General features: G+C 41.4%; 1 protein-coding gene, 1 long non-coding RNA gene and 1 pseudogene across 2 annotated transcripts; all 3 read right to left on the bottom strand.

Moving 5' to 3' along the window:
- Nucleotides 1–155: 155 nt before the first annotated feature.
- On the bottom strand, nucleotides 156–2,703 carry LOC148128444 (uncharacterized). Its single transcript, XR_015746399.1, has 3 exons — nucleotides 2,618–2,703; nucleotides 2,231–2,476; nucleotides 156–441 (listed from the first exon to the last, which is right to left on the bottom strand). It is a non-coding gene; the product is annotated as an uncharacterized LOC148128444 (long non-coding RNA).
- An 8,606-nt stretch (nucleotides 2,704–11,309) lies between these two features.
- On the bottom strand, nucleotides 11,310–18,591 carry LOC148128443 (vomeronasal type-2 receptor 26-like; annotated as a pseudogene).
- Nucleotides 18,592–26,730: 8,139 nt separating this feature from the next.
- LOC148128442 (vomeronasal type-2 receptor 26-like) lies at nucleotides 26,731–36,566 on the bottom strand. The gene is made up of 6 exons (XM_087949088.1): nucleotides 36,535–36,566; nucleotides 33,790–34,081; nucleotides 32,470–33,300; nucleotides 28,633–28,851; nucleotides 28,024–28,153; nucleotides 26,731–27,635 (listed from the first exon to the last, which is right to left on the bottom strand). The coding sequence occupies exons 1-6, from the start codon at nucleotides 36,564–36,566 to the stop codon at nucleotides 26,731–26,733; spliced, it is 2,409 nt and encodes an 802-aa protein (XP_087805214.1).
- Between the last annotated feature and the right edge of the window lie 17,306 nt (nucleotides 36,567–53,872).

The following is a 53,872-nucleotide window of genomic DNA, read 5'->3' as shown; positions in this document are numbered from 1 at the left end:
ATGGCAATAAAACGATGGCCACCCTTTAATAAAGAATTAACTAAGAGTCACATGCTCATGATGTGCCCCCCCAAACCTCTACCTCTTTGCTTTTGAGTAACCTTCTGATCTCTGTCTACTCCATATTGTATCCAAGAGAGCTCTCTTACCTGTGGGACCTTAAAAATGCTGAAGATGGAGTCCATCTGCCTTGAGGATTTGGGATTGAGACCACCAATGATGGAGAACAGAGTGCCCTGCCGGCCACATTTGTAACCTGGAACCATTTGGCCTTGTGAGGAGAGCATGGAGAGGCTGTTTAAGGAAATAAATATCTCACTCTGGAAATGGCCATAGATGTGGAAGCCAAGGGTGATGTTGGGGAGCAGAAAAAAATCCTTATTGACCTGGGAGACAGCAAACATCAATGCAAGGATCTGCTGGTAGTTACTGGGGATGAGTCTATAGTGCGAAAAACACAGGGAATATTACAGTTAAGGTTGTTTGCTTGTAGAGTTTGCTTCAGTGTTTGGGTTGGTGCAGCAACAACCACATTTTATTGGGTTTGGGTTTTTTTTAAGGATCTTTCTCAGCTAAACCTGAATGGCTTTGTGAGAAAACAGACAAGACTTTCCATCCAGATAATGGATTGTTTTATACCCATCTATTAATTCCCCAATCTTCACTTTCCTCCAATGGTTGTAATACTTCCCAACTACTCCTCTTTCACACTAATAATTTAGAATCTCTCTCAGAACAACTTCTTCAGGGGTGGTAAACATTGCTGTGCACAGGTCTACAGTGGGAGTCACCTCATAGATATACTGAAGGCCATAATTCATGAGCAATGCTGATTCCAAAGCTGAGAAGGATTTTTTTAAACTCCTGAACACTGGAGTTACTGTCCAGATTAATATTGAAATTCAAATTCTTCACTATGCCAGCACAGCTTCTAATGTACTAACCTACTTCTTAGGAAGCTAGAAAAAAGTGGAATAGATAGCAGCACCACTAGTTGGACTCGCAACTGGCTGGCAAACCGTACTCAACCAGTAGTCCTTAATGGGTCTAAGTCTACATAGAGGGAAGTAAGCAGTGGGGTGCCAAAAGGTTCCGTCTTAGGCCCAGTACTCTTCAATATCTTCATTAACGACTTAGATGAGGGAAGAGAAGGGAAACTTACCAAATTTGCAGATGATACTAAGCTGGCAGGAATAGCTAACAGATGAATCTTGACAGACTAGAACAATGGGCTGTATCTAACAAAATGAAATTCAATGTAGAGAAAAGTAAAGTCCTACACTTAGGCAAGAAAAACCAAAACGACACATATAGACTGGTTGAAACTAAGCTCAATAGGAGTAAGTGTGAGAGAGATCTTGGAGTCTTAGTGGACAACCAGTTAAATATGAGCCAGCAGTGTGCAGCAGCAGCCAAAAAAGCTAATGCAATCCTAAATTGTATTAACAGAGGGATACAATCAAGATCAAGGGATGTACTAATACCACTCTATAAAGCCTTAGTAAGACCACACCTAGAGTACTGCATCCAGTTTTGTTCACCACATTATAAAAAAGATGTTGAGACTCTAGAAAAATTACAGAGAAGAGCAACCAGGAAGATTAGGGGATTGGAGATGAAAACTATGAAGAATGGTTACAGGAACTGGGCTTGGCTAGTCTAGTGAAGAGAAGGACCAGGGGAGACATGATAGCAGTGTTCCAGTATTTGGGGAGCTGTCACAGAGAGATGGTGATCAAGCTATTTTCTAAAGCGCCTCTAGGCCAGAAAAGGAATAATGGATGGAAACTGAACAAGGAGAGATTTAACCTGGAAATAAGGAGAAACTTTCTGACAGTGAGAACAATCAACCAATGGAACAGAAGTTGCTTTTGGAAATTGTGGGAGCGCCATCACTTGAGACTTTCAAGAAGAGATTGGACTGCCATTTGTCAGAAATGGTGTAGGGTCTCCTGCTTGGGTGCAGGGTAGGACTAGATGAACTACAAGGTCCCTTCCAACTCTGATTATCTGTTATCTGTTACTCTTCATGTTTGTTGTTTATGATCTCCATGAGGAAGAGATTGAGAATTCCAGCCTATTTTAGGAGCTTGCTACTTTATTGAGAGAAGCAGAAGTCTACTACACTAGGACAGTGCACAATACTATAAGGAGAATTTCTGAAAGAAATCCTAGAATTTAAAGCAAAGAGACCATTTATCTGTATGTTTGTCCTCCAGCTGAAACTTACCCATTATCTAAAAGAAGGTTTGATGTATTAAAGTGAGGGGCAGTAGAATCAAAATTGGCTCCTAAGGGCAAATTCCCACCAATAATGAGATCACCAGACCTATAGTAGCTTTTATCTAATGGGATATAATCCCTGAACACACACATGGTTTGCAGCCTCTTCGCTGTAGTTGGAGCCTGGAACCAGAAGAGCAGCAACATCAATCGTAGCATGACTCCTGCCTGGTCATTCTTATCACCTTCCCTCCTAGGACAGAAATAAAAGTTTATGTAGAAACTGATTTGAAGGTTTAACTTGAAATTTCACTGGACCTTTAGCAGATCAGACACCACCTGTGCCACCTGGATGGCCACAGAACAAATTTATAGCAAAGATGCTTCCTCTTACCTGTGTTTGGGCTGTGATTACAAAGGAAACAAAGACAAGTGAGTCTCTTCAAACCAAGGAGTGAGCTCTGTGCAAGACAGGCTAAGGTGTCATCTTCTGCCCCCATCTGGAGAACTCAGACATATTTTTATAGCTTGGAGGTTTTTGTATCTAGAAATCCACAGGGGAATACAATAAGAATTACTGTACTTCTGATGATTGCAAGGAAAAACAATTTTCTATCCTTGTAGCAATAGCTTCTCATACACCCAAATGGAAAAAAAAAACATGTTTGTGTTTCTTGTAATGCCCAGAGCAGATGGAGCCATGCTGAATTTGTGAATTTGACTTCTGTGAAACTGACCCCCTTCAAACAAGATGGAGTTTGACCAGGGCCATAGTTGGTCAGCTACTTAGAGTGCTAATGGGGTTTTGTGGCACATGAGAATCAGTTGTACCTTTCTAACTGTAAGCACTCATGCCAATGCTTAGATGGAAGTTTTCTTTTTATAACCACATGGTAGTGGATGAAATTAGAACCTGGAATAACAGTTTCTAATCTTGTGATTCTCTCCTTCATCTGATGGTTCCAGTCAATGTTGGTTGTTGGGAAGATATTGGGCTCAATCCAATGTCTTTCAGGGTGCATCAATAAGGCCTTCTCAGTCAAGGTCGACTAACATTCATATGCTGATGATATTCAGCTGTATAACCACCAACTGACCAAGCTATTCTTCAAAGATTTTTTCTTAGTGCATGAAGGATGTTCGATGGGGAGGGACAGTCATGGTTTAAATCCTAGGCTGCATCAACAGAGGGATAAAATCAAGGTCACATGAAATGTTAATATCACTTTATAGTACATTGGGAAGACCACACTTGGAATACCGCATTGAGATTTGGTCACTATGACATAAAAAAAGATGTTGAGACTCTAGAAAGGGTGAAGAGAAGAGAGGCAAAGATGATGAGGGGACTGGATGCTAAAACATATGAAGACCCCTGGCAGGAACTGGGTATGTCTTGTCTAAGAGTGAAGGACTAGAGGTGACATGATAGCAGCCTTCCAATATTTGAGGGACTGTCACAGAGAAAAGTCTGTTAACTGCTTCTCCAAAGCACCTGAAGGCAGGAGAAAAAATAATGGATGGAACCTTATCAAGGAATGATCCAACTAAAACTAAGGAGAAATTTCCTAACAGGACAATTAATGGAAGAGAAGAGAAGAGAAGAGAAGAGAAGAGAAGAGAAGAGAAGAGAAGAGAATTTTTATTGGTCAAGTGTAATTGGACACACAAGGAATTTGTCTTGGTGCATATGCTCTCAGTGTACATAAAAGAAAAGATACATTCATCAAGAATCATAGATACAACACTTGATAATAGTCATTGGGTACAATAAGCAATCAAATCATACTAGGAAACAGTCAATAAAAATCATAAGGATACAGGCAGCAAGGTTACAGTCACTCAGTCATAAGTGGGAGGAGATGGTTGAATGGAAGAATGGGAAGATTAATAGTAATGGTAATAGTAGTGCATACTTAGTAAGTAGTTGGACAGTGTTGAGGGAATTATTTATTTAGCAGAGTGATGACATTCAGGAAAAAAAAATGTCCTTGTGTGTAGTTGTTCAGGTGTGTAGTTCTCTATTGTGTCGTTTTGAGGGTAGAAGTTGAAACAGTTTATGTCCAGGATGTGAGGGGTCTGTTAATATTTCCACAGCCCTCTTTTTGACTAGTGTAGTATACAGGTCCTCAATTAAGGCAGGTTGGTAGTAATTGTTGTATCTCAGTAGAAGGGCTTGTCTCCAGAAGTTTAAATCCTAGGCTGTATTAACAGATGAACAGAATAAAGATCACGTGAAATGTTAGTACCACTTTAGTACCACCTTGGAATACTAAATACTAAATCCAGCTTGGTTGCTATGATATAAAAAAGGATGTTGAGACCATAGAAAGATTGCCGAGAAGAGCAAGAAAGATGATTAGGTGGATGGCGGCTGAACCTACAATGAACAATTGCAGGAACTGGGTATGTTTTCCAGTCTAGAAGGACTAGGGGTGACATGATAGCAGTCTTCCAATATTTGAGGGGCTGTCACAGAGAAAAGTCTGTCAACCTCTTCTCCAAAAGACCTAAAGGCAGGACAAGAAGTAATGGATGGAACCTCTTCAAGGAGTGATCCAACTAGAACTAAGGAGAAATTTCCTGACAGGAGAATTAATCAGTTTAAGGGCTTGCCTCCAGAAGTTCTAGGTGCTCCAACACTGGAGGCTTTTAAGAAGGAACTGGGCAACATGGTATGGGGTCTCCTGCTTCAGCAAGGGGTTGGACTAGAAGATCTCCAAGGTCCCTTCCAACTCTGTTATTCTGTTATAACATGAAGAACAAGAAAGCATTTTCAGAATTGCAAGATTTTGTTAAAACCAAGCAGTTGTGAGTAATTGTTCATCCCAGAAGTAGAACTTTTCATCTTTGATTCTGCATGACAGTTTGCTGTCCCTCTTAGGACTCCTTTGCAACCTACCAGTTTTGTGGATTATTAGTTTCTGCTCAAGCAGCAACATGGTGGCTACCACAAGAAAAGACTTTCTAAATGTTGTGTCAGGTGTAAAACATTGAGACCACATGTGAAGTTCCAGTGAGACTGATTAATTACTAGTCATGCCTATCCATAAGTAGCTAATAAATGAATGGTTTGTACTATCTTGGTGTTAGATAAGGGTCAATGGAATTCAAGAGGGACTGGACTTAGTCCATTTGTGGCTACATAGAGAGTTTAGGCTGATTCCTCTTTTGAATCCATGCTCCATTTCTGTCACTCCTCCTTACAGCTTCAGTTTGTTAAACAGAATAAAATTGAGCTGTGGAGAGTCTGAATGTCCATGAGAGCAACAGAGAGGACAGAGGCAAGAGTGGTGGGAGGGTGGAGGCAGAAAATCTTCTGTTATTGGGAACAAACCCACAGTTGAGATGAAGCCAGCATGAATCATCCTTGAGAGGTGGGATTGTTCCCCTACCTCTGAAAGAGGACTCAGTTTGACTCCTACTCAAGGAACAATGGCTGGACCACATCATACTGGACTATTTTGGTGGACCCTGGATGAATCCTCATTTCAGTGAGGTTCCAGGATTGGGTGTGGGATGGAAATGGTATTGGTTGCACATTTAGATGAACTTAGGAAGGAGCAAGATGAGGGCAATGCATCCATTCCAGCTCAACGTGGCCTCTTGGTAGTCTTTAATGTCATCAACTGTCAAGTGCTGGAAATCAAGAGTCCAGGCAACCCAAATGAATATAGGGTTATTGTATGCTAATGGTAGGGATGCAGTGGTTCAGTGGCTAAGACACTGAGCTTGTCAATTAGAAAAGTTGGAAGTTCAGCAATTCAAATCCCTAGCCCCACGTAACAGAGTGAGCTCCCATTACTTTTCCCAGCTTCGGCCAACCTAGCAGATCGAAAGTATGTAAAAATGCAAGTAGTAAAATTGGGACCACTTTGGTAGGAAGGTAACAGCGTTCCATGTGCCTTCGGCATTTAGTGATGCCGGCCTCATGACAATGGAGATGTGCTTTGTAACGTGATTCTGTGCTTTGTAACGGAGATGAGGTGGGGAGTTGCCTGGTTATTAGGAGCCCGTCTTCCTCGGCACTTCCATCCCGGCCCTCCTTCCCTCTTCCAACTCCAGGCAGCCACAGCTGGAAAAGGGGGAGAGGTTTCCTCTGACTTGGGGGAGATATGAGATGACAGGAGACCAGATGGGGGGGGCTCTGCTTTTCTTCTGTTTGAGGGGGAGCTGGTTCCTCCCTGTCGAGATCTTCCCAGTCTCCAGGCATCATGTGGCTTCTTAAATCCCCCCTCTTTCCCCCCCAAAAAGGTTGAGAGAGGCCCCTCCTTTCCCTTTGCTCTGCCCCACAGTTATGATTAAGCACTTACAATTTTGTTATAATTAAATAAGCATTATATATACACTGCTCAAAAAAATTAAAGGGAACACAAAAATAAGACATCTAGTTCTGAATGAATGAAATATTCTTATTAAATACTTTGTTCATTACATAGTTGAATGTGCTGACAACAAAATCACACAACAATTATCAATGGAAATCAAATTTAGCAACCCATGAGGGTCTGGATTTGGAGTTACACTCAAAATTAAAGTGGAAAAAAACACTACAGGCTGATCCAACTTTGATGTAATGTCCTTAAAGCAAGTCAAAATGAGGCTCAGTAGTGTGTGTGGCCTCCATGTGCCTGTATGACCTCCCTACAATGCCTGGGCATGTTCCTGATGAGGTGGCAGATGGTCTCCTGAGGGATCTCCTCCCACACCTGGACTAAAGCATCCCCCAATTCCTGGACAGGCTGTGGTGCAAGGTGGCATTGGTGGATGGAGCGAGACATGATGTCCCAGATGTGCTCAATTGGATTCAGGCCTGGGGAATGGGCGGGCCAGTCCATAGCATCAATTCCTTTGTCTTGCAGGAACTGCTGACACACTCCAGCCACATGAGCTCTAGCATTGTCGTGCATTAGGAGGAACCCAGGGCCAACCGCACCAGCATATGGTCTCACAAGGGGTCTGAGGATCTCATCTTGGTACCTAATGGCAGTCAGGCTACCTCTGGCGAGCACATGTATAGAAGCCTGATGATGGCAGATGAGATTCTGCCGAAACGTTGCTACAACTTTAAAAGCACAACTACAATGACGTGGGAAAATACCCGAACAAAGCTGAATGCCATACATGTAAGTACCCACGAAAACTTAAGAATATATATATATATTCTTAAGTTTTCGCAGGTATTTATATGTATGGTATTCAGCTTTGTTCGGGTATTTTCCCACGTCATTATAGGCTGTGAAAGTCTGACTCACAGACGAACACTATACAGAAGCCTGATGATGGCAGATGAGATTCTGCCGAAACGTAAGTTCTGTCTGTCTAGCTATCCTCTGTCTGTTTTTCTGTGCAGCCCTTGTCAGGGAACTGCAGAACTTCTCTTCCCTGTGGAACAATTCAGGCCTTAAAAGGTGGATGAATGCAGAGCATGCAGTAAAGTTGCGGAAAGGGGTGGAACAACCAATAGGCATGTAAATGCATGTAGAGACATAGTGGACAGTCTGCTGTGAGGAATAAATGTTGATGAATAATCAAATATGGTAACGCGGATACTGAGAAAGTCATGGTTGGAGGGAACTGATGACAGATCCCTCAAAGAAATCTGAAAATTGGAAAGAAAACTATTTTTTGGCACATGAGTTTAATGGAAGAAACAACTGTCTGCAAGGAGAAAAGATATGGAGAGTTGTACTGTTTTATCGGTGAAAATTTGGTTATTACACCTGAGAATATAAAAAGCCGAACTGAAGCCATTTTGTGTTCACAGTCTGAACTTTTAAAGTTCAGAACATTTATGCAATGTGTTTTCTGCTAGAAATTATACAAGATTGCAAAACTATGTACTTGGCATAAGTTAGAGGTATGTGCTGGGGCGCTCTGACATTATAAGTCACTTTAAGAGATATTAATGGTTTTCTTATAATCTTCTGGAATTTGAATAACAGGAAATCCGACTATAATGAGAATGTTGGGAGTTTTCCATGGAAGGTTGGAATTTTCTTATGAAAATGTTGTATAACTTCTATATATGGATAACAGGAAGTGTAATGTAACCATGTGATTTGATAAACCTATATAAGCTGTATTCACTAAATGGAAGTGTCTCCTTCCTCCTAAACATGGTTGTTTAGTAATGGGGGTCCGGTATTGCAGTATCTTCCCTAATAAAGCATCCTATGGATCAGATTATCAAAAGTGTTGATTCATTTTATACATATCTCACATACTGAATTTTAATTGTATTTTCTTTCTCCATGTTTAATACAAATCAGTCTTCAGTTCCTGTATTAATAATCAGAGAACTAATAAAATGGAGAGGAAGACTTCCCCAAATGTGTTCCAGAATATTTATTTATAAATAGCATGGGGGACATGGAGCACATCCAATTTCTGAGGGAAAGCTTCCCCAGACCAAACAGGGCCAGCAACAGAAAAGACGGGCATGAGCACCTTCATACGCATCAGTTTGGGCCAAAAGAGTTTGGACAAGATGGAACTGCTGGTTCCTCTGTGCTGGATCATTCAGGGAAAAAACGGAGAAAACTAACACCTTGAAAGGCATTCAGATGTTGTATTCTATGTAGATTTTAGATCCTGATAATATCTGGGTTCTGCAAATCCCATACAATTTTTTAAAGATCGTATTTATGTATTTGTTTTTCTACATCCCAATGTTATTATTTTTACAGATAACTCAAGGTGCTAAGATATCCAACACATCTTCCTCCATCTATTTTCCCAATAACAACCATGTGAACCCTTTGTTCAGAAGTCCAAATACCTGTTCAAGATCAGCCCTAGGAAACAAGCATTACAAAAGTCCACTCAGGAAGTGACTGCTAGGGTATGAATAACTCATGGGCGCAACTGGTACACAAGACACAGCTCTAGCTATAACTGCCATCTATTCTTTGGACAGGAAATCAGGAGTTATAAAGCATCCAGGTTATGTACTGGGCATTTTTGCGGCAGTGAAAGCTCATCCAATACCATAGGTCCACTTAATTTTTCCAGAATTGAGATGAAGCCAGATTCTCTCCTCCAGAACCCCAAAGCCCATGAGTCAGGATATCAACAGTACTGCTTAGTTCACCAGGGCCATAAATGTAGGGTAGAGCATCTTCAACACACTGGATGATCTCACCCAGTGGCTTCTTTGACATGTTAAAGAGGAGAGGAGAAAGCACCAAATACTATGGTACCCATATAAAGGGGTCAAGTGTGGGGCTCTTGGGAATCCCAATCAATGCCTACTGGTATCAGCCCTGTAGAGGTGAGAAGAATTTGCAAAATACAGGGCTTCCCACTCTCATAACATGGAGCTGACACAGAAGGATAGCATGGTTGATGATGTTGAAGACCATTGAGTGGACAAGTACAGCAAGGATGAATGCGCTACCTCCATCCCGTTGCTGCCAAAGTTCATTTAAATATGGGACCAACATCTTTTATGTCCCATCACCCAGGTCTGAATCCTGACTGAAAGGGGCTTAGATAATCCACCAAGGGTCTAGTGAAGGTACTGTACAACTACATTCTCCACAATCTTTCCTAAAATTGGGATAATACTATTGGAAGAAAAGTGTGATGGGATCCCGCCATTATTTCTGAAGAAGAGAGAAACCAAGACTTCCATAAGAGATAGAAGTACAACGTCATCTCTCAAGAAATCTCCACTGCTAAATCATTTCTTTTGAAGACATTCTAAAGATGGAAACAGAAATGTAGAAATAGACAAAGGAAGTGCATTTATTACTTAGCCCATCTCAAATATTTATCTGTTCTCTTTCACAAGGTGCCCTTTGCCAGGGGAGGCATCAAGAGATGCCATGCAGGTGAAAAGAAGAGAGTTCCAGAAGGCAATGCAGTTTGCTGCTTGCCCAGAAGGGACCATTTCCAATCAGACAGGCAGAGTATATGTCAAAGGTAGATCTTCCAGGAAATCATTCAATGGGGAAATATTAATTTTTCCATCAGTTTTGATAGGATGCTTTATATGATTCAATATATCCATATATTCAACAGGTCCTCTCAATTCATGAATCCAAGCTGGGCTACCCAACAGGCAACTTTTCTTGCTTCTCGGCAATTTAATATTGGGTTGTTTCAGGGCACAATTTTTAGGTTCCGTATTATAATTTCTAGTCTTACTTTTACATCCCAATCAGCAAAACCGGCTACCAATTTTTTGGTGAAAGAATGGGATGTGAAATTTAAGCTTTGATTTTCATTGAGGATATGCTTCTTCTATCACAACCCTCAATGTCCCAGGAAATTCATAGAACGGTTGGACACAGAGCAGATCCATCTATCTATACCTGCTAACCCTTCCCTGCAGAAAAAGTTTGAATGAGTGGATTTGAAGAATAAAGCAAAGACAGTGAGCCAGCGAACCAATCCGTTTTTCTGGCTAATCAATTCCCAGCATCATCCATATGGATGGATGATTTCTCCTTGTTGGTTCACCATGAAATTCACACTGATTTCAGATGCAGCTCACTGTGACCTTGCCCAGAGTACCAATATCCCAACAAGGACAAGGACAATGCCTTGCCAAGGAGCTCCATTTCCTTTCCTATTAAGACACCCTGGAATACGCTTTAGCATCTCTCACTCTTTCTCTCTCTGTGATCACATTGCTTCTCCTTGCAATTATCAAAAGAATAGTAATTCCCAATGGATCCCCTGTGGATTTCTACCCACAAAAATCTTCCAAGATAAAACTTGCTTTAGAAAACATGCACTGAGTTTCCCTATTGGGGCAGGACACGTCATGTTACTTTGCCTTGCAAACAGCTAATTCCTTGGTTTAGTGGCCTTAATTTCCTCTTTGGCCATAGTACAAACATAGGTAAGAGGAAGCATGGTTGGTATAAATATCCCATAAGACCATCCTGGTTGCAGGGCTGGGCTCTATTCTGCTAAAGCTCTGGTGAGATTTCAGGTGTAATTCTGTTTTTGCACAAATCTTGATTTCTGGGAAGGGGACCAGAATGATTGGGCTGCCTCTCCTGCTGCTGCTGCTGCTGCTGCTCTTCTGGCTCCTGCCTCCAACTTCTGCAAAGAGGATTCCAGTCACTTGTGTATCAGCCAACACTTCCCAGTTTCAGCAAGACTATCACATGCCTGGAGATTTTATGATTGGTGGGGGAAAAGATACAAGCCAAGAGATCAGCCCCAGAGGCCAAGATGGAGAAGATCTCCACGGCCACCATAGACCTCCCTTTGGTGCTCAGGTAAGTGGGAAGGAATGAGATCCAAACACCTCAAAAGACCAGCATGCTGAAAGTAATGTACTTGGCTTTGTTAAAGCTGTCAGGCAATTTCCTAGCCAAAAAGGCTACTGTGAAACTGATGAAGGCCAGGAAGCCCAGGTAGGTGAGGACAGCATAAAACCTTGAAGCTGAGCCTTCATTGCATTCCAAGATGGCCTCTCCTACCAAGGAGTGGAAGTCTAAGTTGGGAAATGGAGGAAAGGTTGTCAGCCAGGTGGTACAAAGAAGTGCTTGGATCAGGGGACAGACAACAACAAGTGGTTTTCCTAAGAGTTTCCTTGTCTTGTTCCCTGGCTTGGTGGCCATGAAGGCCAGAACCACCATGACAGTTTTTGCCAAGACAGAGGAAACTGCAAGGGAAAAGAGAATGGCAAGGGCAGTTTGTCGGAAGAGACAGGTAAGCTTCCCAGGTTGACCAATGAAGAGGAAGGAGCAGAGGAAACAGAGCAGGAGGGAGACCAGGAGGATGTAGGTGAGATCTCAGTTGTTGGCCTTAACAATTGGTGTGTTGTGATTTTTACAGAAAATCAACAAGACTGCAGATGTGGTCACAGAGAGAGAAAGAGCAAGAGATGCTAAAGAGTATCCCAGGGTGTCTTGATAGGCAAGGAAGTGGATCTTCTTGGCAATGCAGTGGTCCTTGTCCTTGTTGGGAAATGGATCTTCTGGGCAGGGTTCACAGTGAGCTGCATCTGAAATCAAAAGTTGGTGTGAAGTTCATAGTGAATCAACATGGGCAAATCATCCACCGATACTGACAATGCTGAGAATAGGTTAGTCAAAAAACCCAGATCTGTCCTCTAGCTCAACATCTCTGCTTTATACTTCAAATCCATTCATTCAAACTTTTTTTTTGCAGGGAAGGGTTGGCAGAGAGATGTAGATAGATCTGGTCTGTCTCCTACAGTCTATGAATTTCCTGGGAGATCAAGTGTTCTGGTAGAAGAAGCAAGTCCTTAATAAAAATACAGATTTGAATCTCACACCCCATACTTTCACAAAAAGATTGGTGTCTGCTTTTCCTGATGGGATGTAAAAGTAGGAGTAGAAAGCCTAGTAGGGTACCCTGTGAACTGTGCTGCAAAACCAACTGTCAACCCTGAAGTTGACTTGACTGAAACCATTTTTGACTGCTTCAGTGTTGCCACATTGGAGGGAGGGATTTTAGATAGCTGGGATTTTGTAGCCAAAACAAAATATTTTCTCTTGGGAATCAAGGAAATTCTCACACCTGGTCAGAGGAAGGCAGAGTGATGTTGACAGGCAACCAGACAGTACTGTGGGACTGATTGTTTTGAGAAAGGGACAAACTTTTACTTTTAATTAGGTGAAAACTGCAGGAACCTTCAGAGTCGGTTTTAACCAGATTTGTGCCAATATGATATGTCCAATAAAGCTATTCTTTGAGGAATCTACCTGCCTTGGAGTTTTGCTTGATATGGGCAGTGGTGGGATTCAACCAGTTCGCACCTATTCGTGAGAATCAGTTGTTAACTTTCTAAGCAGTTCGGAGAACTGGTAATGATCATTTAAAGTTACAATGGAACTGAAAAAAATGACTTATGACTGTTTTTCACATTTATGACCATTGCCGCATCCCTGTGGTCACAAGAGGCTAAAAAAGGCGAAGCGCCCCTATATGTGAGTGATGTTGAGTTGGCCACACCCACCCAGTCAAATGACCACCCAGCTACGCCTACCAAGCTGGTCATAAGGGCAGAGAACCAGTTGTTAAATTATTTGAATCCCACCACTGGATATGGGTCTATTACTTGGAACCCTGACATCAACCTGTATGAAATTTATGAGCAGCAAGAAAAGTGGCCCGTGGGGAAGTACAGTTTAGATTCAAGAATTGAGAGGGTCTGCTGAAAAGAAGTAGGAATATATTGAAGCATGTAAATCCTACTAAAACTGATGTCAAAATTAATAATTTTTCCAGTGAATGGTTTCCTTGATCTTGGAAGATCTACATTTAAAGTCTGATCTACCTGTCTGATTAGAAGTGGTCCCTTCTGGACAAGGGGCACATTGGTAGAAGCAAACCTCCTTGCCTTCTGGAATTCTCATCCTCTCTCCTGCATGGCACCTCTTCATGGTACACCTTGCATAGGGCACCTTCTAAGAGAGTAAAGAGAACTGTTTGAGATGGTCTATTCAATGGCTATGCATCATTTAATTTCCACATTGACATCTCTGTAAAGACTTGCCTCAGCTACCTTTTCAAGAAAGTAAAACTCTTGAACTTTTATTGAGAGATAGTGATTGCAGAGAAGTCGGATGGAATCTGAAATTCACGTGTGAAGCATTAGGCTAACCCACTTAAACCTTCACCCCAATACCCCATGTCCACTGGTAACAAATAAAATGTCTCAGCAATGAATATTCTTCATTTATTCATTTGTACGTTGCTCTTTCCATCTTTAGAACATCTTCAAAAGAAATGGTTTACCAGGAACCAGGATAAACTCCAGAGGGAGTCAAGCCAATGCAATTCTGACCCACCAATGGATGCTGGAGATTGGAACTGGGACCTCAAAATGCAAAGGAAGGCTTGTGACATACAGCTTTTCTAAAAGAAAGAATCGTGAGGATCCAACTGAATGAGAATGGTCTATGGAAATCATTCTTGCCTCTTGTCATGGCATCCTGGGTTTCAAGTAGGAGTTCTTCATAATCTTACCCCTTCCCTTCTTGGACTTTTCAGAACTCAAAGCTCAAATGTGTTAAACTCAACACCATGTTTTTTCATCAAATTCCTGAATTTAACTAGGGTGTTATGCATCCCCTGGAGTGAATGCATCCTTTGCTGAATTGACAACATTGCCTTCCAGCTCATCTTCATGGCCCAGATGATGGCATCAGAGTTAATGGTGAAATCTTGTCCTGGGGAAGCCGTGGAATCAATTTGCCCAACTTTCATGGGACAAAAGATAGATTGGAGAGGAAAAGCCAGTTGAGAAGATCATAACGAGAAGAAACCAATCCACTTTCAGGGAAGGAGACTTCCTCTCCAGCATTGTGGTTGAATTTGACGTTCCTCAGATAGGGAAGAATCTGAAAGAAAAGACATTTGGATTAATTGACTGAACCCACACAAGACATCCTGGTTTCTTTCATAATGTGATGGCCATCAACCTAAGGCAATGGCTCTATATCTGAGAAGCTAAATGAGTTCCCCTGATGGAGAGCTAAGCAATCAGAAGTAACAGCAAATTTTCAACTTCATCCCCAAAATAATGACACATTCTCTTTATCATTGGATGTTTGTATCATGGCTTCTTCAATTCCAGTCTTACAAGAATGAAAGCTACATACAAATATTGTAATATTCCAAATTAAAGTGTGTAGTTTTGCCCTGTGATACTTGGCTAGCTACATTTTTAATTTTATTTGAGTAAATGACAAATGCATTTTAAGAATGATTAAATAATTTTGGAAATGTTCTTGGTGCTTTCTGAGCCTGGTTGTTTTCTTGCAGATATTTCATGACCTAAACTAGGTAACACTGATAGTGATCTCACTCCCTTCTAGCACTGATGATGCTACCTAGCTGGGTCATGAAATGTCTGCAAGAAAACAACCACCCCTGAAGAGACCCCTCATTTCACCCCTGAGCTATAATATTCTCCTTTGTTGGTAAATACTTTCTATCATAACATTGCACACCTCCACTGACTTTCTCTAGCTGATGGTCAAAGAGAGCAGAATGAAGAAGTAGATCTGACCAAGAGGGACCATGTAAGAACATTTCTCTTGCCCTGGTTTTTCACTTCATTGTCCAGAGAGGAATCATTTAGCCTTTGATGTTGAAAAGTCTGAAGAATTTTAGATCAGGAACTCATGTTAGGACCAGGTTGAGTTCTTCTTCTGCATATGCTGAAGTTGACAGAGGCTTAACACAACAAACAAAGCAGTACAAGAAACGGCTTAATAAAAAAATGGGGTGGAGTCACAAAAAAATCTAAGCTACCATAATCTAAACCAACATTAAAATGAATTGAGTGTCCAAAAAAGAATGGACTGTGCTGAACTAGATAAATTCACTATGGAACTGAAAGGCAAAGAGGATCGGGAATACTATGTGACATGGGAGAGGTGGTACGAATGGGTGAAGGATAAGGATAAAAATAATGTATAGTCACAAAATAAGAAACATGTATATACAATGACACAATAACTGTTAATGGAAATGAGATTTTTGTATTTTTTGTTTTTAAAGAATAAAAAAAAATGAATTGAGTGTCTTTTTACAGATTGGATTCAAACTATCGACTGAGAGAAACTGAGGTGCTTCTGCAAATGTGTCTGCTAAGACTTGAACTGTTGAAATATCTTGCACAATAGCACCCAGGTTGTTCTTCTTGTTCTTGTGCTCTGGGGTGACCACTCCTCCTTGCAGTGGTCACACCTGACTCTCAGGCGGCCATTGATGTCCTTTCCAGGAACTTCTAGGAAGCTCTTTGCTCTTATGAACAATTGATTTGGTTTAATTCTTTTTTCCTCCATCTATCCCTTTTCAATAAAAGGTAAAGGTAACAGTAAAGGTTCCTCTCATACATCTGTGCTAGTTGTTTCTGGCTCTAGGGGCTGGTGCTCATTTCCGTTACAAAGCTGAAGCACCAGCACTGTCCGAAGACATCCCCGTGGTCATGTGGCCAGCAGGACTAAACACCGAAGGCACACAGAATGCTGTTACCTTCCCATCAAAGGTGGTCCCTATTTTTCTACATGTTTTTTACATGCTTTCAAACTGCTATGTTGGCAGAAGTTGGGACATGTAACGGGAGCTCACTCCATTATGTGGTGCTAGGGATTCGAACCACTGAACTGCTGACCTTTCTGATTGACAAACTCAGCGTCTTAGCCACTGAACCACCACGTCCCATTTTCATTTCAACAAAAACCTTTTATTTAATTCAAATTACATTTTTTAAAATAATCACTATCTTAATCTCTTCTTAGATACATTGGTCGCATTTAGATATTTAATCAGTTGTTCTGACCCAGCATTAGCAGAACCAAGAAACAGACTCCTTCTCCTGAAAAACCCCTCTTTATTTAGTTACTGGAAATTCATGGCATTCACACACAGAAAAGTCCAGGCAATAACCTTTCCAAGGGTTAATTGCAATAACAGACCTTATCAGTTCCTTAGATAATTGCCAGGCCAAGAGCTTCCAATTGCAAAGCTGTAAATTAATTCCTGGCAAGGTGTCTCTGTGACACATGACCCCCCATGATAAGCAATTATTTCGGAAGAAATACAAACTATTGTCTCCTGCAACCACCACTCCCCTATTCATTCCTCAGCTAGAGACGGGCCATTCAGTGTCCATGTGTGCCTTTCTTCCTGAGTCGGCCCCTGTTCCTCAGTTGTTCTCCTCTCCTGACAGTTCTGCGCATACACACATCTGGAACAGACCCCAGCTGTTCTTCTTCCCCACTTATCTCCAACTCCGAAGGCAGCTGGCAAATGTCGGACAGCCCTGGCCCTATCTCTGCTTCCAATGCAGAGCATCCATCAGAGACTTCCCCAGACTTCAGGACTGGCCCAAGTTACTCGCCAACCTCCTCATCATCTGAGTCTTCTGCCAGCTCTGCTGGCGGCTGGCAGGCCACAACATCAGTAATGCAAGAAATGCACATAGGTAGTTTCCTACCTAGGCATCTGTGGACCAGATAAAAAGTCACCAAGATTACCTGCCATGACTGAATACTTGAGATCCACTTTCTAAGCCTTATCATGGCTTGTTGTGTTCTTGATCCATGCATTGCATGCAATGAGTGTGCCACAGCATAAACAGCATTGTAGATATTGTAACTTTCACCTTCCATGCTTGTTTCAAAAATGTAAGAAGGTAGATTCTGTAAATTCTCCCTTCCTGTACATAGTTTCTCCCCCTTTGGAATGATCCTGCCTGGTTTGCCCATCATGCAGCCAAACAACCTTTCCCAACACAGCAGAAGAAAGATGTCCCCTTGTGCCTTCAGGGGGTCTAAAGACAGGAGGAAATGACTGAATTCTGAGACATCCCCAGTGTGGTGCCCAAAATGCAAAGCCCCATGGAAGGGCTTTACAGCTTTCAATATGTCTTGATCCCTCTTCACGCTAAGTTTCCAATGGGAAGTTAAGATCCAAACTTTCCAAAATGATGTCTTCCTCAAATGTTCATGGACACTCATTGCCACCTGTACATTTGTAATACTATTGGGGTCTCCAAACAGAACAATCACTTCAGCTTTAGACCAAGTCTCGGAAATATGCAGTATTTCCAACATTGGAGTAGTAAGAAAATTTGATTTCAACTTTTCAGTGAAGGCCAGGCAGATCTCCTTCTCCTTCAGCATTGGCATCAGAGATGAGATGAAACGTTCTCCACTGTCATCTTCAGGGGCCACCAGCCCAACCCAGTTCCACTGGAAATGCAGGAGCAGCTGGACTAAACCCTCATACTGAGCAAATTCCTTGGGATTAATCCAGATGAAGGAAGGATAAATGCTTCTGTCTCCCCGACAGAAGTCAAAGCCAATGCCTAGCTGGAGAAAGTGAGATTCTTGGTAAATTTTAGGGATCACCATTATGTGAATTATTGTCCCACCAGTTAGGCTGGCTCACTTTGAGTGCCAAGCTTAATTTTTACATATTAAGGATTACATATTAAGAAGAAGAGGTAACATATTTTTCCTGGTCGTGACAGGTCAGAAGGCAAGGGAACTATACATCAATTTAGTACAGAGAATAGACTGCACTAAAAGGATGGTTACACTTTTAGGAAAAGAAGAAATTCCTCTTGGAAAATATAGCTTTTCAGATTTATCTTATCTATCATTTCTAGGTTCTATAAAACCATATTTTGACAAAGAAAATACAAATATATGCTCCCTCCCCAAACAACTTTATTTTCACCTTTGGTTTCTGTGTGTGCTTCTGTTATTTGTCTATCCGACACTGTATCCAGTGAAGCCCTCTTACCTGTGGGACCTTGAAGAGGCTGAAGATGGAGGCCATCTGCCTTGAGGATTTGGGGTTGAGATCTCCAATGACAGAGAGCAGAGTGTCCTGCCTGTCACATTTGTAACCTGGAACCATTTGGCCTCGTGTGGAGAGGAGGGAGAGGCTGTTTGAGCAAACCTCTGTCTCAGTCTGAGAATTGCTATAGATGTGGAAGCCAAGGGTGATGTTGGGGAGGAAAACTAGATCCTTGTTGACCTCTCTGACTGCAAACACCAAGGCTATGAACTGCTGGTAATTCTTGGGTACAACTCTACGGTGAGAAAATCATTGGGGAAATTTTAAGGAAAGCTTTTGTGGGTTGATAGAGTTTATCCTGCTCCCCCCCGTCCTTTGTAGCAAGAAATCCCAAATTGTTTTGTTGCTAAGGCTGTTCCTTGATTAATATTTGATGGCCTTGAGAGAAAGGAGAAAATCTTGTCTGTCCATATCCCACATCATTTTATACCTCTCTATTGTCCCTCCCTTCTTCACTTTGCTCCAATGGGTATAGTCCTTCCCAATTGCTCCTCTTCTACCCTAATCCATTTGGTCCTCTCTTGGAGCAGCTTCTTCTGATCTGGTAACTATTGCCGAGTACCAGACTTCAGTGGGGGTCAGAACTCTGATTTATTGAAGGCCATTATTCACGAGCAATCCTGATTCCGAAACGGAGGAATTTCTTCAAACTCCTCCACAGTGTCAATGGGTTGACCTCATCTTTGAGTTTTGCATCAGGAGTTTCTTGTCCAAATTAATATTATAAGCCAACTTCTTCACAAGGCCAGCACAATTTCCAAGGGGTTGTCCTTCCTCCATTTTTTGGTAGTTTATTAGCTTCCTGAGTTCTGGAAAGATGGAGAATTCTAGCCTATTTCATGAGTTAAATTCTTTCCTGAGAAAAGCACAAAGATCTGAACTATGGTAGGACATTGCAAACGTCACTAGAACAAGTATTTCTGAAAAGAGTCCCTGAACACAAAGCAAACCAAATAATTATTTACATCTTTCCCCTTTGGGTGAAACTTACAAAATATTCTCCAGAAGTAGAGATGGTTTTATTTGAAAGGACTTGATGTTGAATCTATGTATAGTTCCCAGGGGAAAATTCCCACCAATAATGAAATCACCAGGCCTGTAAAAGTCTCTCTTACTCTGTAAAGTATTTGTCAACACACACACAGTTTGTATCCTCTTAGCAGAAGTTGGAGGCAGGAGCCAGAAGAGCAGCAGCAGAAGGAGAGGCAGCCCAGTCATTCTTCTCACCTTTCCTCCTAGATCAGAAATCAAGAGGTTGTTTTTTTCTTTTTTCTCTTTTTTTTTGCAGAACTTGAATCGCAGGGAGGACTTGAAATCTCAGCAGAGCTTTAGCACAAGAGAGCTAGTCTGTGCCAACTGGATGGCCTCAAGGCAAATTTGTATCCAATTATGCTTCCTCTTACTTATGTTTGATTTATGACCAAAGAGATTACTAAGGCCAGCTGAGTCTCAGCAAACCCTGGAGTTGGTTCTTTGCAACACAAGGCAAGGTGACATGTTCTTCCCCCACCAGGCAAACTCCAAGCATCTAATTTAAAGCAGGTTTTATCTTGGAAGATTTTTGTGGGTAGAAATCCATAGGGGATACATTAGAAATTACTTTTCTTCTGATAATTGCATGGAAAAGCAATTGTCCTATTTACTGAGCGATAGCTACTCTTCATACAGCAGACAGAGAAAAATGAGTTTGGGTCTCCTGTTGTTAATCCACAGATCAGATGCTGTTAAGAGTCATCTGTTGGGTACTTGAGTTATGTGAAACTGAGCATGTCCACCCAAGATGGAGGTTGGCTTCTTCCATAATTTGTTTGGATAGTATAGGTGTGGGCATGGTGGCAGTTGACAATCAATTGTACCCTAATAAGTCTGGGCAATCATACCAACATGTGGATGGAACAAGTGCTATATATAAATACCAACTTGGCGGGTGATGAAATTACACACTAACTCTTCCCATAGAACTTAAAAGTTGGCAGGAGAATCTCTCAAGGTATTAGGTTAATTAAAACTCTATAGGAAGGTTGTCCAAGAAGGAGCTGGAATCATAAAAGTTTGTCTGCTCTGTTTGTCTTGGGAAGCAGGTCTTCAGAATTGTGAACTGGTGTGGGAAAGACAGCATCACCCATGGTAAACCTCTGGATTGGCTGGGGTAATAGGAATGTGTATATGGTGTTATGTAATCAGCAGTGGGACCCTACCTGTTCTTTCAAGTCTCTAATCTTCTGGCTGAATATAGAGACAAGCAGTGCAACACTACAAAGGCTTCCATGCAAAGTTCATTTATTGGATTGTACTAGGCATCCTCAAATATAACTCACAGTTACGTCAAGATTCATCTAACGTAAATCATCTAAAGTAAATTGATCTGACAGAAAAGAAGATAAAATATAATGAATATGAAGATATATAATGATGCATTAAGGATTTAAAGAAATAGATTAAGCAATGTATTGGAAAAATTATAAAATAAGATGGGAAAAGCTTGATGATTAAAATTAAAGAAAATATATAAAATAAGATTAAGATAAGTTATTAAATGTGAAAGACGAATAGGAAATGAAATCAAGTTTGTAATGGAAATGTGTTAACCTGGAATCATGCTGTTCACTGAAAAAAAGATTTTTTTTTCCTGTAATATATGAAAATTGAATAAAACTTTTGCAAAAAAAAAAAAAAGATTCATCTAACGTCCAATCTTTGCCTCAATAGTTGCCTCCATATTGTAAAAAGATGGTTATCTTCATCCCATAGTGATATACCAAAGGAAGACTCCAGCATGATGCTGGGGTCCTGGTAAGAATGCCCAAAAACTCCCCCAGCCCAACCAAAGGTCAATTCAGTGACCAATCAGGATTACAGATGTGACCACGTGACATGAACTACATCTCCCAAGGGGCATTAAATACATTTCCCATGAAGCATTCCCTTAAGGGCAAAGCTCTCATTCCCAAATTAACTATATACTGTCTAACCAGCACATGTTCCATTTATTTATGCGCGCAGCTTTCCGCACATCAGCTGAGGCTCTGCAGCGCCAATCATCTGAGAGGATAAAGGACAGAAAAGCATATGGGTGGATGGGAGGGCCAATCCTGTGCTTTTCTCTTCTTTCTCCTCTCAGATGATTGTGGGAGGCTTTTTTTTAACTATCGGTTCGGCCGAACCAGTAGGATATTTTTGCAACGAATTAATTACATACGAATCTCTGGGATTCTATCCTGAAGGTATTCCTTCAATATTAGAAGTACTAAACAGCTTGGTCACAGCCAGCACATAATTAAGTGCACTTTTCCCTTTGTTTCACTCTTCAAAATTGATATCTGGAGGCAAGATGATTGCTAGAAAGTTCTCCCTCTCTGATGCCATCACGCAGATAAAAAGAGCACAGAATGACAGAGTTGGAAGGGACCTTGGAGGTCTTCTAGTCCAACCCCCTGCTTAGGCAGGAAAACCTATACTATTTCAGGCAAATGGTTGTCCAATCTATTTTTAAAAACTTCCTGTGTGTTTTTTTATAATTGTATTTATTTTCAAAATACATATAAAATTTACATTTTAATAGTTCCGTGTCAAGCGTTACTTATATACTTAAGTACAATATTTACAATTCTTTAATTCTGAATTAATATGTAATTAATTCATTAGCAGAGAAGCAGTCATGAAGTTCAATCACGTCCACATCAGGGGTGGGATTCTTCAGGTTTGCACCTATTCACTAAAACCGGTTGTTAACACTCTAAGTAGTTTGGAGAACCGGTTGTTAGAAGAAATTACTGGCCTAATCCTGTAAGGAAGGCAGGAAGGAAACATTCTGGTGTTGCTTACAGAAACTGCCTCTCCGTTGACCCTTATTACATTCTTGGCAGGACTAGACTTCCTGTCTCAGCAACTTCTCTGGAGTTTTTTCCCCCTCCTTTGCTGGTCCTTTGCTTGTGTGGTGTGACCATTCAAAGTTACAATGGCACTGAAAAAAGTGACTTATGACCATTTTTCACACTTACGACTGTTGCAGCATCCCCACAGTCATGAGAGGCCAGGTGAGGAGATGCGTGCCTCGATGTGAGTGATATTGAGTTGGCCACACCCAGCCAATAACATGACCACCAAGCCACGCCCACCAGTCACATGACCACCAAGCCACGCCCACCCACCTAAGCCATGCCCACAGAATCGGTTGTTAAAATTTTTGAATCCCACCCCTGGTCCACATCTTCTGGTGTTAGGCCAGTTTTCAAAAAACAATTTTTTGCAGCTTCCTTTATCATATCATAACCAATCTAAAAGCAATAAAATATAACCAGAATGCAGAAAAAGAGGAATTTTTGCTACTGGTTCAGCTGAACCAGGCTGAACCGGTAGCACACCACTACTGTATGTAATTCTCTCCATTCTCTGTAGAATTTTCCATTCAGTGTTAGGTGGAGGAGAAACCTCTGATTTTCAAGGTAGCTCAATGAGGACTTCTCATTTCAAGGTCAAGCATCATCCTTGGCCAAGCAATGCTGTCAAGCTTTTGCCCTAGTACCCGAAGCCTATTGAATGGGGAGGAACAGTCTCCATTTTAATCCTAGTAGGATCAAGCAGCTGTGGATGATTGGTCCACCCAGGACAGGGGACATTGCCCTGACTTACTTAGGACTGCTGTGGAATTTGGGTGTCTCCCTGGTGATTTTCCTAATCACCTTCCCATCAGTCAGAATTTCGTCACTTTTCCAATTTTGTGCAAATACAATCTTTTTGTTGTTAGCTGCAAAGTCGTGTCCGACCCATCGCAACTCCATGGACAATGTTCCTCCAGGCCTTCCTGTCCTCTACCATCTTCTGGAGTTCATTTAAGCTCACGCCAATTGCTTCAGGGACTCCATCCATCCAGCCCCCTCCTTCTCTGCCATCCCCTTCTTCTTTTGCCCTCCATCGTTCCTAACAGTAGGCTCTTCTCCAGGGAGTCCTTCCTTCTTATTAGATGGCCAAAGTACGTGAGTTTCAGGATCTGGCCTTCTAATAATCATATAATCCCAGTTGCAGTTAATACATGAATAGTTAAATATACATTTTCTTTACTATAATTTTCAGGTAAAATCCCCAACAAAAATATTTCAGGTTTTAAATCAATATGTTGCTGTATCCTCTTTTCCAACCTTGTATGTATTTTTGTCCAATATTTTTTGGCTTCTGCAGAAGTCCACCACATATGACTTCCAGTTTTGGCTTCTTCGGCGACGGACCGAAATCGCGATTGTGTGCGGTTTTGATCCTTGCTGGAGTGCCCCGAGCTGCCCCGATTCGGGGCTGAAGCCACCCTATAGAGGTGGTGAAGAAGGGGGAGCCGTTAGTGGGGTTGAGGAGAGCCTCATCTCTCCTCCTCGGCTGGCCATTACTCCCTTTCCCAAAGGCGTTTGCAGCAGTGGTCAGAAATGGCCACCTCAAGAAGAACCCGACCAGACAAGATTGTGCAGGAGGAAGTTTAAAGGAGAAAGTTTGACTGACTGGGTTGAATGGAGAACATCTATTTAAGGTACCTGGAACCTGAATTTTAAAGACTAATGCTATTCCTAAAAAAGATTTTAAGCTGTGAAAGAGAAAGGGAAAGGAAACGGAATTGGCTTTTTTTCCTCTCACATTGACAGTTTTAATTGACTTGGAACGTTAAGAAGTAGAGATTCGAATAAGAAATTGATACTAATCCACTTTGACATTAATAGGCTATTTCTAGCTGAAAATAAAGTTTCAAAGGGATAAAGATTCTTGGATAATTTAAAGATTTTCTTTAAAAAAAGAAAGAAAGCAGTGGAGGGAAAGAGGAAACAAGAGGGTGGAATCTGGAAAATGGAGGAGACCACCCGGAACTTTAAAAAAAAATTGATAGTGGAATTTTAACAAGGCTTGCAAAAGATACATTGTAGCTGAAACTGTTACAAGATAACAATGCCCCTGGAAAGAGAAAGTGAGAAAAGAAGCAAGAAACAGTTTTGGATTATTGGATGATTCCTGGAACTTTGAATGGAGGATCCTAATGAAACAAAATAAAATCAATTGGGGGTTGTTTAAATTTTTTTAAAACGGCATCACTCCTTGAAGAGTTAAAAATGAGACTTAAAGAACAAAAAGAAGAAGCACAAGAGGGAAGAGGATCTTTTGGTTTGGTATTTCAATTTTTTGAAATGGAGATCTTGAACTATGAAAAATAACAAGAAACGCTGGCAGAACAAGAAGGGCGAGACAATGAAGAAGCCATCTTTAATGACCAAGCAATTTTAAGTGGGGTAAAAAAGGGAAAGGGGGGAAAGGGAGTTAAAAACTTAAGCATTGAAGCAACAACCCCCCAAAAAGAGTAATCTGAAAGTAATCATAATATCAGGAAGAAGCAGAAGGGAGGATCACAATCAGATAGAAAAGGGAATAAAAAGGGGAGGGAGAAGAAGAGAGGGAAGAGGGAAAGAAAAAGAAGCTACAAAGGACAGAAACAAGATATAGAGGTACAGGAAAAGCATACAAGAATTAAAGGTATAAACCTATTTAAAAGACACAGAGACAATGATTAAAATTTAAGTTAAGGAGAGGATTCTGCAAGGGTGCATGGGATAGCATTGTTATATTAGAAAAGGGTTAGAAAATATGTTAGATGATTAAAGTGAAAGAAATTTTTTTTATTGATGCGTAGTGGAATATTTGTTTGTAAAGAGAATAAGGCTCTCAATGATTTAAAAAGAAAGTTAAAAAAACTGAAAAGAAACATGGAAGATTTTTATCAGTTGACAAGATGAACTTGAATAAGAATAATAACTTTATTGACTACTGTTAATAACTATTGTTTGGTTTTTTATTTAAAGACAGTAATAAGTAAAATATGAAACATAGATGATTAAAGTGAAAGACAACTGATATTACTAGGTAATGTTTGTTAAAAGAAATAGGAATGTAAAAGATTGTTATTAATATTAATGGGAGAGCTGTACTTGAATAGAATAATTATTCCATTTACTATTGTTATACATATATACACAGATATATATACATATATACTTTTTTCTTTTAAGAATTTAGTGTGTATTTTTAAGGGAATGTACCAAGCAGAATTCGATTGAAAATAGGTATGTGTTATATAAAATAGAGGTTAGAAAATGAATGTTATAACTGTAAAGGTGTAACTTCAATTTTTAAACAAGATTTGAAAAAACTTACAAAGGTGTTATACTCCAGTCTAGTAATTACAGGGGAAAATTTGTTTTATGAGAAAAGATAATATGTAATTGTAAACAGGACAGACGAAAGTATAAAAACATTGATTAGAAAGATTTTAAAAATTAGAAAAAGATATGTAATTGAATTAACTAAGGAAGGAGATAATTTAAAATAAGGCTATAGGAAGTAAAAAAAAGGGAAAAGCTATTGAAAAAATTGCGAAAATAGTTATATGGATTAGAATGTATAAGATAAATATGTATGGAGTTTATGTCTGTATGGAGAAGTGATAACCCGGGGGCATGCTGTTCTCAAAAAAAGATATTTTATTTGTATTTCTACGTTTTGTGAAAACTTAAATAAAACTTTTATTAAAAATAAAGAAGTCGACTACATATGGTAATATGATCCGGGTATCTGGTGGCATTTCCAACATTGAGCTGATTTATCTTTAAACATTCTTGCCAACCTTGCCGGCACAAAATGCCATCTATAAAACATCTTATATAAGTTTAATTTACATGCAGTTGACATTGTTAACTTATAGTTTCTATCCCACAATCTCTGCCATTTATCTAGTTCTATTGTATAACCATTTTTTTTGACCATGCTACCATTGTCTCCTTTTTCCAATTTAATACCTAATAAATAACTATACAGTTTTTTAAAATCAATTTTTCATCTGTTCCTATTAGTATTTTATCCAATTCTGTCAATTCTTCAAAAAAAAAAAAAAAAACACAACGCATCCGGTTTAGCATCTTTTTTCATATCTAGACTGTATTTGTACGTATGAATACCAAACCATATCAATCCTTTGTTCATTTAATTCTTGTTTAGTTTTGAGCTCACCCTTTTCATTCAAAATATCTTTGTATCTAACAATATTTCCTATATTAATCATGTTTGGATGAATAAGTGCTTCCATCGTCAAAAGCCAGACTGGTATCTTCAAATAATGCTGCACTCGAAACCAAACACAAAAATGTGAAAATTAAACATCCATCCCCACATAAATCAGACATTCTTATGCCTCATTATATTCTCTCTACAATTCAAATGGCATCTGAATAGGATAATGAAGCATTTGGGGAAAAAGATGCAAGCCAAGAGACCAGTCCCAGAGGCCAAGATGGAGAAGATCTCCACAGCCACCATGGATTTTCCTTTGGTGCTCAGGTAGGTAGGGAGGAAGGTGATCCAAACACTGCAAAATACCAGCATGCTGAAAGTAATGAACTTGGCTTCGTTAAAGCTGTCAGGCAATTTCCTAGCCAGAAAGGCCACTGTGAAACTCACAAGGGCCAGGAAACCCAGATAGGCCAGGACAGCATAAAACATCAAAGCTGAGCCTTCATTACATTCCAAGATGGCCTCTCCTACGAAGGAGTGAAAATCCATGTTGGGAAATGGAGGGGAGGTAACCAGCCAGGTGGCACAAATAATTGCTTGGATCAGGGGACAGGCTAAGACAATGGAGTTGGTCAGTGGTTTTCCTAAGAATTTCCTTGTTCTGTTCCCTGGTTTAGTGGCCATGAAAGCCAAAACCACCATGACAGTTTTTGCAAAGATACAGGAAACTGCAAGGGAAAAGAGAATGGCAAAGGCAGATTGTCGGAAAAGACAAGTGACGTTTCTGGGTTTTCCTATGAAGAGGAAGGAGCAGAGGAAGCAGAGCAGGAGGGAGACCAGGAGGATGTAAGTGAGATCTCGGTTGTTGGCCTTGACGATCGGTGTATCATGCCATTTAAGAAAAATTGCCAGGACTCCCAATGTGATCGTGGAGAGAGAAAGAGCAAGAAAAACTAAAGTGTATCCCAGAGTCTCTTGATAGGCAAGAAAGTGGATCTTCTTGGCAATGCAGTGGTCTTTGTCCTTGTTGGGGTATTGGTCTTCTGGGCAGGGATAACAGGAAGCTGCATCTGAAATCAAGAATACTTTGAATTTCATGGAATATCAAAAAGAACAAAAGATCCTCCAATATTGATTATCCTGGGGAATAGCTTTATCTGAGACAACAGACTTTCCACCTTTTGGAATCAAGTTCTCTACTTTGCATTTTGCATGAACTCATTCAGATAATTTTTTTTCAGGGAAGGGCAGGCAGAGTTTGTCAGATGTACCTCCATCTTCTCCAAGAGGTCTGTCTATCTCCTGGGAGACTGATAGCACTGACAGAAAAACACAGCTGAAAAGCATGAATACGCTGAATAATGTCAGTCTACCAAAAATGACCACAAAATTGATATTTGTTTCTACTATGAATGGCTTCCTTGAGCCTGGAAGATCTACATTGAAAGTTTATGATACCTGTCTGATTAGAAATGGTCCCTTCTGGACAAGGGTCACATTGATAGCAGCAAACCTGCTCGCCCTCTGGGACGCTTCTCCTCTCTCCTGCCTGGCACCTCTTCTTGCCACACCTGGCAAAGGGCACCTTCTAGAAGAGAAAAGAAAAATGCTTGAGATGCCTTCAGCAATGCTTCACTTATTCATTTCTTCATATTTCTCTTTCCGTCATTAGAATATCTTCAGAAGCAATGGTTAACTCAAGTGTAACACAACTTAGGAAAAGCTCCAGGGGGATTATGGCTAAACCACCATTGGATTCTGGGATTGGAACTGTGGCCTGCAAAAGAAGGGTTATGAACTGAGCTATAGCTTTTCTGAAGAAAACAGTGATGGAGATCGAACTGAACGAGAAACCACTCTTGGCTGGTCTAATTGCATCCTGGATTTCAAGCAGAATTTCTTCCTGATCTCAAAACTTTTTGATTTGTCACAAATGCAAAACAGCATTTTGATCAAACAATTTCCAATTTTTTTGATTTAGTAACCTTTTTTTCCAGTAAGGGGGGTGTTTTGAATCCCCAAAAGAGACTGACTCTTTTTCTGGATTTATTTGACCTTCCAGCTCACCTTTTTTGCCCAGACAATTGTATTGGAGTTGATGGTGAAATCCTGTACTGCAGGAGCTCCAGGATCTATTTCTCCAACTTTCACAGGGACAAAAGATTCATTGGGGAGGAGAACCCAGTTGAGAAGATCATAACGAGCAGATCCCAGTCCATCTTCTGAGAAGGAGACCTCATCTCCAGCACTGTTGTTGAACTGGATGTTCCTCAAATAGGGAAGAAGCTGAAAGAAAAGAGACATTCATAAATTGCTAACACTTTCCCACACTTCTAAGAATTTGTTTTCCACACAGTGCCTGCCCTGATTTGTGACTTCAATGGACATAGAGAGCCATTCTTTATGCTTTGATACAGAAACACCCCCCCACACACACACAATTGCATAAATGTCACACCAAGTTGAATCCTATTGTGTTGTGCTAAAGTTGACAGATGGTGATTTCATACACCAAGCAGTGCAAGAAATGGCAAATGAAACATGTGGGATGGGTGTCAGGGTTTAGAGTTTAGAGTCAGGTTAGCTGCAGGGTTCCAAGTAACACACTCAACACAATCAAAATGCTGAGGCAGGCATGTCCCTCAAAGTACAGATTTATTAGGCATGTCATATTGGCACATCTGGTGAAAACTCGACTCTAAATTCCCATGGTTTTTCTCCATATTAAAAGTAATTTTTTTCCCTTTCCCCTCCCCATGCAGTCAATCACATAGTCCAATCAGGTGTCCATTGGTTCCAGTCTCCACCCTCCTAACACCTGGTGAGAAAGTCCTTGGTTCCCAGAGGAAAGAATTTTGTTTAGGCTACAGATCCTCAGCTATCTCTACCTCCCTCTTCCTGTTCCCACAGCTCTACCCAGTTCTGCTGTGGCAGCCCTGAAAGGTGCTAAAGAAAATGGCTTCAGGCAAAATTATAAATTAACAAAATCGGAGGTCTATAAAGAGAACCAATATAAAATGTGTTATTGGTGATACCTGGCACCTTCGAGATTGGCCAATATGTATCCAAATTTAAGCCCACTTTGCTGGAAATGTAAACAAACAAGGGGCACCTTCTTCCACACTTGGTGGCTTTGCTCGTGGAGTGAAAAGTACCGGGGAAAAATATGAGTATGGATAAGAGAAATCACAAATTTTCAATTAGAACTTAAACCTGAAACCTTTTTGTTGGGAATAATAAAAGGTGAAATCACAAAAGAAATAAAATATCTAATTCTACATATAATTACTGCAGCAAGAATAGCAATAGCTCAAAGTTGGAAGGGAGAAAAGATGCCAACGGATGATTTTATAATTCAGAAGATCTACAACTGTGTGGAAATTAATAAACTTAGCCAAAAATACTTACAATTTTACAATTTTATATATATACTTAAGAAAACACACACACACACACATATCTGGCAGAATTGTCAGAATTGTCATCTTGCTCTGGATCATACTATGCAATAGCCACTCCATAAAAGTTACACAACCTTTGAATACTTCTGAAAACTTTTGGGAAGGTCACACATCTATGAATCTTAGGTATAATTGGTTTGTTTCATTTCTCTTTCTCCCTTCTACCCCTATTGAATCAAACATTATACTTAATCTGTATTATTGTTGTTTTTAAAATATTGCTGTTTTAATCTGCTTTGAGATGCCATGCTGATATTTAACCAGTAAGTTCAAGAGATACTTTTTTTCTTGAAAATTCTTAGGGGAACAGAAGGGCTTTAAACTAAAATTAAGTGGGGAGGGGAGCAATTTTCATGACCTTTATAACTTAATTCTTTAAAAATATAGGGAAGATAGGGATAAATAAAACTAACATAACAGTAAGCAAGTAAATAAATAAATAACAAGGTATAAAAACAAGCACAAAAAGGGAGAAAAAAGGATAGAAAAAAAGATATAAAACTTTTTACCCTTAAAACGAGCAGAAAAAAAGAAACAAACTCATGGAACAGGTGATCGCTACTTATTGTGGTATGCAATATATATTCCATGTATGTACTTATACCCAAAGAACACCCAAATTACCTATGGAATAAATGTAAGCTATGTGAACTACTAGAGGAAAAAGTAAGGGATCTAGAGGTAGCTCTAGCCAAACTCCAACCTATGAAGAAAGCTATGTCCAAATTGACAAGAAACAAAAGTTAAAATAAGCAAAAAAAATAGTAAGAAAACACGTCTGATCTTGATAAATACAAATCACTGGGACCTGATGGATTACATCCCCAAGTTCTAAAGGAGCTGGCAGAAATCATCCCAGAACCACTGTATCAGAGGTGGTATTCAGCAGGTTCTGACCAGTTATGGAGAACTGGTAGCGAAAATTTTGAGTAGTTCGGAGAACCGGCAAATCCCACCTCTGACTGCAGATTTTACAGTATCCTTCCCTGCCATGCTTACCAAGCCATGCCCACAGAACCAGTAGTAAAAAAAATTGAATCCCCCACTGCGCTGTATCACATACAGGTAGAACCAGAAGAATTGCACCCCTGACCTTAAGACATGCCTTTCACCAGACTTTGACAAACATCAGTTTGCCTACAGGGGGAACAGGTCGACAGACAACGCCATAGCTACTGCCTTACATTCTGTAGGGAGCCATCTGGAGAAACCCGGAAACTATGTCAGGATGCTTTTCATTGACTACAGCTCAGCCTTCAATACTATCCTGCTGAGCATCTTTATCGAAAAGCTGACCGACTTGGATTTTCCCTCTTCCCTCTGCAATTGGGTCAAATCCTTTTGGCGGGACCGATCACAAACAGTGAGGGCTGCGTCTGTCACACCCACCTCTCTGAAACTTAGCACTGGCTTCCCACAGGGCTATGTGTTCAATCCCTACCTGTACACACTGTACACACATGATTGTGTATCGTCTGACCCATCCACTGTGATCATTATGTTCGCAGATGATACTACCGTATCGGCTCTCATTACAGGTGGAAACGAAACAGTGTACAAGGGGGAGGTTAAAAAATTATCCTCATGGTGCCTAGAAAACAACTTGTACCTGAACATCAGCAAGACAAAAGAGATGGTGTTAAGACTTCTGGAAGAAGAGAGAGGAACCCGCCCCACTTTACATCGAGGGGGGCTGTGTGGAGAGAGTTTCCTCCTTTAAATTCCTGGGAGTCTACCTCAGCAAAGATATCACCTGGAAAATCAACAACACCCAGGTGGCCAGAAAGGCCCAACAAAGACTCCATTTCCTTAGGGTCTTGCGAAAGAATAAAGTGGAACAACGACTGATGACCTCCTTTTACCAGTCCACAATAGAAAGCATCCTCACATATAGCATGATGGTGTGGTATGCTGGCTTGACAGCCACAGATAGAAAAACATTACAGAGGGTAGTGAGCACAGCACAAAACATTGTGGGCTGTTGTATGATACCACTAAATGAAATCGCTAGGGCTCGCTGCCTTAGAAGAGTGAGGAAAATTCTGAGAGACAACTCACATCCCAGTCAGCACTTCTTCACTCTCCTACCATTGGGTAGGAGATAGAGAAGTAGAGCCAGTTGTACCAACAGGCTGAAGAACAGTTTTTACCCATGGGCTATCAGACTTCTGAATGGAAAATAACTTCATGTCTAGTATGATAGACTTGCAGGGCCGGCGCGTTGTGCAACAACGTCACACAGTGTAATAAGATTGGAACTGGGTTAGGGACTTCTGTTTTCACCGTGAGTTGTGTTAGGTGTGTGCGTGCACAAAGGGAGGCTCAGCCAATCTCATTGGACACATGTTGTACCCTGACAATAAAGGTAATAGTAATAATAAAAATGACAAAGTAGAAGTGTTCCAATATTTGAGGGGCTGGATTAACAAAACACAGAGATTACCTGCCATGAGTGGACATTTGAGATCCTCCTTCCAAGCCTCATCATGGCTGGTCGCCCTCCAGATCCATGAATTGCATGTAGTGCATGTGCCACAGCATAAATGGCATTGTAGATATTGTAGCTTTCACCTGTCATGCTTGTTTCAAACATGTAAGATGGCAGGCTCTGTAAATTATCCGCTGCAGTACATGGTTTTTCCCCCTGATCAAGGATCTCTCCTGGTGTGTAGATCCTGCAGCCAAACATCAGTTCCCACCATGCAGGGAGAAAAAAGTCCCCTTGTGGGTTGAAAGGGTCTAAAGACAGGAGAAAATGGCTGAATTCTGAGACATCCCCAGTGTGGTCCCTAAAATGCAAGGCTCCATGGTAGGGCTGTATAAGTGGCAACATAAATTGAGTGCTCATCACATTAAATTTCCAATTGGATGTAAAGATCCAAACTTTCAGTAATGATGTATGTGTTTCATCAGCCATCCTAACTATCTGAAAATTTGTAAAACTACTGTACTGTCCAAAAAAAATAATCACTTCACCTTTAGACCAAGTGTTTAAAATGTGATGAAAGTTTGTTCCTTGATCATTGTAAAAATCAAATTTTATTACTTCAGTGAAGGCCAGGCAGATCTCCTTCTCCTTGAGCTTTGGTATCAGAGATGAGACAAAACGTTCCCCACCATCATCTTCGTTGGCCATCAACCCAACCCAGTTCCACTGGAAATGCAGGAGCAGCTGAACTAAACCTTCACATTGAGCAGATTCCTTGGGATTAATCCAGAAGAAGGAAGGATAAACTCTTCTGTCTCCTTGGCTGAACTCAAAGCCAACACCAAGCTGGAGAAAGTGAGAATCTTCTTTCAAAAACAAAGTTAAAGTTTTAGGGTGACTTTAGGGTTCCCCATTGTGTAGTTAATGCCCCACCAGTCAGGCTGACTCACAAGCTTCACCTTCCTCCCTTCTTAGGAAGAGTCACCAGTTACCTGCTGTGCCTGGTTGTGATAGGTTAGAAGTCAAAGGAAGAAAACATCTACCTGATACAGAGAATAAACTGCACTGAAAGGGGCAGAAAGGTGATAAACTTCTATGAAAGTCAGGAAGGAATTACTCTTGGCAAGTACAGCTTTTCAGAATTCTGTCGGTATCTTTTTGCAGATATATAAAAATGTATCATGGTGTATAAAATAGAGAAATCAATTTTAGGATGAATTGTCTAAGTCATATACCCCTGGTTTTTCCATCACCCCACACCTTTCTGTTCATCCTTGGCTTCTGTATGTGCTTCGATTGTCCATGTGCTCCATACTGTGTCCAGGTCCTCCTTACCTGTGGGACCTTGAAGAGGCTGAAGATGGAGGTCATCTGCCTTGAGGATATGGAGTTGTGACCTCCAATGACAGAGAGCAGGGGTTCCTTTCTGTCACATTTGTAACCTGGAACCATTCGGTCTCTTGTGGAGAGCAGGGAGAGGCTGAAGAAAAAAATCTTCTTTTCCTTCTTCTGATTGTCATGGATGTGGAAGCCAAGGGTGATGTTGGGCAGGAGAAGTTGCTCCCTGTTCACCTGAATGACAGCAAACATGAAGGCCAGGAACTGATGGTAGTTTCTGAGTAGGGGTCTATAACAAGAAAAAGATTGGGGAACATTATAGGAAAGATCTTGTGTGCTGGTGGAGTTGGCCTTTCCTTTTTTTGTGTGTCCTTGGATTACTAAGTGAGAAGTTCCATTGGGCTCTTTTGGCTTTTTAAAGGATGTTCCTTGATTGTACTTGGATGGATTTCTGAGAATGGAGAAAAGCCAGTCTGTCCTTATCCCAGATCATTTTATACCCCTCTATTCTCCCTCCCTCCCCAATTGCTCCTCTTCCTCCCTAATCATTTTCTTTCTCTCTCGGAGCAGCTTCTTCAGGTCTGAGGAGAAGACACCAATGAAGGCCACAGCTCGTATTTACTAAGGGCCATTATTCACCACCTCTGCTGATTCCTAAATTGAGGGGATTTTTTTTTTTTTTTGGCAGTACCTCACATTGGAAAAGGGTTGAACTTGTCTTTGAGGTTTTTTTTAACAATGATTTTCTGTCCATATTAATATTATAGAACAACTTCTTTACTAGGCTAGTATATACTTGTGTAACTGATGAAGACTTTTGAAGGACTGGGAATTCTCACCTTTTTCTTAAGTTTGGCTCTTTATTAAGAAAGCAGTAGCAATGGCACTTAGATTTATGTAATGGAATGGTTTACAGAGTCAGTTTATTGCCCGCAACAATTTGGGTGCTCATTTTACTGACCTTTTAAGGATGAAGGCTGAGTCACCCTTGAGCCAGTCAGGACTGAACTCCTGGCTGTGAACAAGCCCTGAATCCAAGAGAAAGAAATCATCTACATTTTCCCCCTCCAGGTGAAACTTACAAAATTCCTTGAGGAAGTAGAGATGGGTTCTTTTGAAAGTCTGGGATATCATAGGTGACAAAAGTTACCCGAGGCAAATTCCCTCCAATAATCAGATCACCAGGCCTGTAAAATTCCCAGTGAAGCTCTGTCTTTAAATGTTTTGGCAACACACACACAGTTTGAAACTTCTTAGCAGTAGAAGGAGGCAGGAGCCAGAAGAGCAACAGCAGCAGCAGCAGCAGGAGAGGCAGCCCAATCATTCCGGTCAGCTTCCCTCCCAGATTAGAGTTTGTGTAGAAGCAGAATTGGATTGGCACAACAGACAACTTCTGTGTCTTCCAGATGACTTCAGGGCAAATTTATCTGCTGCCTCTTTGTATTAACACATTTGTATTTTATCCCTTTGTTTCATCCTGTCTTATTCCAAAATTGGATCATGTGCTGTGTTTTATTTTATTGTAAGGATAAGGTTGCAAGGCCAATCAACCAATACACTTCTTCTATTATATCAACCATGCTTTCTCTTACCCGTGTTGTGCTTTACACAAAGACCAGCCGAGTCTCACCGAACTCCAGAGTTATCTCTTTGGAAGACAAGCAAGTTCCCCCAATCCTCACTGGGAAAACTCAAGAGCCTATTTTAAAAGTAGGTTTTCCATGGGTTGAAATCTTCAGGGGATACATTGAGGATTACTGTTCTTCTGATAATTGCAAGGAAAAGTTACTGTCCTACCCACTCAGCAACAGATGTTTTTGAACATCAGATAGGGAAAAACATGTTTGTGTCTCTTGTTGCTAATCCACAGAGCAGATGGATTTGGGAGTTAAGGTGAAGTTGAAGTTTTGACTAACTTGAAAGTGAACACCTGCACACAAGATGGAGTTTGGCCGGTGCCCTAGTATGTTCAGATAGAATGCGTACTACTGAGGCACGATGGCAGTCATCTGTACCCTAGGAAGTGTGAGCAATTATACCAATGTTCAAATGGAATGAATGGCTTTGTTATACCAACAAGACAAGGGATGGAATGGATTGATTGATCCAATGTTATATGGACACCCATCTTATGCAAAGTCATTCTGAGCAGCATTGAGCAATCCAATAGGAGCTGCAAATAAGGAAGACAATCCTTGTTTAGAACCTTTAAGTAATAATAATTAAAAAGAATTAGATATTATAAGAGCAGAACTAAAACCAGAAAAGAGAATAATAGACGGAGGGATCGTAACAGCTCCAGTGTTCATCTGCCTCCTGGGGTCCCTTTATTTACAAGAGTAGAGGACAGTTGTGACTTGGGGGTCCTTTGCTGAGGTTTGTGTTGTGTCTGTGTGCTCTGCTCACAGTTATTCATTGCCTGTTCACCACCTGAATAGACTACTGTAGTGCCCTCTACATGGGGCTCCCCTGAACGGCATTTGGGAGTTTCTACTGGTGCGAAATGGGGCAGTTGCAGTCCGTTCTATGGGCTCCTAGAATACGACATGTTACACAATTGCTCTGTGAAGTGCAGAGATTGCTCATTTGATTCCAGGTTCAGATCCAGGTGCTGGCTTTGACCTTTAATGCTCCACATGGATGGGATTTTTAGGGACTTTCTCTGCCTGGTTACATCTTACCTGTCCCATCTAGACTGCCAGGATGGGCATATTACAAACCCTGCCTGCCAAAGAGTCCCACCTGCTGGGATCCAGGATGGAGGCCTTTTCCATGGCGGCTCTCATCCAATAGTGGGATTAAAAACTTTTTACTACTGGTTCTGTGGGTGTGGCTTGGTGAGTGTGGCATGGCTTGGTGGGTGTGGCTTAGTGGGCATGGCAGGGGAAGGATACTGTAAAATCTCCATTCCCTCCCCACCCCACTAACCTGCTTTCCAGCTCTGTTCTCCTGTGCAGGGCAACCAAAGAAGACCCGGCCGATCAGCTGGGACTCAATGGGAGGCAGAGAATAGATGGTGCCAGGGCCAGTCAGAAGTAGGATTTGCCAGTTCTCCGAACTATTCAAAATTTCCACTACCAGTTCTCCAGAACTGGTCAGAAACCTATTGAATACCACCTCTGCTCTCATCTTTTGGAAGGTTTATTTTGATTTATTTATTTATCATATTTTAAGGTGTCCATCTCCCTCAGGGACACTGAACGGTGTTTAAGTAAAGTATTAAAAACATAAAAGCAATATATAAAACTTATAAAGATGCAAGTAGTGTTAAAAATGAAGTGAAAGGTGAGAGGGAGTTGTAGCACCCTGAAGGTTGTAAGGGTTGGCATGTTGCCAAAAGGAATAAGAGACAGGAACGAGAAATAAGAACAAGAAACATCATGAGGTAAATTAAACACTATACAGAATGCACAGAAGAAAAAGGTGGGAAAAATGGAAATTCGCCCTTTATGCTTGTTCTGCTTATTAAAAAGAAACAATAGGACAGAGACGGTAGGCACGATTGGTGCGCTTATGCATGCCCCCTACAGTCCTCTTAGGAAAGGGGTGAGGTCAATAGTAGACAGTCTAAGGTTTTGGGGGTTTGGGGAAGAAACCACAGAGTCAGGTAGAGTATTCCAGACATTGACCACTCTGTTGCTGAACTTGTATTTCCTGCAATCAAGTTTGGTGCAATTAACCTTGACTTTGTAGCTATTGTTTGCTCTTGTGTTGTTATGGTTGAAGCTGAAGTATTCATTGACAGGTAGGACATTGCAATGTATGATTTTATATACCATACTTAGATCGGACCGAAGGTGGCGTAGTTCTAGATTTTCTAGGTCTAGAATTTCGAGTCTGGTGGCATAAGGTATTCTGCAATGAGTAGAGGAGTGGAGAACTCTTCTTGTGAAATATTTCTGGACTTTCTCAACTGTGTTAATATCAGACACATAATGCGGGTTCCAGACTGATGAGCTGTATTCAAGTATTGGTCTAGCAAATATTTTGCATGCTCTCGTTAGTAGTGTGATATTACCAGAGAAAAAGCTACGTAAGATTAGGTTAACAACTCTTAATGCCTTCTTGGCTATGTAGTTACAGTGGGCTCTAGCACTTAGATCATTAGAGATGAGTACTCCAAGATCCTTGACAGAGTTTGGATCATCAACAAGGTCTTGACTATTCAGCTTGTATTTTATTTTCTGCAAAATTTTTTGCCAATATGTAAGACAGAGCATTTATTTGTTGAGATCTGAAGTTGCCATTTGTTTGAGCATTCTGATACATAGTCAAGGTCTTTTTGAAGGGTAGCAGTATTGTCTGTGGTGTTGAATAGCTTTACATTGTCAGCAAAGAGAACTCAGTTGCTCTTAGTATGATCACAGAGGTCATTTATGTAGAGTATGAAGAGAGTTGGTCCTGCCTTGGGTGGACACCACTGTTGACAGGTACAGAATTTGAGAGGATGCTCCCAATTTTGACCATTTGTTGTCTGTTTGACAGGAATGCTTCTATCCAGTTATGCAGGTGTCCAGAGATACCATAAGATTTTAGTTTTAATATAACACATAACTTCCAGTCAAATTCTGCTTGGTACATTCTTAAAATACGCACTGTTCTTAAAGAGAAAATATATATATAACAATAATACTTATTTTATTCCAATTCAGCTCTATTATTAATGTTAGTTATAATCTTTGACATTTTTAACATTTCTTTTCAATAGGATATCATACTTCTAGGAACACTTATAATATTTCCATAATTTTTTCATGTTTCTTTCATATTCCTCTTCACTTAAATTTTTATAACACATTTATAATAATTAAAATGTTCCCCTCCTTTCCTAATTTCATTCTCTCATTCTCTTTATTTCATTTATTTATTTAAACATTCCATTACATTACAATGAGTATTTTATCTATCATTTTAATCACACTTGTTTCATATTTTCAAAGTTCATTTCTATTTCTAATATAACAATACTATCTTATGTACCCTTGCAGAATCCCCCTTTCAATTAAGTTTTCACCCATTATCTCTGTGTCTTGTATGTTTTCCCTGTTTCTCTATGTCCTGATTCTGTCCTTTATAATTTCTTTTCCTTTCCCTCTTCTCCCTCTTCTTCTCCCTTCCCTTTTTGATCCCTTCTCTCTCTAGTTCTGATTCTCTCTTCTGTAATCCTCTCTTCTATTTCTTCCTAATGTTGTAATTACTTTTCAAACTATTCTTTTTGGGGGAGTTTTTTCAGATCTTAAATTTTTCATTCTCTTCCCCCCCCCCCTTTCCTTTCTTTTCCCCACATAGAAATACTTGGTCATTGAAAATGGCTTCTTCTTTGTCCAGCCCTTCTACAGGCATTTCTTGTTGTTTCTCATAGTTCAGGATCTCCACTTCTAAAAATTGAGATACAAAGCCGAAAGAACCTCTTCCTTCTTGTGCATCTTCTTTTTGTTTTTTAAGTTCCATTCTCAATTCTTCCAAGAGTGATACCATTTTAAAAACTTTTAAACAAGCACCTGGTTAATTTTAGTCCTTTAGATCCAATAGCCAAAAATTCAAAAATCACCAAGTAATCCAAAGCTGTTTCTTCTTGCTTCTTTTTACACTTTCTCTTCCTGGGGTTCTCTTATCTTGTTACAATGTTTCAGTTAAAAATGTATCTTTTAGAAATCTTGTTAAAGTTTCACTGTTAATTCCTTTCACTTCCAGGTGGTCTCCTCCATTTTTCCAGATCCCAGCCTTTTGTTTTTTCCCCTTCATTTAAATTTTTTTGAGAATCCAGAAATCTTTATTATCCCTTTGACATTTTATTTTCAGCTTAAATACCTGTTAATGTCAAAGTGGATTTTTGCCGGTTTCTTGCTTAAATCAATATAGGGAAGAAAATAAAAAATAAAAAAAACAAAATCCTTTCCCTTCCCTCTTTTATTCACAGCTTCAAAGTCTTCTTTGGGAACAATGTTGTTCTTTATAATTCAAATTCCAGGGTACCTTATATTGTTGCTTTTCCAGTTCGACCCGGTCAGCCAAAACTTTCTCTTCCTCCTGCACATTCTTTTCTGGTTGAGTTCTTCTTTCTGACCACCGCTGCAACCGCCTTCGGGAAAGGGAGTAATGACCAGCTGGGAGGAGAGATGCCTCTCTCCCCCCTCTTCACCACCTCTACGGGATGGCTTAGCCCTGAAACCAGCCGGCTTGGGGTGCTCCAGTGGCAAGCACAGATCGAAACTGTGCATAATCGCAGATTTCGGTCTGTCGCCGAAGAAGCTCAAACCAGAAGCTTTCTACAATTTTGTAAACAACAAACTAAAAGACTCAAGGTCCATCCCACCCTTGAAAGGACCTAATGGTAAAGACTGCAATGATGACACCATCAAAGCCAAGCTCTTAAACACATTCTTTGGCTCAGTATTTGTAAACAGCAATGGATCATGCCCAGTATTTCCTAGTCAAATCACAAACAACTACAATGATCTAATTCATATAGATTTTACAGAAGACAATATTGAACAAGCACTATGCAATCTAAAATGATCTCTATCTATTGGACTGGATGGAATATGTGCCTACTTCTTTAAAAAGCTATCTACTGCCATAGCCGAACCTTTAAGCATAATCTTTGGAAAATCTTTCAGGACCATCTCCTTGCCAAAACTATGGTCACAAGCCACGGTCATCTCCATCTTCAGAAAGGGAGACCCCAGACTAGTTGAAAATTACAGACCAATCTCCTTATGCTGCGTCACCTGTAAAGTCATGGAATCAATTATTAACCAATCCATCATCCTCCACTTAGAGACAAACAGCCTACTTTCTAATAAACAATTTGGTTTCAGAAAAAAACTATCCTGTAATCTGCAACTCTTACACTGCAAAAACATATGGACGACACAACTCGATCAGGGCAAAACAATAGACACAATCTACATAGAGTTCTGTAAAGCCTTTGATTCAGTAGTACACGACAAACAATAGATACAAACTCAAGGTTAATCTCACCAAACTTGATTGCAGGAAATAGGACTTCAGCAACAGAGTGGTCAATGTCTGGAATACTCTATCTGACTCTGGTTTCTTCCCCAAACCCCAAAAACTTTAACCTTAGACTTTCTACTATTGACCTCACCCCTTTCCTAAGGGGTCTGTAGGGGGCGTGCATAAGCGCACCAACATGCCTACTGTCCCTGTCCTATTGTTTCTTTTATTTTTCTTATATGTATCCATGTATTCATAACTATGTTTTTACTTATACGTATTATCTTGTAAGCAATTGAGAAACCAAATAAAATAAAAAATAAAAAAGCAGCCAAATTAATTTGGGCAAGCAAATTCTTCACAAGACTCCAGTGGTAGTCACAGCTTAGATTTATTAACGGCCAATATTTATGAACCCTGCTGATTTCAAGCCTGAAGTTTGTTTTAGGATTTTACATTACCTCTCCCTGGAAATGAATGAATGAATGAATGAATTGAATGAATGAATGAATGAATTCTTTATTGGCCAAGTGTGATTAGATACACAAGGAATTTGTCTTGGTGCAAATGCTCTCAGTGTACATAAAAAGGAAAGATACATTAGCCAAGAATCATAAAGTGCAACACTTAATGATAGTCATAGGGTACAAATAAGCAATCAAATCATACTAGGAAACAGTCAATATAAATTGTAAGGGTACAAGCAGCAAAGTTACAGTCATACAGTCACAACTGGGAGGAGATAGGTGATAGAAACAATGAGAAGATTAATAGTAATATTACAGCCCTGCAGAGACAAAGAAGCAGAAGAAGAACAAAAGAAGGAGAAAGAGCAGCAAGAGAGGAGCCATATTACAAAGGCTCAGGAAGCAAATCTCCCCTCTCTGCATTTAACTAATCTTCACTCATCTGTAAATAAGATAGATAAATAACTATTTTTAAATAGAAGCACCTTAGACTTTTTAAACTGGCAGCTCTCTGTTTCATTGAAATGTGGCTGGACACCTAACATTAAAAACATTGTCCAGAATAGAATGGGACAGGACAGGACAGAATAGCAATAGAACAGAACAGAATAGAATTCTTTATTGGCCAAGTGTGATTGGACACACAAGAAATTTGTCTCCGATGCAGAAGCTCTCAGTGTACATACAAGCAACAAGAAATAAATTATGATCATAAAATACAATCATCAATCATAAGATACAACACTTAGTAATAGTCATAGGATACTAAATAAGCAATCAACATAAATCACACTAGGATGCTAAATAAAACAATATAATTCATAAGATACAAGCCTCAAAGTTGTAAGAAGATAGGCAATAGGAAATATGAGAAGAAGAATAGTAATACAGCCTTACTAGATAGTTGGACAATGTTGTGGAAATCAGTTCTTTAGCAGATTGATGGCATGACGGGAAAAAAACTGTCCTTGTGTCTAGTTGTTTTGGTATGCAAGGCACTATTATAGAGTGAGCGGCAAAATGACTGAGGCAACGCAGAGCAACTTTTAAACTTCATTTTAACAATAAAGGGTTACCGCGACTGCTGTGCTAACAGGGCATCCAGCTGGCGGGCAACAGCTGATGCCATTTGACAGCTCCCTTTTATAGCCAGCTGTCAAATGGCATCAGCCAATAGGAGTGGTCCATGTTCCCACTGGAACCATGGACCGGAGTGAAGACTTCAGCTCAGTCCCTTCAGAACGCAATAACTATAGTGTCGCCTTTCTTTTAAAAAGAAAGTTGCTCCTCTCTGGGAGGAGGTTTTGAAGTACTGATGAAATTCCTCGGGATTAATTCAAATGAAGGAAGGATAAATTCTTCTGTCTCCCTGAGAGAACTCAAAGCCAACACCAAGCTGGAAAAAGTGAGGGTTTTTTTTTCAAAGCAAAGTAATGGGCTTCAAATGTCATATTCCTCTTGTCAAGCCGCTCCTGAACAACAAACAATGCCAAAAGCATCTTACCTGAGCTAAAGAAAAAAAGAACTGATCTGTTGCTCAGTGGTCCAAAGTCCTGTTTTCTGATGAGAGCAACTTTTGCATCTCATTTGGAAACCAAGGACCCAGAGTCTGGAGGAAGAATGGAGAGGCACACACTGCAAGATGCTTGAAGATCCAGTGTGAAGTTTCCACAGTTTGTGTTGACTTAGGGAGCCATGTCATCTGCTGGTGTTGGTCCACTGTGATTCATTAAGTCCAGGGTCAACGCAGCTGTCTACCAGGAGATTTGGGAGCACTTCATGCTTCCTTCTGCAGACAGCTTTATGGGGATGCTGACGTCATTTTCCAGCAGGACTTGGCACCTGCCCACACTGCCAAAAGCACCAAAACCTGGTTCAATGACCATGGGATTACTGTGCTCGATTGGCCAGCAAACTCACCTGACCTCAACCCCATAGAGAATCTATGGGGCATTGTCAAGAGAAAGATGAGAGACATGAGACCGACCAATGCAGAAGAGCATAAGGCTGCTATTGAAGCATCCTGGTCTTCCATAACACCTCAGCAGTGCCACAGGCTGATAGCTTCCATGCCACGCCACATTGAGGAAGTAATTGCTGCAAAAGGGGCCCATACCAAGTACTGAGTACATATGCAATCTTATACTTTTCAGAGGTCCGATATTGTTCTATGTACAATCTTTGTTTTATTGATTGCATGTAATATTCTAATTTTCTGAGATTGTGGATTTGGGGTTTTCATGAGCTGTAAGCCATAATCATTTCAATTATGACAAATCATGGCTTGAATTATCTTGCTTTGCATGTAATGAGTCTATCTCATATATTAGTTTCACCTTTTAAGTTGCATTACTGAAATAAATGAACTTTTGTACGATATTCTAATTTTTTGAATTTCACCTGTATCCATGAAGTGCCTTTCCCACCACCAAACACCTTTGGTTTCATATTTGCCTTCAGGGTGCTTCTGTTGTTTGTCTACCTCATGTTGCATCCAGTGGAGCCTCCTTACCTGAGGGACCTTGAAGGGGCTGAGGATGGAGGCCATCTGCCTTGAGGATTTGGGGTTGAGACCCCCAATGACAGAGAGCAGAGGGCCCTGCCTGTCACCTTTGTAACCTGGAACCATTTGGCCTCGTGTGGAGAGCTAGGAGAAGCTCACGAGATAAATATTCCTCTCAGTGTCATCATTGTCATAAATGCGGAAGCCAAGGGTGATGTTTGGGAGCAGAATCAGATTCCTGTTCACCTCTCTGACTCCAAACTTCAAGGTCAGGAAATGCTGGTAGCTCTTGCTTAGGGGCCTATAGTGAGAAAAATCATTATGGAACAAGTTCTATAGGTGGTGGAGTTTGCCTTGCCTCATTTCACTATTCTTTAGACCAACAAGTCCCATGTTTTGTTAGGTTAGCATTTAAAAAATTAATAAATGAAAGCCCTTGGATGGCTTTGCAAGAAAGGAGAGAAGGTTGAATATCTCTCTGTCATTTCTCCCTCATTACTTTCGTCCAGTGACTGCAATCCTTCCCAGTTGTTCTTTTACAACCCAAATCAATTTGGCTGTGTCTTTGAGCATGTTGTGAATCAATAAAAAAGTAACTAGCCCAAATGCAAAGCAGGTTTTGAAAGCCTGCACACCTGATTGGTCCTTAAAACAACGAACAAGGATTGGTCCATAACAAGTCCCTGATTGGCCAATTTTAGGACACTTCTTATTGGGTATTAGTTGAACTTGTTGCACATATTATTGGTTAATAAGGTAGCAGCCAGCCCTATAAAAGGGTTACTGCTGCCCATAGCCTTGCTCTGTTCTGTTCTATCTACTGTTATTAAAGAGTTGAAGTCACTTGTCAGATGTCTGGTCTCCATTATTCGCCAAACTTAACACTGGCGACGAGGGTGGGATACGGAGACCGAAGAGCTGACTGATCTACAGAGCAACCAACAGAGCACGTGGTCGAACACGCACTATCAACGGCAACATGGCCAGCGGTGCCGTACCACCCGCTCCATTCGACCCAGAAACCGAAGACTGGGAGTCATACATGGATAGGTTCCAGATGTTTCTGGAGACCAACAATTTGAAAGATGCTACAACCAGCAAAAAAAGAGCTATATTTCTAACCCACTGCGGGCCGACCGTGTTTAAAATGGCAAAATCACTTGCCAAGCCAGCGAAGTAAAGCGATGGACTGGGACATCCTCGAGCCTTTGCTACGGGCCCACTACGCACCCACCGTGCCCACCTTAGTCAGAAGACACGAATATTACCAGAGGGACCAACGGAAAGGCGAAAGCCTTGCCAACTACGTCGCAGACCTCCGCAACCTTGGAGGCCTCTGCGATTCTCTAACTTAGAAGAAGCCCTCCGAGACCGCCTAGTTCTGGGCCTAGAAGACTGCACGATCCAGAGTAAAATCATGGCTAAGGGGACATCAGCCTCACCGATGCCCTTAAAGAAGCCACTGCAGCGGAAGCAACCAAAAAGTCGGCAGCCGAATGTGCCGCACCAGCGCACCGCTACGCCAACTCGCCAACGATACCTCGCCTCGCTCAGAGAAACACCCGGTATCGACTCACCACGAAGACCTAGAATCCCCATCAGAAAGCGATGAGGAAGAGGTCAACCGACTCCGAGCGGACGAGACCAGTCCACACAACGCTCATTTCGACCTTGTGCAGGATGTGGAGCGAATCACCCACGATCCAGCTGCAAATTCCTCGACGCACTCTGCCGCGTTTCGGGAAAAGAGGTCACATCGCAAGGTTTGCAGAAGCAAACAAAACTCCAACTCCAAACCCCGACAGGCGAATGCCAGTCTTCAGAATTCTTCGACACACCCGAGACAAACTGAATCACCAATGGGGAAGCCACTCCTACAGAAACAAACCGTCCACCACTTCAACCAGGTGGGAAGAGACCCACCAGACAATTACCATAGGCCATGCTACATCCCTTGATGCCGGGAAATCAGAGTGAAGGTCGCTATCGAAAACAAACCTTGTGTAATGGAGGTGGACTCAGGATCATCCCTCTCGATGGTGTCCTGGAAGACGCTCCAACAGCTCATTCCGACGATTCGCCGCCAAGACCTCAACCCTCAAAGGGTTATACTCAAAGATTACCAGGGTAACCGAATTCCCGTTGTCGGGTCCCGCTGATTCAGGTCTCTTTCAAGGACCGCACCGTCGCACTGCCACTGACTGTCGTGGACCGTGACCGGCCTAGTCTTTTAGGCCTGCAATGGTTCAGACCGCTCGGAATCACTGTGCCGGAGTCCACCGTGCCGAGAGCAACGATTGGGAGGAAGCCCTCGTGCAAGAATTCCAAGACGTTTTCGCGAACGGACTAGGCAAGTACAAGGGGACCCCGATCTCATTTAACTTGAACCCTGAGGTAGCACCCATCCGCCTTAAGCCGCGTCGGTGCCGTTCGCCCTGAAACCTAAAATCGACGAACAACTCGATAAGCTAATAGCACAGGGCGTGCTGGAACCCACCGACCACGCCCGGTGGGAAACCCCAATAGTGACACCTATCAAGCCTGATGGGTCACTGAGAATTTGCGGAGATTACCGGGCCACCTAAACCACGCACTTCAGCAAAGTGCATATCCAGTACCGGTAGTGCAACACCTGCTCCATTCCCTGGGTGGCGGGAAAGTTTTCGCTAAACTAGACCTAGCGCAGGCGTATCAACAATTGCCTGTAGATCCGGCCACCGCGGGCGCAAACTATCGTCACGCATAGGGCGCATTTAAATGCAACCGGCTCCAGTTCGGGGTGAGCGTCGCTCCAGGAATCTTTCAGAGCTTAATGGAAAGGCTGTTACAAGGAATAAGAGGGTCGTACCATATTTCGACGATGTACTCATCGCCGCCCCTAACAGAGACATTCTAGAAAAGCGACTCCGGTGGTCTTACAAAGGTTCCAAGACGCAGGCCTCAAAGTTAAAAAAATAAATGCCAGTTATGTACCGAAAGGGTGGAGTTTCTGGGATACCTCCTGGACAGTCAAGGAATCCATCCCACTGAGGACAAATTAAAGGCAATTAAGAAGGCCCCCACTCCAAGGAACAAGGCAGATTTACAGGTGTTCCTTGGACTTATCAATTTTTATAACGTCTTTTTACCCAATAAAGCAACGGTAGCTGAACCATTACATAGACTCTTAGACAAAAAAGCAATGTGGGTTTGGGTACAACGTGAACAATACGCTTTCCAACAAGTAAAGAAATTGCTAACTTCTGATTCTGTACTTATGCAGTACAATGAGACTCTGCCGCTAACTATTACTTGTGACGCCTCACCTTTTGGGGTTGGAGCAATCCTGGCCCACATATTACCGAACAGAGCAGAAGCTCCCGTCGCGTTTTTTCGCGAACTTTAGCTAAAGCTGAAAGAAATTATAGTCAGCTGGATAAAGAAGCTTTAGCTATTGTGGCTGCAGTTAAACGATTTCATGAATATGTGTATGGGCGTGCGTTTACAATAATTACTGATCATAAACCACTACTGGGGATTATTGCGGAAATAAACCAACCCCGTATATATTGTCCCCCAGAATGACCCGCTGGTCTGAATTCTTGGCGGCGTACAACTACACCTTGCAACACCGCCCGGGAAATCAATTCTCACGCTGATGCATTGAGCAGAACGCCGCTCCCAGAATCGGTTGAAGATCCAGCCCCAACCATCACAACGCTGCAAATTGAGGCTCTACACGCGCCGCCACTGACGGCGAGAGACATTGCCCTCGAAACAAAACGAGATCCGGTCCTGCAACACATCCTACGCTGGGTTGAATGTAGTTGGCCAACAGAACAACTATCACCTGAATGGCGCCTTTCAAAGCCCGCCAAACCGAACTGTTTTCCCAAAGGGCTGCATCTTGTGGGGCGATAGAGTAGTAATCCCGGACAAACTACAACGAACTGTTTTAGCGGTATTGCACGACGGACATCTGGGCATCGTGTGGATGAAAGCACTCGCACGAGCTACGCCTGGTGGCCGGAATCGACAAAAGAATCGAGGCCTGGGTCGCTACTTGTCAACGTTGCCAGGACATCAGCAACGCCCCACCTAAAGCAAGCCCAACCGAATGGGAAACTCCGAGGGGACCATGGTCCCGTATTCATATTGACTTTGCGGGGCCTACAAAAGGGCACACTTTCCTTATTACTGTCAACGCCTATTCAAATTGGCTCGAGATCCATCGAATGAACACAACTACAACGGACTCAGTTATCAACAAATTAAACAGGCTATTTGCCACACATGGTTTTCCGGACGTTCTGGTCTCGGATAACGCCCACAGTTCACAGCATTACCATTTGAACAATATCTTGCTGACTGGGGCATCCGCCATGCGCTAACCTCGCCCGCGCACCCTGCGGCGAACGGACGTGCAGAGCGCATGGTACAGTTTGTAAAAAGACCCTCCACAAAATGGAATTCGGAAACATCGATGAAAAATCAATCGAATTTTATTGTTGCAGCACATCACGCCCCACAGCGTTACCAACAAAACGCCACCGAACTTCTCATGGGCGGAAACTATGATCGCACCTTGACCGGCTCCACCCGCATACGCACCTGAAAAGCCTTTCGGCTCCAGCAGCAAATGCCGGGAATTTAAGGTAGGCGATTTAATCTTTGCCAGAAACTTCTCCGGCGACCCTTTGTGGATACCCGCAACCGTCACCCACCTCACAGGGCCTAGATCTTACCGCCTGCTAACAGACGATGGGAGGGTGTGGAAACGCCACATAGACCAACTCCGTTCGAGATTACCACCCAGCGCCCATGGCTCCCGGGTTCACCAACTGAGGGGGAGGAAATATCGAGGAAATTGACCTCGATATGACAGATAGCAGGCCAACGGAAACCCTACGGCCCAGCGAAGTACCGGGAATCGAAGCAGGGAGGGAGTTGACTTTCCCATGGGACGTGAACACGGGGAAACCGAACTGCGAAACCCGAAGAAACACTGATTGGTGGGGACAACCTCAACGAAAGCAACACGGAAATTCCGTGCAGCGAAACGGAGCTTAACAGAGATCATCCAAACGCTCCACCGGAACCGGACTTTAGGCCTAACCCGGTGGAACCATGGAAATCATCCAGACAGACCAAACGGCCTGTCTATCTTGAGGATTTTGTTACAGCTCCTCAAACGGAACCCAAGGGGAGGGGTGTTGTGAATCAATAAAAAAGTAACTAGCCCAAATGCAAAGCAGGTTTTGAAAGCCTGCACACCTGATTGGTCCTTAAAACAACGAACAAGGATTGGTCCATAACAAGTCCCTGATTGGCCAATTTTAGGACACTTCTTATTGGGTATTAGTTGAACTTGTTGCACATATTATTGGTTAATAAGGTAGCAGCCAGCCCTATAAAAGGGTTACTTTTACCCATAGCCTTGCTCTGTTCTGTTCTATCTACTGTTATTAAAGAGTTGAAGTCACTTGTCAGATGTCTGGTCTCCATTATTCGCCAAACTTAACAGAGCAGCTTTTCCAATCCTGCTGAACACAAAACTCCAGTGTGTGTGTGTTTGTGTGTGTGTGTGTGTGTGTGTGTCTGTGTCTGTGTCTGTGTGTGACAGACAGCATAGATATATAGAAGGCCATCAGTTATGAGCACTGCAGATTCTAAAACTGAGTTTTATTTTTTTTTCAGTGTCCCACACTGGAAAAGAAACAAGTTTTTATTTGAGCTTTCCACCATGACTTTCTATCCCGATTAATATTACAGTTCAACTTCTTCTCAAGGCCAGCAGACTTTCAAATCTGTTGCCCTCCTCAGTTGTGGTTTATCATTTTCCTGATGATGAGTTCTGAAAAGATCAGCAATTGGAGATTATTTTTTTAAAAAAAATATTTACTCCATTTGCATGTCATCCATCTCACCATTAAGGTGACCCTTTATTGTGAAAAGCACGAAGATCTGAGCTACACTAGGACTTGCAAAGGCCACTAGGACAAGTAATTCTGAAGGGGGACCTTGAATCTGAAACCATCACACATCTCTTTCCACCCCAGGTGAAACTTACACCAGCGTAAAAGAAATCGTGGATGTTTTTGTTTTTTTTTAACGTCTGTGTGGTCAAAGTAAATCATGTTTGTCAGGAACAAATTCCCATCAGTCATGAAATCTGCAGGCGTGTGATAGTCTTGCTGAAACTGGAAAGTATTGGCTGATTCACAAGTGACTGGAATTCTCTTTGCAGAAGTTGGAGGCAGCAGCCAGAAGAATAGCAGCAGCAGCAGGAGAGGCAGCCCAATCATTCTGGTCCCCTTCCCAGAAATCAAGATTTGTGCAAAAACAGAATTGCACCTGAAATCTCACCAGAGCTTTAGCAGAATAGAACCCAGCCCTGCAACCTGGATGGTCTTAGGGGAAATTTATACCAACCATGCTTTCTCTTACCTATGTTTGTGCTATGGCCAAAGAGAAAATTAATGCCAGCTGAGTCACACTAAACCAAAGAATTAGCTGTTTGCAAGACAAAGTAACATGACGTGTCCTGCCCCAAAAGGAAACTCAGTACATGTTTTCTGAAGTAGGTTTTTATCTTGGAAGATTTTTTGGGAATTACTATTCTTTCAATAATTGCATGGAGAAGCAATATCCTACCCACTTAGCATTAGATTTTGTTTGTGCACCAGAAGGGGAAAATCATGTTTATGTCTCTTGTTATCCATAGAGCAGAGGAAGTTGAGAATCATGATGAGGTTGGGCATTTGACCTATGTGAAACTGAGCACTTGTACACAAGATGGAGTTTGGCCTCTGGCATAGTTTGAGCATTGTGAGGCATAGTGGCCCATGAGAATCAGTTGTACCTGAGTAAGTGTGAGCAATCATACCAATGCTTGGATGGAACAACTGGTTTATTTACAGCCACATGGCAGGAGGTGAAATTAGAAACTAACTTCTCTCACAGGTCTTAAAAATGGACAAGAGGATCCATGAAGTTGTTAAGCAGATCTAAACTCTACTGGAATATTATCTAAACACTAAACTGAAGCCACAAAACTTTCTGTGTTGTGTTTGACTTGTGAAGTATGCTTCTGTTTGTGTTTAAAGTATGGTATACCTCTGGCCTGGCTACGATAACAAGAATGAGTCCACAGAATTATGTGGTTTTCTCCTTTTTCTGAAGCTGGTTCTAATCAATGTTGGTTGGAGGGAACAAACTGAGCCCAAATCCCTGATTTTCAAAGTGCCTCAGGCAGGGCCATCTTAACAGCATTATGGGCCTTGGGCAAAGCAGTGTACTGGAGCCCCTATGACAACAACTCACAGGAATAAAAATGTCAATGGTCAATAAAATCAAACATATATTTGCATGTTAGTGTTAATAAAAATGCAGTAAAAGGTAATACATCTGTTGCTGTATTTACATGATACAAGGTGCATTGAAGAGTTAACATATACAGATTAGTATGGGGCCCTATGCTCGTGGGGCTCATGGGCAAGTGCCCATCAGGGCCATGCATTAAGACAGCCCTGGCTTCAGGAGGCCTTCTCTATTTGTGGTCAGGACTTATTGTTGGAAATAAAAATCCATCTGGTTCAGTTCCATGCTGGGAGAAAGATGCTGGAAATAAAATGGAGGCTGGACGCTGATTGGAAAGAAAGGTCCATTTATTGATAAACAGAACCACCAGGATTTGTGGTTCTGATGCAGCTGGCTAAATGGTTGTATGAGTGGATGGATCTTTATAAATTTCAGAGTGGGGTTGTACAGTGTCTGAAATGCCCTTATAGGAGATTGCACAATGTAGTGAGCTCTGTGCCTTCTGCTAAATGGTAGTGGGTTAATCCTATTGTGTCCTGAAGGATCATGTCCTGTTCTTCTTAATCCAAACACCCTGAAGCTGAAGGTCTTTTGTTTTGTAGATAGGCTTGCCCAATCTTTCTTAATGGGCACCAAATATTTGCTGGGGGTGGCTATTAAGAAAGACTTGGGGGGCTGCTTCCTGCCTTTAAAAACATGTTTCTCCATTTGCATGTTTCTCCATTTCCCCCTTTGCAGAAATATAATATCTCACCTTTTGAATATTCCTCAAAATATTTCATTCTTCTATGAGGGTTTCCCCCCTACAATATGATGATATTAGTGAGGTTTTGCCATGACTCGCTAGTCCTCCTGTTCCACCACACAATAATAACCACGGTTCCTTCACAAACATCCAGGGGATTTGCTTAAAGTCAGCATCTTAGGAGGATTCAGCATGAAGGGAAGGAGCTCCAGATGAAATCAAAACAAAATAAGAAGAGTTTGCGAGGCCTCATGAGGAAGAGGCTAAATAAACAGAGCCAAAGCCCAGGCATCAGAGAAAGAAGGAAACTAAAAGATAGACTTCCTGATGAGAAGAAGCAACTGAAAAGGAGGCAGCAACTGAGTAAACCAAGGAGCCAGAAACCAAGGAGAAGCAATAACCATCAGGCCTTCTTCTCAGGTCAATGCTGGAATTAATAGAATTAATTGAAAGAAAATGTTAGTAGGGAATTCAGCAAAGCCTCAGGAATCAGTGGAAAGAAACATGCTTAAAACACTGAAAGTGAAACAATGCCAACATACTCTTAAAAATGCTTTTGATTAAAATAAAGTGGGAAAATGTCATATTGGAAACAAATATCTAAATATATAATACCAACATTTATTGCCAAGTTGACCTTTGGATCTATGGTACAATGGGCATGAATGAAAAATGTGATTATTGCAGATTAACAACGAACCTATGATTATTCAAGTCACTTGATTTCCAATTATTTAATGGACAAGGGCACCTCTCAGTTCCTTATTTCTTAGAAATGAGATTGAATGGAAACATGTTCAAAATCAGAATAGAGACTCCCAATACCTGGGGTGGAGTAGGGCATTTTAATGTTTTTAATGTTGTGGTTTTTAATGTTGTAATCCAGTTGGAGTTACCTGTGTATAAGTTAGGTGGCAATGTAATTACATTTCATAAATGCATAATATAATCAGAGATCCTTGGGCCTCAATATATTCTTTCTACTATTCAGATGGGGCTTAAATAGGATAATGTAACATTTGGGGGAAAAGATGCAAGCCAGGAGACCAGCATCAGAGGCTAAGATGGAGAAGATCTCCATGGCCACCATGGACTTCCCTTTGGTGCTCAGATAGCTGGGAAGGAATGAGATCCAAACACTGCAAAAGACCAGCATGCTGAAAGTAATAAACTTGGCTTCGTTAAAGCTGTCAGGCAATTTCCTAGCCAAAAAGGCCATTGTAAAACTGATGAGGGCCAGGAAGCCCAGGTACGCAAGGTTGGCATAAAACATTAAAGCTGAGCCTTCCTGACATTCAGAAATGATCTCACCAGTCAAGGAGTGGAAGTCCAAGTTGGGAAATGGAGGGGAGGTTACCAGCCAGATGACACAAAGAACAGCTTGGACCAGGGGACACGCTATGACAATGGAGTTTGTCAGTGGTTTTCCTAAGAGTTTCCTTGACTTGTTTTCTGGTTTGGTAGCCATGAAAGCCAGAACCACAATGACAGTTTTTGCCAAGACAGAGGAAACTGCCAGGGAAAAGAGAATGGCAAAGGTAGTTTGTCGGAAGAGACAGGTGAGCTTCCCAGGTTGACCAATGAAGAGAAAGGAGCAGAGGAAGCAAAGCAAGACGGAGACCAGGAAGACGTAGGAGAGATCTCGATTGTTGTTAGTGTTTGGGGATAAACCCCTAGCAGAGTAAAACAGTAGGCAGTAAGCCAGTAGGCAGTAATCAGCAAGCTTTCTCCTGCTTCCTCTTATTGCAGTTTCTAACCGCACCCTTAATTGGCTAATTACATGCAGTGTGGTGCTTAAAGTTACAAACACTTAAACTATGATACCTTAGTTTATATATTTATCCACCCAAACCTTGTTGGGTATCAATGTTATACCTAACATTCTCCCCTTTTGGGTGATATAAATATATAATACCTTTACAATCTAACCCCATAGTTTTCACAACACTCCTGGTGCTTCCTGGCACCTTGGGCTTTTGTAAAATTATCAGCTACATTGTCCTCCGACATGCAGTACTCCAGCTGTATCATTTTACTTCTCACAGATTGTCTAACGTTTAGGTACCTTAAATCTGTATGCTTGCTCCTAGTTTTGACTGCAATATT

Source organism: Notechis scutatus, unplaced genomic scaffold (genome assembly GCF_049901735.1).
Source record: "Notechis scutatus isolate UNSWTSFEM ecotype Mainland unplaced genomic scaffold, rNotScu1.2 NSCUSCF73, whole genome shotgun sequence".
Lineage (NCBI taxonomy): Eukaryota > Metazoa > Chordata > Lepidosauria > Squamata > Elapidae > Notechis > Notechis scutatus.
The sequence above is the reverse complement of the archived record's forward strand: the minus strand, read 5'-3'. Positions and strand labels throughout refer to the sequence as shown.

Coding starts and splice junctions, on each gene's coding strand:
- LOC148128442 (XM_087949088.1), bottom strand. CDS start 36,566: ATGGAAAAGGCCTCCATCCTGGATCCCAGCAG. Junction 28,852..32,469: donor CAAATGTCCACTCATGGCAG/GTAATCTCTGTG, acceptor CTTTTCTTTCAG/CTTCTTCCCTATTTGAGGAA. Junction 28,154..28,632: donor CAATTGTCTGGGCAAAAAAG/GTGAGCTGGAAG, acceptor TTTCTCTTCTAG/AAGGTGCCCTTTGCCAGGTG.